At 37.3% G+C, this 52,928-nt stretch overlaps 1 protein-coding gene across 1 annotated transcript; it reads right to left on the minus strand.

The window, feature by feature from the left end:
* Positions 1–5,519: 5,519 nt before the first annotated feature.
* On the minus strand, positions 5,520–36,909 carry ASIC5 (acid sensing ion channel subunit family member 5). The gene is made up of 10 exons (XM_045879370.2): positions 36,870–36,909; positions 33,568–33,874; positions 23,779–24,016; positions 22,025–22,150; positions 19,279–19,428; positions 17,967–18,114; positions 15,253–15,309; positions 12,900–13,068; positions 7,681–7,772; positions 5,520–5,710 (listed from the first exon to the last, which is right to left on the minus strand). The coding sequence occupies exons 1-10, from the start codon at positions 36,907–36,909 to the stop codon at positions 5,520–5,522; spliced, it is 1,518 nt and encodes a 505-aa protein (XP_045735326.2).
* Positions 36,910–52,928: the final 16,019 nt, after the last annotated feature.

The following is a 52,928-nucleotide window of genomic DNA, read 5'->3' on the forward strand; positions in this document are numbered from 1 at the left end:
ACCATCCCCTCACAGGCAGAAATAGCCTTCCTAGTGTGTTCCCATTTGTCCATTTCCAAGAAAATGTACCACTGGAAAGGTAAAGATCATGGGACAGTATCACGACTACAGGCAGTGGACCGGCATTTCCAATCAGTCCCAGGTGAGCCCATAATGTGGAACCAGTCCATTTGTCCCCTTAGGAATATTTATATTTTCAGGGACGCCTGGGTGGCTCAGTCATTAAGCGTCTGCCTTCGGCTCAGGTCATGATCCCAGGGTCCTGGGATCGAGTCCCGCATGGGGCTCCCTGCTCAGCGGGGAGTGTGCTTCTCCCCCTCACCTTACCCCTCCCCACCACTGGTTCTCTTGCTCTCAAATAAATAAATTTATTCAGGAGATATCCTGAGTGCATGTGATGTTAAGTTTCTCACCTCGTCTTGGTACATTAACAGCAGTGATGTGTCACCTTGATCTATTTGGTAGAATCAAACAGAAACACAGTCTCTTGTTCCAAGCCCTTGAGGGGATTGGCTTCAGTCAAAGGGTAATAAAGCCCCAAATAGTGGAATAGGCCCATGCCTATTCCAGTCAGAACCCATTTGAAGTCACCTGGCACGACTGGAAAGAGTTCCACGTGCGGTTACTGGTAACCTACTTGCCAGCCATTGTCCTTATCTTACCCAAAGTCTCATAAGGCAGTTTCTTTCCCCTTGGCATTCTGGGAAGTGTTTTACCACAGGATAGAAGAATAGGTCACTTTTCTACCCATCACTGCATAGTTTGAACACCTCTGTGTTCTTATATTTCATATACCAAGTAGCTAGCTCCAGGGGCCAGAATAAGCCTCAGTCTTTGCATTCCAGACTCTTCTTGAGAACTGCTAGACTTTTCAGATGGACATCTACATAACCCATTTAGATTTTTCTTCAGAATTCTTAGAGATATTTCTAAAATTGCATTCTCTGCAGAGAGATATTCCTAATTATCCAATTATTGAGGGCTTATTTGATTGGCCATCCAGCAAGGCTATTGATCAATCTATTAGTCTATAAATATCCAAATATTATTCTGGGGGTGGGAGTCCCAAGCTTCAGTATTCCCAAATAGAATGCTTTCTTTTATGTTCTTTTACGTTCATTGTGTGGACCTACCCTGCCTTCTTTAACCAAAGATTTACCACTCATAGAGTGAATGGGGTTGATTTCCAAACTGACTTACATCTGTCAGTGAAGAATTTTCCATCAGCACATCAGGCAGCTTGCTTTGCTAAAACAGAAGGGAAATGATGATGTCTGGGCCATTCAGCAATAGGAGCTCACGATTTGGGTTTTTTTGTCATTGCTTGAACTGCACAGCTACACCTGTTCTTGGATGCAATATACTCCCACCCTTCCCTTCCTTCAGAGCGGGCATCAAACATGCTTCTGTAAGTACCATTTCCATCTTATCAGTGAGTCCTTCTGAGTTGTTCTGCCTTTATTGGAAGGTCTCTCTGACATTGCAACTGTATTGGGGTTTAGAATTATTTGATATCTCATTGGCAGGATCTGTCTCCACCAAAGCCTGGTAACAGATCAATGATTGACTCCTCTAAGGATCATCTGTAGTTGCTGCATTCAGTGACTTGCAGGCCTAAAATTCCATGCTAAGATGCAATGCTAGACTTCTGTCAGGGGGACGATAATCTTCATACATCCACTTGGCAATACTTCCAAAATCATCTGTGTTTTATTTAAGATTATTAACTGTGCATAAAAATTGGGTACTCCTAAAGTTCCCATTCAGGACGATGAATTAAAATTGAGCAAAAGGTGAAATTGATTTATTTAAGCTGGAAGCCAGTAATGGCAAAGCCCTCTATTTTATATAATAAGTGCATTCCATTATGGGTTCAGGTATAGGTAAGGCCACAACAAGATGGGTGTTTCTTATTTTCTTTTTTGCTCTCCAATCTTCAGTTTCTTACTAACACTAATGTCATCCTCTGCAGCACCAGTGCACCTCCAAGTTACTCTTTCAGCTTTTGGGTATTGCCCTTCATAGCTTCAATTGAATTCCTATATGACCTTACCCCCTTTTAGTAGGAGGGCTGGGTAGGGGCCCAAACATTTATTGACATCCACTATTATTTGCCTCAGGGTTGTATCACTGGAGGGTGGTTTATGGCGGATTATCATGTCATAAGCCTAGAGTTGTTTGTACCCACAATACTTCAAATGCTTTAGAACTATTCCATTTTCCTGTAGGAGACAGAGTTGTAACTTTGAATTTCAAATCACAGACTCTCTGTATTCCCACCTTCATCAAGTCCCAAAGAGGTAACACTTGTATATTTAAAATTCTGGAAAATTGTTTGGATGCTGAACATGGCAACCAACCAAAGATTAATATTCATCCCAAATAGTCTCCTCCATTCCATTGTGTTTGTTATTCAGTTATTTGCCCCTTGGTATTTAAGCAAAGAAATGAAGACAGCAAAGATTCATTGGCAATTGATGGTACTTTTCAGCCAAGTGGTCCAACTCTCCTCTGGCCTGTTACGGTATAGTATTGAGATGGTGCACATTCCTAGAGAAGTAGCCTCACGAGGGAGCACTCTATCTTTCCAAGTTCCCAATAGAACTTTGGGCAAGAAATGAGGCCCATCTTGTTTGTTTGTTTGTTTCGTATACAGTCTCAATTTTACCTTGTTTTGTGCGTCATTTTTTTTCCCTTTCCTCATCAGTAATTTCACTTTTACAAAGGTGATTAACAGAAACAGCAGTCTCCTATTTTCCATCATTTCCCCTTTCATTCAGTGTCTTTATTTCAACCAATGTTGCCAACTTTCCAGGGGTCAAAGCTACATCATGCAAAGTCTATGGATAAGATTGGTCTCTGGATGGGGCTCCTGGGTGGCTCAGTGGTTAAGCGTCTGCCTTTGGCTCAGGTCATGGTTCCAGGGTCCTGAGATCGAGCCCCCCATCAGGCTCCCTGCTCAGCAGGAAGCCTGCTTCTCCCTCTCCCACTCCCCCTACTTGTGTTCCCTCTCTAGCTGTTTCTCTCTCTCTCTGTCAAAAAATAAATAAAATCTTAAAAAAAAAAAAAAAAAGATTGGTCTCTGGTAAATCTGTTTTAGAGTTTTTGCTACTTTAAACCAAGGGTACGGTGACAACCATTGAGCATCAGAATCTCATGAAATCCATAATACCTATTGTTTCCCCAAAGTAATTCTGATCTATTGATTCAGGGATCCAAAAGCTACTCCTTATATTGCTCTGCACTGCCCAATTCTCTTGACTGGCATTATTGTTCCAGGGTCTAGGGTCTAGAGTCTAGGATCTTGGGTCTGAATTAAGATAAGTGAAGCTTACGTTCTAAGAATCTCCATTCTTAATCAGTTACTTCTTTCATTACAACAATCTTTATTTAATTTGTTTTAAACAATATATATTTGTAATTTTTAAAAAAGATTTTATTTATTTATTTATTTGAGAAAGAGCAAGAGTGAGCGAGCACAAGCGGGGGCGGTTGGGGAGCAGCGGAGGGAAAAGCAGTCTCCCCGCTGAGCAGGGAACCCCATGCGGTGCTCGATCCTAGGATCCCAGGATCATGACTTGAGCTGAAGGTAGACGCTTAACCGACTGAGCCACCCAGGTGCCCCCATTTGTAATTTTTAAAGCATAGGAATATCAGAAGATAAGTTCGTGAAAGTTATGTGAAATACTTAGAATTTCTTATAATTCAAGATTCATCAAGTCCAAAAAATAGGAGTCATCCTGATTACATTTTGCTACTTTCTCATTTATGTTAGGCATACAATATTTGCGGAGTCCTTCTTCCGTGAATCACGCACAATACAAATCATTTAAATATTTTTTTCAATATGTTAAAAAAAAGAGTAAGAATAGTATCTCCTTGGTTTAGCTTAAAAAATTTGGATAAGTAGAAGGGAAAAGAATTGTAATATAAGAAGGGAGAAGCTGCCTGCACTAAGCCTGAGACTCAGTCATACTATTAGCGCAACAAATTATTTTTCACAAGTGTCAAAACAAAAACGAACAAACAAAAAAAAACTATGGCTTTGCAGCCAAATATCTTATTCTATTTTTTGGTCCACAGGACAGAGAAATGAGTGGATTTTCACATTGCACTGTCAACATTCTTATATTTCCTGTTTATTTATTCACCTTGTTTATTTCATTTTGTTCTGTTTCCCCACTTCTCATTCCCCTTTCCACTACAGGCAATCTTTCAAATGTGTTTTTTATGTAAATATTTTATATTATATTTTCGTTTACTCTTTAAATACGTGTTCTCTTAAGACATATATACTTATTCTGTGTACATGTGTATTCAATTTACGTAAACTCTCCCATGATAGCCTTTGGAGTGTTTTATGCTTTTAATAAAGCTTTTTTCTTCTCTTTTTTTAAAGGGATTTTATTCTTTCTTTTTGTAAGATTTTTTATTTATTCATTTGAGAGAGAGAGAGAGCACGAGCGAGAGCATGGGCGGGGGGGAGGGGCAGAAGGAGAGGGAGAAGCTGACTCTCTGCTGAGCAGGGACCCCAACATGGGGCTCCATCAAGACCCCGAGATCATGACCTGAGCCACCCAGGAGACTTTTAAGCTTTTTTCTACCTAACATTTTATTTTTAAGATTTATCAATATATCAGTTTTGGGGGTGATTGCATTTACTCCACAGTGATTCTCTGATGCTTTGTCTTTCATAGCATGTCCCCACACCACTGACATATGTCTCCCGCCTGACAGCTATGTAGATAAGGAAACTCCTAGCCTGTCACGTGTCTGTGGGAGAATTTCTCTGAAGTATTTATCATGACTGGGATTTCCAGGTCATGAAATATACGTATTTCTCATTTGCTTAAGTCCTGTCTGATTGCACTGGCCTCATTTCCAGGGCGCTTATAAGTATGTGGAGATACTTGGAGAAACTGACAAAACACTATGTACTCCCAGTATACCATAAATTTATTTTTAAATAGATTTATCTTAGGTATTCACCTGAATAGGAAAGACTCCTTCTCCTCCAAAAGTTATACAGTAGAAGTCTCCAGACAAAATAATGTTGAATTTTAGTGAAAATAAAAATTCTCTGAAATTTTGTAAAGCACAAATTACACATACTATTTTCTCAATAAAAAAGTATCTTGTCTCCTCAAATACAGTTCTTTTACCAGGTGCAACTTGCATATCCAGTCATAAAGAATGTCTTTTTGCATTACACAAACACTCATTCATTAAAAAAAATATTTATGAAATGCTTAATACACAATCTCTACTGTCGTAGGTGCTGGGAATTCAATGGTGAAAAAAATAAAACAGTACTTATAAATTTTATAAATTATTATATAAATTAATATTTATGCATAAATACAGACAGACATAAAGATATGTATAAAGAGGTAGATACCTACAATGACTTTTACTGAATCCCCAAACTGTAAGATAAAGTTACATAACAATGAATTAGCCATGAATAAATTTGAATGCGTTATGAAGAGAAGAGCAAAAGCTTTTGTCCTACAGGCACATTAGCATTCTTCTATGCGATTTCTCTTCCCCAGATGAGGCTGAGGTGGACGAGACCCCTGCGTCATTTCCGGTATCTTCAGCAAGAACAAAATGCATATCCAGTAGAAATTGGTGAATATATATTCAATAATTTCTATAATTGTAATCATACTGGCCCCACAAAATAGGCCCAGTTGTCCGCCAACATCTGCTGTAATAAAGCCAATAATGACATTGAATAAATCATGTTTTTTTATAAAAAGCAAATTAAACATTACTAGAATTTAAATTATTTGAAGCTAATAAGTTAATCAGAACCGATATAAGAAGATGAGTTAACTGTATCATTTTAAGTTTGGTATAAATAAAGTAATAGCAATTAATAATATCTTAAAATAATATTTATATAAATCATCTCAAAAAGGAGAAAGTTATAGAAAAGGTACCAACTGATGCCTTGAGAGACACAGAGAGAGAGAGAGAAGAGAGAGAGAGAGAAGTCAATTATAAAATCTGTTTCCAAAACTATTACTCAAAGATTTAGGAAGATATTAAATCGAGGCAAATTAATAAAACATCATAGACAGTTACAAATTCATTTCCCTGTGTTGAATGAAGAACAGAAATGTAACATTTAGATGGCTTTGAGTGATGATGTTTTCCAGAAACAAATTTCCAAGCAATTTGGAAAACTGTCTTTTTAAGCATTTGTAATATTTCATCCAACAAAAAATATGTTTTTTTATTTATTTTATTTATTTTATTTTTTATAAAAGATTTTATTTATTTATTTGAGAGAGAGAGAGAATGAGAGACAGAGAGCATGAGAGGGAGGAGGGTCAGAGGGAGAAGCAGACTCCCTGCCGAGCAGGGAGCCCGACGCGGGACTCGATCCCGGGACTCCAGGATCATGACCTGAGCCGAAGGCAGTCGCCTAACCAACTGAGCCACCCAGGCGCCCCAACAAAAAATATGTTAACACAATATTTCCCTGTGTTTAAGAAATTTTTAAAATCTATATTTGTTTCGGGACGCCTGGGTGGCTCAGTCATTAAGCGACTGCCTTCGGCTCAGGTCATGATCCCGGGGTCCTGCGATCGAGCCCCGCATCGGGCTCCCTGCTCGGCTGGAAGCCTGCTTCTCCCTCTCCCACTCCCCCCGCTTGTGTTCCCTCTCTCGCTGTGTCTGTGTTAAATAAATAAAATCTGAAAAAAAAAAAATCTATATTTGTTTTTATTGTTTGTGCTTTTTTTTTTGTGGTAAAATGTAACATGGAATTTACCATTTTAATAGATTTTAAGGGTACGGTTCTGTGGCATTAAGTACACCCACACTGTTGTGCAAGCATCACCACCATCCATCTCCAGAACTTTTTCATCTTCCCCAACTGAAACTCTGCAGCCATTAAAAAAAAAAAACCCAATCCCTCATGCCTCCTGGCCTCTTGAAACCAACATCCAACTTTTTGTCTCTATGAACTTGACACCTCGAGCACTAACTTCTTAAATGGAGTACATTATTAATCTTTTTCTCATTGCCCTGGGCCATTCTCAGGATCATGCTATTTTTGTAAAGTGTGGTAATGAAGTATTGGTTGCCCCTAGAACTTTGACGGATTTGTGTATTTCCTCCGCATTCAGGGGCTCAGCTGCCAGGGTGTGACTGCTGTCATTTTGCCTGAATCTGACCCTCTCTACTGTCTCCCACATGACTTCCTCTAAATAGTCCATGAGATCTAGGAAATCAGCTGTTAAGTTTGTTAAGGCCAGGAACAGACAATGGTTGCAACTTAAAGGTTCAACTTTGCTTGCTCCGCCTCTTCTTTTCAATGCAGTCTGGGTGGAGTTCCGCATGGAGGTCTGAGATGCCTGACAGTCTACTCAGAGGAAGGACAACTGAAACACTCTACAGTAGTCATTTGCTGGAGAAAGGGGTGGTGGCTGAAGGGAAAGTAAGATGCTGGGTATAAATGCAAATGTCAGCCTTTTCTTTGTGAAAGCTGTTGTGAGGTTTGCTGGAGTTGTGGATAGAAAGTGGGAAAGTGTCAGATTTAAATGACAGACGAAAGACAACCACTGTCTCTTTTCCTCCAGTGATAAGCTAAAACCTTAAGTACAAAAGGAAAAAAAAAAAAAGATAGAAAATGCCTTAAAAATTGAGGAACAGCTAAAGAACACTTACCAAGTAATTCAGACACACTCACTGCTTTTTGCTGCTGAGTTATCTTATAGTTTAAGTCACTATAGTTTATTTCAATGTTCACAAGATTCTCCCTGGGGATAAAAATAAAGTTAATCTAGCTCAAGATTGTCAGCACTACTTTTAATTCTTCTTTGATGAAAGTAATACTCATTTTTAATTCAGATGTCATTTAATGTTGACACTGTAAAGCTATTGTGATCACAATAAATGGCATTTACTTTATATCATTAATATATTAAGGCAGAGATTCTGCTTTCTTAGTGTCTTCTAGAAATCTTTATATGAGACTGGAGCGAATAAAAACTATTTTAAAATAACTCTTCATATAGGGGCACCTGGGTGGCTCAGTCATTAAGCGTCTGCCTTTGGCTCAGGTCATGATCCCAGGGCCCTGGGATCGAGCCCCCCATCGGGCTCCCTGCTCAGCGGGAAGCCTGCTTCTCCCTCTCTCACTCCCCCTGCTTCTGTTCCCTCTCACTGTGTCTCTGTCAAATAAGTAAATAAAATCTTTAAAAAAAAATAACTCTTCATATAGTCTTGGATACCCTCACACTCTCTGTCTCCAGCTCAGATCTTACTTTGAACTTCAATAAAAATCCAACTGCCTCATGGTATTTTTAGTTGAATATTCAATAGGTATTTCAAATTGAACATATTCCAAGCCAAGCTCTTGATATTTCCTTATTTATATTGCAATAACACTGCACAGCCAAATCCATGCGTAAATATTTGTTTTACCTTCAAAATATATACAGAATCCAACCACCACTCATCCCATTCACTGTTACCACCTCTGCCTAAGCTCTTATCATTTCACCTGGATTTTTCCAATAGCTTTCTGATTGGTCTTTCCACTTTCAGTTTTAATGTATTTCACTGAAATACACACATATCCTCTTTTCATCACACAATAACCAAAATAATATTTCTGCAACTTGCAAATCATATCACTCTTTTGCCCAAAACTCCCCAGATATGTCTTAGTATACTCTAAGTAAAACTCCATGACCCTGTCTCTGCCACCTACCTTCTCACTTTGAACTTTCTCAACTCATTCCCTAGCATCCTTAGCCATTGCTTACCCTGCTTCCTGCCACACCAACCTCCATTCTATTCTCTCCATACATGAGGCATGCTCTTGCCTTGGGATCTCCCTCTGCATTTGATTTCCCCTCCTTCTGGAATCTTCTTCCACCATTTATTATTGAGTCTAGTTCTTATACCTCTTTTAGATCAGCGGTTTTCAAAGTGCAGTCACAGATGTGTAGGGGTCCTCAATATCTTTTTGGAGGGTTCACAAAGTCAAAATTATTTTCATAATATGTGAACATATTATTTGACATTTTCACTGTGATTGTTATTTCAAAAAGCTACAGTAGCCACATTTACATGGAACATCATTTTTACTTGAAAGAATGACTGGCAAACTATGGTTATTCAGACTATGATATTTGGCAGACATTGTCTTAAAAATGAAGAAAATGACTTGTTACTTCAAGAGAAATAACTGATAAGATTTGCAGTTAATAATAAATTTCAACTATAGCTTTTATGCTATAGTTATAATTTTGGAAAATTTGTGTCTGTTATGATGAGCTTGACAGCTACCCAATTTTTAAAGACTTTTCTGATAAATAATGATATGAAAATGAAATGTATATTATATATTAAATGGATCAACATTTGGAAGATCTGCACTACTCAGAATTTTTCTAATGACAGCAAATAATGTTCAAAATCATTCATGGATGAAAGATCCATCGAAAATACAAGATCAATAGATACTAATATATTTCAATATGAAAACTTCATTGATAAGTTTTGATATTTCACTACTTTCAAATGGCAGCTTTCAAAAGACACCCTTCCCTCCTCTTGTCCCATAAGAGATAGGCTGGTAAGAAAGCCCAGGTACTTTTTCCTTTGGCACCTGGGAAAGCGCAAACCCTTAAGATCTCTCATCCAAGTCCTACTTCATGACCACAGTGAAAGGTAAAACCAGTTGCCTCTCCTTGCTCTTCCAAACCAAGAGAGGATCTGCTTGGGAGATGCCAGAGCCTTCCCAGAAAGTCTCATTACATGACCAGTGAATTTTTTTCATACCCCCCTTGATGCATCGGTGGCATCATAGGTCCCAACATCCAAATCAAATTTTGAATGGAGAAACAATCCCACTCCCCATGGGGCAACCACAAGATACAACTTGCAATTAACATTTAAGAAACTACACTTGTTGGGTTTTGATGTGTTATCAAAGAAAAGTGTCATATGTCTACAAAGGTTATTAAAATATGACTCTCTTTCCCAACCACATATCTGTTTGACCCAAGATTTTCTTTACATTCTTCAACCAAAATTACATAAGTCAACAGATTAATTGCAAAAGTGAGAATCCAGCTGTCTTCTATTAAGCCAGATACTGAAGAAATTTAAAATACTCTAAAATAATACCACTCCTTTTCCTGAATTATTTTTTGTTTCAGAAAATAGTTTGTAAAAAGCTTTTATCTATATTGCCATCTAGTACATTTATTATTGTCATTGTAAATGAATTAATATATAACATTTTCATAGTTTAAATTTCCAATATGGCAAATATTGCTACAACTCACGCAAAGAAAAGTTCATTGGACTCTTCAGTAACTTTTAAGAATGCAAAGGGACCTTGAGATCAAAAAGTTTGAGGACAACTGCTTTAGGTCTTTACTCAACTGTCAGCTTCCCAGGTAGATCTTACCTGATCACAATCCTCAACACTGAGAACAACCCTCCCTGACTTTGGCTTCCTCAGGCCCCTTTTTCTGCTTCCTTTCTCTACACAGCACTTAGCACCATCTGACATGACTGTATATATATTTATTGCTCATCTTCAACCCAATGAAAATAAGTGAACAAGTCAGGGTTTTTGTCTTTTGTTCACTGAGGAATCCTTAATACCTAGAACACCCCAAATCCTGACACATAATAGGTGCTCATTACATATTTATAAAATGAACAAATAAGGGAACAAATTGAAGATGAAACCAATGAACAAAGGGGTAAATATTAACCTGTTTTATAAGCTGAGGTGGAAACCAACCACCTGATGATTTTCAGATGGCAACAATAATTGTCATTAAGAATGAATCCTATTAGCAATGTTTCCTAGAATTACATGGTGTCCTCTAATATATCTTAGGAACATGGTTGTAAATCACTCTCCTAATTGTTCAGAGTTTTAAGAAATCAATATTCCCAAGTACACTTAATTCAAAATATATCATTAATATGTTTACTTAATTTCCATTGGTTTAACCTGGGGTAACAGGAGAACGTACTATGTTTAAGTAGATAATTAGGGGGTACTGTCATATTTACAAACAATAAAAGAGTTGCCTAAGTGAAGGAAATAATAAAGTTGTCTTGGAAGTCCAGTAATTTTAGTAATATTGCAATCTTTTTGTCCCCCATCGTGCTCCTAATTTGCATGTACACTGATAATACTGTTTAACTTCCCAAGCACAAACCTCATAACCATTTCCAATCATTATTCATCTGTATTTCTGAGAGAAGATAAGTTCATCCCTTACAAAAATACTGTGATATTTACTCAACTTCTCTCAGGCAGGTGACTTGCCCAGTAATTGGGTCTCATTGAATCTATGCTATGTGAAGCCAGTTGCTGACCCCCATTATAAAGATAATAGGAAGCTTAGCTTGCCTAAGGCAGGCACTATGGAGATGAATATAAAGATAAATTTTGGCTGAATCTTAGCCAGTCTCATTAGTTCATTAAATAAATGAACTTTTTAAATTGTTCTGTTTGAATTTAACAATTTTTCAAGCAAAAATTGTATGAAATTGTTTGTTTTATGCAAAACGAATTCATTCCCCGTAATATAGCACTCATACTCAAGTAACTGGAAGTATTTATGTAGTGTTTTGTAATTGCAATAAACACTCAATTTTTCCTTGATCTCCTTACCATTATTAAAATCCAGATATTTTATAATTGTGCCTCTCCTGACCCAAACTGATATTCTTGGACTTAAATCCTGAACAATTTCACTACATCATGAAGCATATTAAGTAATGATATAACCCAGGAGATCTCGACCAGCCAAAAGGCACACAACTGCACTTCTCGGTCATATTTAAGTATAACAGAAATAATACCATAAGTAAATCACTTTCCCATATTAAAATGGAATACAAAGAGACATCTGTTCCAGACACAAGAGCATTAACAAAGAGATAATTGCAAATTTTCATGCCTTTCATCTTTGTATCTGCTGAGTATTTGAAATCATACCTATCAACCCTGTCTTGATGAAAGTACTTTTCCTTCCTGACTTGTAAAGATCACTTTATTGACTGGGCATTTCAATGGGGAGAGTATTTTATTTATTTCGTGAAAATAAACACCAGGCTAAAAGTGGAATCAAAATGTGCTTTCAACGTTAGATACCTGGCTTTTAATGAGTTAGTACATATTCATTATATTAAAGTACAAGCACCCATGTACTGTATTGCTGGTCCAGGTGCTCAGCTTAAAAATATAAACAAAAAACAAAAAGAAATGTTAAGGTCGTACCCTCCTTTTAGAACAAAGAGTTCTCAGTGAAGTTTGACTTGTAATTTTGAAGAGGCAGCATGGTGTAGCAAAAAGAGACCTAAGTTAATCTTTGGTTAATCAAACTTGGAAGGATATATCTTTGTGGAAAAACATAGAAGACTGGAGTCATAGGTCTTGGGCCTAAGTTCTTTCTGTGCCACTAACTACCTTCCTAGGAGAGTTACGTGAGATGCTGTGTGTGTCAGTTTCCTCGCCTGTAAAATGAGAATAATAATTTGTGCTCCATCAACCTTGTAGTTATTAAAACACTCAAACTATGTGATACGCAGATAAGGAGTTTTCCTATTTTAAAGAATCAGCTGATATTAGTCAGCAGTATTATTTTCCCTAGTCAGTTAACAAGGTAAGATCATGAGCACATTACTCAAGCAGGCCTCATTTTACTTTTCACACACTTAAATTGAAGGACTGAAAGACATGACCTTATCCGCTTTTAAAATTCTAGATTTTCATGGTTAATTTAGTGACGTAAGCCATTGCCTCCTTTCATTGATCCGAATTTTATTTTCTCGGCCTTTAAAAGTTTTGACTAAATAAAATATTCCTGTTAATTACAAATAATTTATAAGACTAAGAAGATTACCTGATATATTCCTGACTTTGATTTAATTTCTTCGAAAGATATTTCAAAGCTTTTTGACTTGGAAAAGTAGAATAAGAAATAGTAGCAGGGTATTCTGTTTCTTCACACGGAACAGGGCAGCTAGAATTATGTGTTCCCATTGTACATAATCCCTTAACTTCAATGAGGTCTGAAATGAAAATCAGGACAGGATATTCAGAGAAGAGGACTATTCTAGAGTGGGGAGGACAGAGCTTTTAAAAATTTTATCATTTTACTTTCAAAGCTAAAAAAGTGGCTAACCAGTTCTAGCATTACTTTCTTAGCAAATGGTGTTTATATTTTATTTATATTTCAGTATGAATATAGCAAAGGAGACAGAATATGAAACACGGGAGTTGTTATCTTCTAAATTCATTGAGTCATTGGATTCTTATCTTTGTTAGAAATCAGAAATTCTTTCCAGAAAAGTCTCTGGGCTTATTTCCATAAAATAGTATTCATTTGGACAGGAAAAAGATGGAAAGTTGTTTATCTGACATTGTGTCTCTTTGAGAAGAAATTTCAAACATAATCCTGGAAGCCAATGACACAGGTTTAAAGTAAATTTACTCTTGGGTTTATCACAAGTTCTGTGAAATATGTGGCTGGGTGTTGAGATTCTCTGATATCTGTGGACCCAGTGACTTCTAAATCAGCCACAGAGATTCTCTGTCCTGTCTTCTCTAGACTTCTGTAGAGCTATTAGGCTATCTTTGCAAATGTATACTGAAAAACTCCCCTGCAGGAGGTGATATTTGTCCCAGTGTCCAGTCTCACTGCTCCTCACTCTTGGTAGATATTCTGGTTCTTGTTTTCCCTGTGGCTTTGTTACTGAAACTCTTTGCTCTTGTGAACCCTTTGTTCACCAAGACCCCCTGATTAATGATAAACTTTGGACTTTCTTTTTCCAGAATCTAACTTTGATACTCCTTCAGGGCATGACTTTTGCACATGTCCTCTAGTTCTTTATATTGGTTAAAACCACCACTCTTTCCCTCTACTCACACAGACACATTCACTCACACACACATATACTCTCACAAACATATACTTGTCTGTGTATCCCATTATCCTACAACATTCTCTGAAGAACTACATGCATGATTTGTTTCCCCAAAATTTCTCTCCAGCCCCCATCAAATATAGGAAATTATAAGAAATTTGACAGTGTACCTCTTAACTCCACTGGTCACTAACTGACTTCTGCATATTCAGCTTGGAAGCTATTAAAAATATATATGAGATTCCTTCTACCCATATCCATTCCATGAAATATTTTACAACAATGAAAAAGAAACTCTGAATTTCGATTCCTGGTTTACTGGAGATATTTCCACAATGGGATAGAATAGCAAGTTTTATAGGAGGGTATATAATATTATTCTATTTTAATTAAAAAAACCCAAGATTTAACATCATAAATATGAAGCTACATATGTAGAAAAAAATAAAGGTACAATATACTAGAGAGTTAACATTGGTTAGGGGTTAAGATAAACAATATGAAAGCAAAAAAAAATGTTGCTTAAGAAGAAATTGTCCCCAGTAAAGGTGGCATGTATGATTTTGATCTCATTTGCATAAGATTTTTATATATACATTTATGTATGTATTTATATATAATATATGTATAATTGAATGAATAAATGAAAGAATGGTCACCTAAATAATGACAGTAATTCTCAGACTGATGCAACTTCTGTTGATTTCCACAAGATTCTTCTCTGTTCTGCAATGTTTGAACTAGTCACAACATGCATGCTTTATGTAATAAGAAAAATGCAACAACGCTATTTTGATTATACAAAAGTATCAAATTTTAAAAAAACATAAAACCTAGAAATAAAAATCAAAACTCTCTTGCTGTTACTTTGTGACTGAAAATTTTTTAATTCAGATTTATCTTGAAATCAGAGGGTTTTGTTTTGCTTTGTTTTGTTTTACTGTCTATGTTTATAAAAGCTACTGTGCTTAATTTTAAGAACACTGGAAAACTCCCTCTTTACAGTTTCTATTCTGTTTCATTTCTGGACTGGCCATAATATGATTTAATGTGCTGTATAGGGGCGCCTGGGTGGCTCGTCATTAAGTGTCTGCCTTTGGCTCAGGTCATGACCCCGGGGTCCTGGGATCTAGCTCCCCATCGGGCTCCCTGCTCAGCGGGGGACCTGCTTCTCCTTCTCCCTCTCCCACTCCCCTGCCTGTGCTCTCCTGCTCTCTCTGTGTCAAATAAATAAATAAAATCTTTAAAAAAATAAAAATAATGTCTTGTATAACTCTGAGCAACTTTCATATAAATCCTGAGACTAAAGAAGTAAATTAAACCACTTACCAAGTGTAGGAGAAACACAGTTGTAAAACTTTTGTAGGTCACATTCTATCCCATTTCCTTAAAAATAATAAGTGTAAACATAGAAACTTTACATTTTGTGAAATAAGTGATATAATGACAAAAATACCTTTCATCCATCCATCCATCCATCCATCCATCCATCCATCCATCCATCCATTCTTTTGCAAAACAAAACAAAACAAAAACTACACAAACATGTTACTATCTAAAGAAAATATACATTGGGAGGAAAAATAGTAATGTTTTTGTTTATTTCCATGTTTCTTTTCCTCTGTCTATATCATGCTAAAATCCTTTAAGTGGAGATACTAATTTAAAAATGTAGCTTTGAAATTTAAAATTGTTCTCACATTTACCATCTCATTTGTTCCTACACTAAACCTGTGATGTGGGAGTCATCATTTTACAAATAAAGAAACTAAGGTTCAGAAAGTGGCTTGTCCAAGCCCCTGCAAGGGAATAGGGCTTGGTTCACCTTCTGTCCTGCTCCCTGTATCTATTGATTGATTGGTTTTTATTTTTTATGGTATTATTTGAAGGACGCACAACGTACCGTGTACTTGCTTTTTTAAAAATTTTTATTTAAATTACAGTTAGTTACCATACAGTGTAATATTAGTGTCAGGTGCACAATTTAGTGATTCAACACTTACATCCATTGATTTAAATAACTCGCACACCTGGTGGGCTGCCTTTCTAGGGGTCAGACGGGGCAGGTAAGTACCAATATTAGTAATCACTGGCTGTGGACCTTGAGAGAAATTGTAAAATCAATATGTAGCAGAGCTGATTTTAATTCCAGGCTGATTCTAAAGCTTTAGTCATTGCACCTTAACACAAATACTTGTCTACTGCTATAACCTTTGCAGTCCCTAGGGTTAGGCTCAGTGTTTATTTAATGCTCTTGTAAATAACCAAAAGAGATAGTCTATTTACAAGTTGTAGATAAATTTGGTTAATTATGAGGAAGTGTTCTTTGTAAGAGAAATGAAAGAAGCAAAAAAACCCAAAAAACAAAACAAAAAAAACACCTACTTCCAGCATTAAATTAATTAAAAAACCCCTCTCTTTTCCAAAGTATGCCTTGCTTCTTCCAATGGTATTTGTCCCATTACAAAGAACAATGACATTTTGGAAACAATCCATATCTGCAAAGCTGATTTTCAGGATTGCCTCTGCAAATTGTTCATAGAGGTACTTTTGCTATTTCATTTAATGACTATAGATCTCAATTTCCTCATCCATAGTAGACTTAGAGGGATATGTGAGGATCAAACCAAATAAGATATCATGAAAACACTTGGTATATGCTAAAGTTTATAAAAATGCCATGATTTGTATTTTATAGTTCATCTTGTTTCTGGTCCATATTTGTTATCCAGTTCAATTTGCAAGAAGTAATACATTATTAAATTATAAACATTATAATCCATCTACCAATTCAGATTTTTTTCCCCCAGAAACTTTGGAAAGATAATTAGGCATGACAAATCAGATCCAGCATGAGCAGTTTTATAGAATGACAGTTTGGGATTATTGGCCAGAGACCAATAATCAGAATTCTAGAAAAAAGGAAGTGATGATTCTCCAAATTCCTAAGAAGCAGTGTGTCAACTAGAAACCATTGTTAATAAGAGCAGAGGTGGTGGGGCGCCTGGGTGGCTCAGTCATTAAGCGTCTGCCTTGGGCTCAGGTCATGATCCCAGGACTCTGGGATCGAGTCCCGCATCGGGCTCCCTGCTCCATGGGGAGTCTGTTTCTCTTTCTGACCCTCCCCCTTCTTGTAGTCTCGCTCTCTCAAATAAATGAACAAAATCTTAAAAAAAAAAACAAAAAAACGAGAGAGCAGAGGTGGCATTAGTCTACCTGTGTATGAGAGGTAGTGCGTGCATGTGTGTGTGAGATGGGCCATAGCAGCCAATTTAAAGAGCCAAACTGGTATTGCCTTTAATACACTCTCCATTTCTTTATGAATTTGCTGGCCAAGGGGGATGAGGCAAATCTGAATAAAAATAACCAAGACTTACATAGAATGTATTCTGTGTCAGACGTGTTTCAAACCACTTACACGCTTCTTTCATCTGTACGACAATCCTCTAAGGTAAGACACTGTTAGTGTTCTCCCCAGGTTATAGGAAGTACAGAGAGGTTTAGTCTAAGGTCATGGAGAGGAGAAATTGTGTAGCTGAGATGACCAGCCTGGTTCAGAGTCCAGCTCTGATCCACCCACCCTTCTCTACTGCTTCTTTCAGTGTTGGCTGCGAATATCCCTGGCTCCGGAAATGTTCCAAATTGTACGCAGAGGGGGCCTGGAGCTGTTTTTCTGACCACAAAGAAAAGAATTTCCCAAAAATGATATATTCAGGGTTGATTAAGATTTATATAGATGATCTAATTTCTCTTTCGAATTGAGAAAATGGTGATGATCAGTTTTAGATATTTAAGAGCACCCAATTTTCCATCCTGAAAATAAGAATTGGAGACTGGCTCAATTTTCTTTTCTTTTCCCGAAATCTCTGATCTAATTCCATGATTTAAAATCTGTCGGATAAGGTCATTATTTGTCAAGTAGATGACTTTCCCTTGGCATAGATTTCATAAGAATGGAGAACAATTTTATGATACGTTATTTCCCATGATTCAAGTTAAATAAAAATAATTACATAAGAGGAAATTTATCATTCTTTATTTACCAGGAAGCAGAAAAGGTAAACATCCACATTGTTCTTGTATGTGCTGAGCTTTACATTCCTTCAAGCAACCAGAAGTGCTGTAGGTACTAAAATTCTTTAGCTTGATGTTAGGGTTGCATTCTCCCCAAGGGTATTCTTGATGAACTGTCTTAAGAGAAAATAAACACCTGGCTCACGACCTGAGTCAATCCATACATTTCCATTCCAACAAGAGAAGCTAATATATATATATTTTTATTTTTCTCTCAGAGCTCTTTGATTTTTTTTTTTTTAATTGACTACCTTTGCCTATGATGCTTACTCTATTAGCCTGAAAATCCCTGAAGGTAAATATAACAGTGGTCCTTTAACATATATCCCAAAAGCTCTGTACCTAAAGTGAATCAATAAAATCAGACAGACTGACTGCTCTAAAAATTAACTCGTGTAAGAAAAAATAGTATCATTTATGGAAATAACATATTAACATGTTCATAAGTTCACTCCCAAAACAGCAACCAAATTACACACAAAAAATCCTTTACTGAGCACTTATTATGTGCCAGGCAATATGGTAAGTGCTTTTTTTAAAAAAAAAAATTAAGATTTTATTTATCCATTTGAAAGAAAGAGAGCACAGGGGAAGGGGTGCAGGGAGAGGGGGAGAGAGAACCTCAAGCAGACTCCCCACTGAGCACAGAGCCCAACATAGGGCTTGATCTCATGACCCTGAGATCATGACCTGAGCCAAAATCAAGAGTCAGACGCTTAACTGACTGAGCCACTTAGGCGCCTTGTAAGTGCTTTCTTTATGTTATTTTACTTAAACTTCGTAGTTACTATAGTAACTATGAAAAAGAGATATTATCTTTATCCGAGAGAGGAGTTGGAATTTCAGGAAGGTAATCAAGGAAACTGCAGAGCAAGTGAGTGGCAAATGGAAATCTGCCAGACATGCCCTACTCCAAGATTCTTGCTCTTCCCACTTATTTTTCTTCTTCCCAGAACATCGCATTGAGAAAACACACAGTTCAGCAACGTGAGGGTCTCTTCATGTTTACTGATCCTTTCCATTTCTAATGAAATTTAAAGTTACCCTGAATTTGCCAGGCTTCCCAGCTGCCACTTATATTATATATGTGAATTCACTGATTTTACTACATATGTACCTCCTAGTAATGGGAAAGAATCTGAAATGAAACTAACTATGGAATTTCCAGAGGTCTTCTAAAGGCATGGCAGAAAGAGGTTTTTAGTGGATGTATTAATGTGTATATCCACTTACTACCCTACCTGATTGACTCAGATTCTACACCTTGTACATGTTATTTACCTTGACTTGGCGGATTGATACCCGGGTGTGCATTCCCACAGGTGACGACAAGCCTAAACCATCAATCTGTGGCACTTTCTTTGGTGAATGGATAACAAAGATGATTCCAGCATCAACAAAACCGAGGGCTGGGTCATCAGTGAATTCCTCCTGAAACAAACAACCAAAAATTTTCCTCAATTACAAATTGATATCAATTCTATACAAGTTCAAGATTTCGTTTTATTATCTTGTGAGAACATTTGACTTATTTAAAATCAAATATTTCCTATCACTATCGAATTTCTTTTTATATACAGACTGAAAAGTAAACCCCTAAGACGTACTTTTTATGGTTGAATCACCTGTCAAGGTGTCAACAGTTTCTATAGATTACTTTCGCCTTAGATGAGTACCATAGTACATATCATGACTGCTAATCGTCTGATTTCCTAAGGGCCCTCTCTTCACCTTGTGGCCTTTTAGTTGCTTCTTTCTTGGCTATTCTCTTTGCTTCGCTTGTTTTAGAAAATCATTTGGCTCCTTTCTTCTCCTTGCAATTAAAATCTCTGGCCTTATTTAAAATTGAAATTCAGGAGTGCCTAGGTGGCTCAGTTGGTTAAGCATCTGTCTTCAGCTCAGGTCATGATCTCAGGGTCCTGGGATGGAGCTCCACATTGGGGTCCCTGCTCAACAGGGAGTCTGCTTCTCCTCTCCCTCTATCCCTCTATCCCTCCCCCTACTCATGCTCACTCTCTCTCAAGTAAATAAATAAAATCTTAAATAAATAAATAAATAAATAAATAAATAAATAAATAAATAAAATTGAAATTCATTTCCCCCTAAGATCGAAGATTTACACTATGTTTTTAATACCCATGCTCTTCTATAAATCCTATGCCAGATGAAAAAAATGAACACTAAACTTCTGGTGATTTTGTTATTAAAGATTTTCCTTGACTTACAATGAGGTTACATTCTGATAAACCCACTGTAAGGTGAAAATATCATAAATCAAAAATGAATTTAATACACTTAACTTACAGAACATTATAGCTTAGCCTAACCTATCTTAAACATGCTTAGAGCACTCACTTTGGCCCACAGTAGGGCAAAATCATCTAACACAAAGCCTATTTTCTAACAGAATGTTGAATATTTCATGTAATTTATTGCATATGGAACCGAAAGTGAGAACCAGAATGGTTTATGGGTACAGTATGGTTGCAAGTGTATCCGTTATTTATGCTGGTGATTGCGTGGCTACCCGGGAGCAGCCTCCGCCCAAAATCACAAGAGCGTGTCATACCACATATCACTAGCCTGAGAAAAGATCCAAATTCAAAATTTGAAGTATGACTTGACTGCATATGTATCACTTTTGCAGCATTGTAAAGTTGAAAAATTGTAAGTGGAGACATTGTTAAGTCAGGGACTGTCTGTAGTTGTAATTTTAGATTATAAGGAGAAAGATAGGGCTTGGGAATATGATGATTTTTCCTGTGAATGGGTCAACTGCATATGTAATTACATTTAGTAAACATGCTTAATATTCTATTTGTAACTCAGGACCCTATTTCTCCTGGGTCTGTTATGACTCTCTAAGAAACACTCAACTAGCTAGTCTGGACAAGTACTTAGGAGCCATTTACTTATGGAATATTACTTTGCATTTGCAGATTTTAATTGCATTCTAAAAATATTTGGGAAATTCTAGTTTGTAAAATTCATAATATAATATTTGAACAGACTATATGGCTAGTATTTAAATGACCTAGAAATATAAATCAAATATATGTACAATAAATATATATATATACATTTATATATAAAATCAAATATATATACATGCATTGTACTGTGCAGTACTTTGTTGGAACAAAAAGTGTCTTGAGTGGGGTGCAAGAGGAAGTTATGAAACATACCTTAAAGAAAAATTGTTTGAAAGTAGCCAATGGCCCCATTCACTTGGATTGGGAGATAGGATAGTTCAATGGGATTTGGGGAAACTAAGTTTATTTCTCAACTTCACATTAATCATATGATTTTGGATGCTTAATTTATCAGCATTTCAGAATCTTCATTTACAAAAGCACAGTAATGAAGCAGAATATCTCTACATGTGTAATACTAGGAACAGCTGTATCCCTTGGTGGGGGGAGCTCTACCAAGTACCCTTGAAGCTGACAACTACTGCATTGCTTAGGTGTCTGGACATCTGCCTCTCAGGCCTAAACACTTAAACTTCTTGGACCAATTACAAGTTTGTAGAAGCTAGGCTTAGGCAAAGTCAATTTATACAACATTCTTTATATAACAAGTATTTTTTAGTCATCCTTCAGACTATAGATTCCATGGTTTGTCAAATGTGCATAAATGACTTCTTTCTAAAACATATTGCCTTTTTTACATAAAAGTCTTTCTAAAAATATTCTTAAAATACATGAAGTCATTTTAAATTAACTATATACATTGTGACTTAGAAACTTCTGTCTTCCTTATTTTGTGGCATGAACATTTCTGGAGTCACAAAAATGACAGTCAGTAGTATAGTTAAAAATGTCCATGTTATGCCTCTAAATTTTGATTTTTTAATCTCCGAGTCAATATTTGCATCCATGGGACTCCAGACTAGGCTAACAAAAACTGAAGTAGTACCAACGGTGGGAACAGTATGACAGGGCAAAATATTTTGATCAAATCTTTTGAAACCCCTACACATTCCTGTTTGTCTTGACCCCTGGTGAGGTTTAAGAAAATTCAGTACCTGATTGACATTGAAGAGCAAGCTTAAGCCTCTTCCAGAGACACTGACTTTTTCCTTTGCTTGAATATTTTCTCCATGATTAAAAGTAAAACAATTTCCATATTCAGTGAAGACATGTGCAAAGTCCTCAATATGAAAATAATCCAAATGAAATGTAATTAGTTAGGTATTTTGGCCACTTTTGAAGTTTAAGTTGCTCTAACTTTAAAAAAAAATCAGATGTCTAAATGAGAAAGCAGAAATATCAGAAAGAATAGGTAATATGGTGATTCTGGTTTGTGTCCATTAATAGTTTGTATTTTTTTAATATGCACTTGTCAATCTGTATGTGATTATCTCATTGAGATTTTTTATGTAAATAAGCATGTTTTAAAAAGTTATTTGTTGGATATTTAGTAAGGATTCATGGAAACATGTATTCTTACCTATGGAGAAGGCTCTCACATCCTCTCTTTGAGGAACATTCCCCCCCCCCACCATGTTGGGGCAGCCAATCACATTGCTTTGCTTCTTGGGGGATCCTCTTCCTCCAAATGCCAATACCACAGAGGCACCCATATGATAAAAACTGGACCAATCTGAATACCCCACTCCCTCACTTCAGTGATTGGTTTAAGAATTGACATGTGTCCTAAGTAAAGCTGATCAGTCTTGCATGGAATTATTAAGAGGATACTGAAGGGTTAACCTATTATAATGAGAGGCGAGGGTTGTCAGCAGTCCTCATGGCTCTGTGAGGAAAATTCACACAGGAAAAAACCAACGTGAGTCATGAGAAAGAAAGAGAGAGAGAATGTTAATGATGTTGTCAAAGTGTTTTGGTTGAGCCTTTTCTGAAGCCAGTCCTACTCTTAAGAGTTCCCTGTTAATTAAACCAATGCATTCTTTCTACTCTTTAGCTTCCAGAGGTGGGTTTCTGTGAGTTGCAACTGAAAAATTCCTGTCTAATACAAAATTTCTTGGTGACAAGTTTAAACATGTTGGTTAGTAAATAACAAGCAACACAGAAGAACTTCTCTAAATTAAGAGTTTAGAAGTGGGCTTCATGTCAGTCAGATGTCTGTCAGGCCTTTTTTTGTCTGTTTTCTGTGTGCTAAGGAAGGCTACCAGAAGGATAAGGAATTGTGTCCCAGAATCATGAATTTGTGAAGTTTACTCAGAATCACCTAACAACACTTGCTACAGAATTACTGAAACTAGAACTAGGGTGTCAAAGTGCCTACATATACCTTTGCTAATATTTTCCAGGTATACCCAACATTTTATCTGAAATGTAAATTAATTATATAAAGGATAAAAACAGGATGTTATGAGTGATTAGAGAAATATATATAATTTTCACAGTCAAATGCTGGTGGCTGCTCATTTTCTACAGCCTCCAAGCGAAAAAAAAATTTTTTTTTGAATGTTGGCTCCTTAATGATAATAAAAATGCTATCTTGGAATATGTTATTGAAGAATGGGAAATATTAAAATATTCCCTTGGGTTAATTTTTTTTTTTTGGAGATTATCCTGCAATAAAAGTAATCAAAGATTTCTCTTCTCTATCTTCTCTTATCTAACTACCTGGAAAAAGAAATATGTCTCATGTGTATTCCACACCCCCTGATGTCATAAGGCTGAGCTAATGAAATATACTCTTTGAGCAAATTTAGATTGATTCCCCATGAAAGTAAACTTGATCTGAGTGTGAAACAGTACAGTGCAGTCGTTTATTATGTTGATGATATTTGAAGAAATATCAAATTGTTACCTGTGGACCACAGGGCTTTCCAAAAAAGTCACATTCCAACAGAGTGCTATTGTTGAGATAAAAACCATTTTCTTTTACAAACTCTGTAATGCTGAAGTCTTGATGACTTGCAAGAAAATCAATAGCTTCTTTAAAGCCAGTGTAATTGGACCTGATTTCCTGAAAACGGAGGACTTTGTATACCATATTCCATAAGAAAAAAATAACGCTAAATTTGGCTGCAGCTTCTGTTTGGAACCTATTAGTAAGAATAAAGGCAATATTTAGAATAGCAAACACTTATGACCTAGAGGACAGACATCAAACATCTTGACCCTATTAGCTTCTCCAGCTTATCTGCTACATTCTCCTTCATTCATAATACATTCAAGCAAAACTGAATTCCTAAGAGGTCTTTGCCACATCCTGCAATTTGCCTTGTATTTGAACGTGTTGTTTCATTTACCTAGAATACTTTCCAGACCTTGATCTGGATACATCCTAATGGATCTTCAAGATCTAACATGAAGAGAGAGGTGGGAATGTGAAGTTACTAAGAATATAGACTCAGGGGCCAGATTTCCCAGGTTCAAATCCCAGCTCTGTCATTGTGGCTTTGTACTGTGCCCATGTGGTTATGTTGGAACTATTTTCCAACATCTTCCTTGTATATATCTGGTTACAATGGTAGAGTGGGAACTTCAGTCTCAGACGCACTTTGTGGTACATCTCCTGACTCAGCTTGTTAGTTTGGGGCAACAACCAGGACTGGAGCCGCTTAATGGTATGACATCATTTCATTGAGACTCCGGTTTCCTCACTTGTAAAATCAGGGTATGTTAAAAACCTACCTCAAATGTTATTTTGATGATTAGGTTATTTTTCCTAAAACATTTAGAAGTGTGCCTGGAATATAGTGAGAGTCTCAACTATTCATGAAATTAATGCCCCCTTTATTGTCCAAATATTTTCCTGGCAATTAAAGCAGTAGGAACCTATTTGCCCTAACTACAATAAGTACGCTGTTAATTCCCTTCTGCTGAGCAATTTCTGCCTTGCCTTATGTATGGTTGTTTATTTGCGTACCATATATTCTTTTCAAAATTTGATTGGTATTTTCATATTTTGGATATTATGTAAGTCTTGAAACTGAACAAACACTCTCCATTCAAATTTACTGCTGGAAAGCATAGAATGAAGAGTATATCCACTCTTGCTAAGTACACAGAGCCATGTGGTGCTTGGGTTGTGTGTATGTGACCTCACTCCTGGACTTCTTTTCTGACCCAGATTTTATATTTTACCTTCACTTTCTATTATCTTTTGCTTTCTCCTACAAGCCACATTAAACCCTTTTTCAGTCAAGGTAGAGCATATATAAAACAAAACATGGAAAATAAAAAACACACCCAAACCAGCATCGTACATCCTTTTAGAGATGAGAAACTGTTTTCATGGTCAAGTCTAAATAGAATCTCTTACTTAACCAGCTTTGAACCTTGAAGGCCTGCCTTATAGCCACCAGCCCAGGCTCTAGAATCCTATACATATCCTCTTTTGACTTCCCCTTTCCTTAGAGACACTATTAACTGATGGTGGTATTCTGCCTAACGAGAGTATATCCAACAACCTTGCTTTTCTTGGTCAAATGTGTTTCTAGTGATCTTTGGGGAGTTAACAGTCTACATTTGTAAGTGATTTGGGGTGGGGGTGGATCACAGTGGTAGACCTAATTGAGGAATGGACCTTGAACTTCCTTCAGCTTTCTATCTCTCTGAATGATGACACCATACCAGGGATCTGCTCCAAAGCCCTGCAACTTTGGGGGTTCTACCCAGGCTGATAGTAATGTTCACTGGATTCTTTTCAAAACGACTATGCAGAGAAAAGAAAGAATTCTCACACGTGTAGGAGGTATAAATAAAATAAATGAAGAGGGTAAAAGGGAGGGCATTTTAAAATATTCTTTTGAAATGATTTTTTTATTACATCAAAATAGTTGAGACCATGAGGGCGATTTAGGCTGATGAACTAGACTTAATGAATAAAGTTAACAATGTTTGGAACAAAGGAAGTAAAAAAATTGAGACATATTGTTCAGCCTAACACCAAAGTGTCTTGCTCTGAGTCTTTCCGACTTTAATTTAAATTTCTAAACCTGCCCACGTCTATTCTTTCAGAAATCTTGCTTAGTTAGAGTTTGGCTTACTCTTTTATTTAACATATACTAGTAAGAGGTTGGCAAAAGAAGACACTAATAAAAATGCATTGCTTTGTTGCAACAAGTTAGTAAGTGATAGCCAGTTACAGAATGCATGTGGGAATGTCTCTACCCACCCCAGATTTGGGGACACAAAGGCACACGTTCCATCTGCTGTCCAAGTTGATGCCTGATTCAGCCCTTCATCAGATCCCACCAAAACAGATCGAAGCCTAGCATGTATTAACAAGAAATGTATATTTTGCAGATCATTTTATGGAGAGGAAAAATAGGGAAGAATGTCTGCTGTTTGGATTCTCCTATGAGCCAATTTTAGTCTCTTACAGTTCTCTACAGAAATAAAATCTTTGACATGTGCTCATTTTATCTTTGTATAAGAGTCATGATTTTATCTTTGATTTAAAATCCCTTACCTCATATTTAAACAGTAGATTTGGAATAAACCAAGAAGCACAGTGACTACTGGGAAAATAAACGGAACTTGAGTTACTCATTCTAATACAATAGCTCAAATAACATCCGTATTCACTATATCCAGTCATTATTTCTGTTTTTATTCTTTATTTATTTTATTTCTGTGTTTAGCAGAAGAAAACAAATTTCAGAGGTTTTGTTGTTGTTGTTGTTGTTGTTGTTGTTGTTGTTTTGTTTCTTTACCAAATATGATATAATGGAAATCTGTGATTAATTTTATGCTGAAGATAGTTTAGTGAACAGGTTTAACACAGGAACATCTGAGAGAACCTAGAATAGATCCCACAGGAACAAAACCACACGCAGTATTGCAATTCCTGGAATTTATTGTGAGGTGTGATTTTTATAAACCTCTGCCAAATGTATCCTAATGAGTTTAAGTCCTCTTTATTTAGTCATTGCTTCGTGGGAAAGAACTTTTCAAGATTAAAACTAATAAGTATTTTTCAGTCAACTGTGAATGAAACTATACCTACAAACCCAGCTGTGTTGGCAATTCAGCATGAATATATAAAGAAGGTTAATTTTGATGAAACAATTGACAAATTTGCAAAAGGCTGAAAAACGGAAGCTACGATGCTACAATTATTCATCACACTGACAGATCCAAAATAAAGTTCTTTTCTTTTTATTTCAAAAGTACATTAATGTTAAAAATTATCAATGTATTACTTTTTTCCTGTTTTTGTATTATATTTACTTAATTAAATTTTTTTAGAACAAATACATAGAGGCCATTTTGCTGTATGTTTAATTTCATAATTGTAACTGAAAATAATTTTGTTATATAAAGGAGGGGAATGTTACAAAAATTATCTACTCTAGGCCGTCATATACCTTGCACAGGCCCCTGAGACCCATGATAAAAAGTAAACCCTTCCTAATAATCTGAGAAAAATCTGAGAAAATTTCCTCATCTCAGGTATCGATTCCTGCTGATAAGGTAGTTTAGAAAGAGTACAGATATTAGGAGCCAACAGCAGACCTTTTTTCCAGTCCCTAACTAGTGACTTTAAGAAAATAGCAATGGGCGGTGCCTGGGTGGCTCAGTCATTAAGCGTCTGCCTTCGGCCAGGTCATGATCCCAGGGTCCTGGGATCGGGCCCTACATCGGGCTCCCTACTCAGCGGGAAGCCTGCTTCTCCCTCCCCCACTCCCCCTGCTTGTGTTCCCTCTCTCGCTGTGTCTTTCTCTGTCAAATAAATAAATAAGATCTTAAAAAAAAAAAAAAAGGAAATCGCAATCGTACGCTTTACTTTCTCTCGTGTGAATTGGAGGCAATGCAGCTTAGAATAATGGTCTTCAGACTGGGACATGTATTGACCTGAGGGTACGCATGCACAGTCAGTTTTAAGGGAATAAATTTCCAGATCTTCAACTTTCACCTAAGGTTTAAAAAGAGCCTGTGTTCACAATGGTACTTTTCCCATTTATGAGAGTTTTTACCTGTCACTCATCATAAATCTTAGCATATACTAATGCATACTGGTGTTTGGCAAACTCAGAGCTTCTAGTAGACCCTACACAATTAAATTGTATCTTGCCTCAGAAAAGACCCTAAGAATTAATCAAGGCTCCTTACATTTTGTCTTGCTTTGTCATGCACATATTTCTGATTAGGGTGAAGCTTGGCGTTAGACACGAGGGGTTTGAGCACTTGCTGGGATCTTCTGAATTGAGAAAAGCTATAGTAGTACAGAGTAGTACAATTTGTTATTTTAAATGTAGCTGGGTTATTCTGTGCGACTTCTCGATTATTGAGAAAATCAAGTAAAGTCCGTAGATAACAATTTATGTGATTTATATCAATGTGCTTTATGCAATAAAATCGCTAAAACTTCATGGAATCACATAAAATATTTATTCTTATGACCGTCGATCCTTATCCTACTCTATCTCGTAAAATTTATAATATTTTTGATCTCCTAAAATAAGAAATAAACTTATTTAAAACTACAGTTTAAAATTTAGATATCAATTTAAAATATGCATGTAGAATAAATAGTTTTTCAAAGTTCCATTATATGGCCCAAGAACTAAAACGTTTGAAGACCACTGGCTTTGAGAACCAGACAGTAGACGGCTTGAGTCCTTTCCCTCATCAGCCAGTAATTTGCTGAACTATATTGAGTAAGATGCTCATATACTGAGATTCAAAGTATCTACCTATAAAACTAAACTCTGGGAGATGAAAATATCTCCTACCCCTACAGTACAGTTGTCACCTAAGTTCTTTGTCATCTAAGAAAGAATAACTCCCTTATAATTAAGAATTTCCCTATTCTGTAACTATAGTTTCTAAAATATTGAATATATATATTTTTTTTTGGTCTGGGTATTTATGGTATCTAACTGAGCTAGAATACACTATCAGTTTTTTTTTAAGATACACCAACACAAGAGCCTAAATCATTGATTTGTGATTTGAGCTATGCAAAATGAATTACATTTTTATACTAAAAATTATGAAAATACATATATCATAGATTATTAAATATTTTCTTTGAGATCTTTCTTTATTTCTAGAACAGGTGCTTGCAGCTATAAATTTCCCTGTCAGCATGGCTTCAGTGGCATCCCATAATTCTTTTAAAAGATTTTCTTTATTTATTTGAGAGAGAGAGAGAGAGAGAGAAAGCGCATGCAAGCGGGGGGAAGGGGAGGAGTAGAGGGAGAGGGACAAGCAGACTCTGCCCTGAGCTTGAAGCCTGCCTTGGGACTCTATCCCATGACTCCGAGATCAGGACCCAAGCCAAAATCAAGAGTCAGATCCTCAACTGACTGAGCCATCCAAGCACCCTGGCATCCCATAAGTTTTGTTATGTTGTATCCTCATTTTTCATTCACCTCAGAGTATTGTCTAATATTTTATTTCTTCTTTGACTTGTTGGCTATTAGGGTGTTTAATATCCACACCTCAGTTTCTTTCTATTAATGATTTCTGATTTCACTCTATTGCTGTTGATGGACATACTCAGAATGATTTCAGATCTTTTGAATTTATCGAAGTTTATTTTATGGCCTTGCCATAAATGTTTCACGTTCACTTGAGAAGAGTGTGTATTCTGCGGCTATGGCATGGAATGGCCCACAGATTCTTTTAGGTCTAGTTTGTTTCTGGTTTATATGGATGTTCAAGTCTGCTCAGTCTTTCGTTTCCTTGTTGAGCTTCTGCTCTGTTGTTCTACTGATTACTGAAAGTGGGGTACTGAAGTATGCAACTGTATATGTTGAATTATATCTTCCTGAGAGATCACCCCTTTTATCATTATAAACTGACTCTCTTTATCTCCAGTAACATACTTTGTTTTAAATTCAATAATGAGAACAATGCATGGGAGTCCCTGTTGCTCCACATTCTTCACCGGGATGTGAGGTCTCTTTTAGATTTTGGCCATTCTGATACGTGTCTAGTGGTATCTCATTGTTATATTAATTTGTATTTCCCTGATGACATTTGATGTGGAGCATCTTTTTAGGTGCTCAATTGTCACCTGTACATTTTCTTTGGTGAGGTATTTGTTAATGTCTTGGACTCGTTTTTTAATCAAGTTTTTCTTATTTTTAAGTTTTAATAGGTCTCTGTGTGTTCTGGATAACAGTCCTTTATCAGATATGTCTTTGGCAAATATTTCTCTCATTTTGTGGTTTCTCTTTTCATTATCTTAATTTCTCCAGGGCATAGACTGACCTGCAGTCTAATCTAATTAAGTGTGGGCCCCTTTAAAGGAGTAGATTTTGAGGCCAGTCTTTGAGAGTTCTTCTAACCCCAGGAGAACTCTTCTTGTATATCTCTTCTCTCTATTCTTACGAAAAACTAGCTGGCCTATAGTTTAGTTTGTTCTCATAAACCTACTAACCTCCTCTGAATTGTTTACCACCAAAATCTCTGTTGTTTTGAGGGCATCCTTAGGCTTGAACCATACACTCTGTTACAAGCCAAGTTGAATTTCACCACACTCTGTTACAAGAAGAGTTCCATTAGGGAGAACGGCAGACTTCTTTGTTCTTATGGCCCGCCTCTCCCACTGGGTAAAATATTTATAAGCAGCATTCTGGACAGGGCAGTGGTTTATAGTCTTCTGACCATGGCTCTCTCAGTGTGGAACCTCCACCCTTGAGCAGGCTGAGGTGAAGGCAATTAAGTGTTCTGGTCTACCATGCCCAGGGTAGAGCTTCTACCCTGTAAGTGGGAGTCACGAGTAATGGAACTCCCGGTCTCTTACCTGTACACATCTAGAATTTAGCCTTTGCAATATGAAGTTGAACTGAATGAGTAGTGCTGGCAGCCTGCATTTCCTGGCGCACAGTGTAGCCCTTGACTGGAAAGTGGGAAGAGACAGAGCCCTGTCTTTTTGGTCAGACCCACCTAGACCTTAGCTTCACGTCATGTCAAGAGAGAAGGGAGAGGTTTGTGGCACAAGTTCTATAGACTTTCGCTGTTCTTACTGAGATTTAGTGGATTTTTTTTTTTAAATAAGTGTTTCTTCATTTGCTATATTCCCCGAGGACAATTTCCAGAGACTTTAATGGTTCCTTTAAAAAAATGTATTTAGGTACATTTTATTATATTCTAAATATTGTAGTAGATACAATGATTTTCTCTTTTTTCTACTAATTCTTTTATTTATTTTTATTTTTTTATTTTTTAAAGATTTTATTTATTTATTTTAAGAGAGAGACACAGTGAGAGAGGGAACACAAGCAGGGGGAGTGGGAGAGGGAGAAGCAGGCTTCCCGCTGAGCAGGGAGCCCGATGCGGGGCTCGATCCCAGGACCCTGGGATCATGACCTGAGCTGAAGGCAGACGCTTAACGACTGAGCCACCCAGGCGCCCCACTACTAATTCTTTTAAAAAACTTTATTTTATGTGATAGGAACACTGAACAGAGAGATCTACTCTCTTAACAAATCTAAGTGTACCATTCAGTATTGTTGATTATAGGTACAATGCCGCCCAGCAGGTCTCTAAAGCTTCTTTGTCTTGTATAACTGAAACTTTATGCTTATTGATTACTAACTGCCCATTTCCATTCCCTTTCCCTCAGTCCTTGGCAACCACCATTCTACTCTTTGATTCTATGAATTTAATTATTTCAGATACATTACGTAAGTGGAGTCATGTAGTATTACCTTTTTGTGATTTCATTTAGCATAGTGTCCTCAAGATTTATCCATGCTGTCTCATATTGCAGAACTTCCTTCTTTTATAAGGCTGAATAATATATCAGTGTATGCACATAACACGTTTTGTTTATCCATTTATCTATCAATGGGCATTCAGATTATTTCCACATTTTAGGTATTATGAATACTGTTGCAATCAATATGGGAGTGTTAGTATCTCTTTGAGATCTTGTTTTAAATTCTTGTGGATATATACTTGAAGTGAAATTGCTGGATTATATGGTAAATCTATTTTTAATTTTTTGAGAAGCCTCTGCGCTGTTTTCCATAGTGGATGCTCCCTTGTGCATTCCCACCAACAGTGTACAAAGATTACAATTTCTTCACATTCTCACCAACACTTGCTGTCTTTGTTTTTGTTTTGTTGTTGTTGTTTTTTTATATAATAGCTATCCTGACAGGTGTGAAGTGATATCTAATTGTGTTGTTTATTTGCATTTCTCTGATGTTTAGAGACGTTGAGGGTTTTTTTTTTTTTTAATATATACCTGTTGGCCATTTATATGTCTTCTTCTAAGAAATGTCTATTCAAATCCTTAGTACGTTTTTAAATTGGGTCATTACGTTTTAGGGGTTTTTTATTTGTTTGCTATTGAGGTGTAGGAGTTCTTTATATTTTGATGATTTACCCCTCAATGATTGCTTTTTTTAAAAATATATATATATATTTATGTATATAAATATATATATATATTACCAGTTACGGTTGTTTCTCTGAAGAGAAGGTCTGTGAAATTCCTTATACTGCCATTCTCAAAATAGCATATACATTTTATTTTAATAACAGATATCTTCAACCAACCTTTGCTTGTATTAGAACACAGACCATTTAACATAGACAATAGTTTTAAAAACCTTTGAGGGGTGGGTTGATTTGCTTTTACTCTTGACACACACCTTGACACATATCTAGTAGTCACACAAACATGCTATAATATCTAATACATATGGAACACCTGTCCAAGGAAGATCCCAGGAATGAGACAAAATGGTATATTTCTTATCTCATCTAATGTAAAAGCAAACGAAGCTCAGAAGATTAAGTGGCTTGTCCATGAACAGGTAGTGGATCGGTGGTGGTTCTTAAGGAAATCAACCCCCCCCACCACCTCCCAGATAAATCCTACACGTGATCTTTCAGGCTCATCCATAGGCAAATACAGGGCTTTCTCTGGAAGGCCTCTTGGGGGACAGCTACCCTCCTACAGGAGACTTAGGGTAATTGTTGAATTGCTGTTTTCTGGAGGGAGTTGTAGTTAAGGACTCAAGAGCAGCAGAACATTAAACCAAGTGTGAGGCTCTTCGAGCTCGGGGCCCTGTGTGACTGCACACGTCAGACGTCCATGAAGCTGGCCCCTCTCTGTTACATTAAAGGTCTCATCGTGAATGCATCCGAACATTTCCTGTCTCCAAACTACTTTTGCTCAGTGGTTCCCTCTTCAGGTTCTTCCTCATCCCCACCTAGAAACCGCTGTTTAGCAGATGTCTAGGGCATCCTTGATACTCGACTTCTGTGATACCCCAAACATAGCCCATCACCTGTCCCCTGTGCTTTCAGAGCCCTAGAGCATACTTTATGGTACTGCACAATGACCATGCATATTGCATTGTGATTGTTCATGTTTCTCTCTTTTTTGCCGATTAACAAACTCTTTAATCACAAGGATCCAGACTTTTACGTTGATCTAACCACAAGATTTGGTGTGCTGCCTAGTAAATAATTGTGGAAAGAGAGAAGGAAGAAAAGAAAGAAGAAATCAAACACGCTTCTTTGCCCTCCTAAATTTGGGTTTTTAAGTATAATTTAAGAACTTGATGGGTTTAGATACATTAAATATCACATAATAAAACTCTATATTTCAGTGATACAAGAAAGGTTATACTAACAAAGTTATAGAGACTTATTATACTAAAAGAGGAATTTTTACCTGTTTAAATTACAAAATGTCACAGCTGGGAAGTCGATCTTTTCCACATACTGAACCTCTATAGACGTCGTGGTGGGCCACGTGAAGTAGTTGACCAAGCGACTGTAGATCTGCCATATGACGAGTAAGACTGAGCCCAAGACCACCACCAACCAGATCAGCTTTCGAATTTTGCTCTGGTTGCGAACGATATTGTGCACCCCGTGAAAGGAAGTGGAGATGGCAAAGTCATGGTCAAACTTCTTTCGATCAGTGGGAGATGGCAGCGGTTTCTTGGAAAGCCATAGCTTTATCTTTTCCAAGAGTCCTTACGTTTAACGAAATAATGAAACAAACAAAAGTAGTGAGTCAGAAATCCTCAAAGCTGTCTGCGAGAAACATAACTCAAAGAAGTTCAAACAGGTTACCCTTTGTATGTATAATACATAAATATTCCAAATTCATCTTGGGTTCCATGGTTTCTTTAGGTATCAAGATGGAGACATGTTGATGGCATGGGTCTGATCAAATGGGCAGTTTGCAACTCATAATTTTCAAAAAATTAGCTCTCATTTTTTAATACAATTTCTTGGGGTGCCTGGGTGGCTCAGTCGGTTAAGTGGCTGCCTTCAGCTCAGGTCAAAATCCCAGGGTCCTGGGATCTGGTTGGGCTCCCTGCTCAGCAGGGAGTCTGCTTCTCCCTTTCTCTCTGCCCCTCCCCCTGCCACTGCATGCTCTCTTTCAAATAAATAAATAAAATCTTAAAAATAAATAAATAAATAAATAAAATACAGTTTCTTGTGGAAGAATCACAAAGTCCCTTAGATGTCATGAGCAAAACCAGGCTGATTCTTCTGAGGGTAGTAAGTGGGGCTAAAAAGCAATCTGATCTACAGTAGTGTATTATGTGGCTGAACTTCTGTAGCTCCCTAGGCTTTGAAACACAACTATTTTACTTCAGTTGGCTAATTTAGTCTGGAATATCTAAAGTTGCATTATCAGTTAAGCAGTGTATCTTCAGCCTCTTGAGAAAGTGAATTAATTCTTTCAATAGTGTCAGTAATCAGTCACCTCATGTTTATTTATATTGACTGATAAGGACTGGTAAAGGTGGCCCTAATTTTTTTTCTGGCGGTATAGAACATATTCCGAGTTTTCTGTTGTTTTAATTTGTTTTTATTTTTCTGTAGAAGATATGGAGAATTTTTTCGCTGAAGGAAGGCTGCGAACAGCTCAAAGGATGAGATGGTCTTTGAAACAGAAATAACAGGTTCCTGGTCTAGGCCTTGCCTCTTATAACCTGTGCTACTGTTCAGACACTGTGCCAAGTTCCTTCATCTTTCTAATACTTGGTTCCTCTTTGGGCGCCTGGGTGGCTCAGTTGGTTAGGCGACTGCCTTCAGCTCAGGTCATGATCCTGGAGTCCCAGGATCGAGTCCCACATCGGGCCCCTGCTCAGCAGGGAGTCTGCTTCTCCCTCTGACCCTCTCCCCCTTGTGTTCTCTCTCTCTCTCTCTCAAATAAATAAATAAAATCTTAAAAAAAAAATACCTGGTTCCTCTTCCATCTGAGAGGCGAACAGTCTTTGCCTCATGAGTTTGTTGTGAATATTAAATAAGATAATACCTGGGGATGGCTTGGCGTATCATCTGAACCATGGTAAGTACTCAATTTGTCTTGCTGTTTTTGTTATTCTGCTAATTTAGTAGTGACGTGGCAAGTGGTAAAATATTCAGGGAGTTTTAAACATTGTCTACAATTCTTATTTATGAGTTCTTTTTTTTTTTTTTAAAGATTTTTATTTATTTATTCATGAGAGACAGAGAGAGAGAGAGAGGCAGAGGGAGAAGCAGGCTCCCAAGGAGCAGAGAGCCCGATGTGGGACTCGATCCCAGGACTCTGGGATCATGACCTGAGCCGAAGGCAGACGCTCAACCATCTGAGCCACCCAGGCGCCCAAGAAATGAGTTCTTAATGGCCTCACAAATGCTCGTAATTAAGTGAATTGATGTTTATATTTTTTGCTTCAAGAAGTATGATTTCTGTCATCTGATCAGCATTAATTTATTTCTAAAAGGTTTCAATGTGGCTTATCATTAAATCATGATTTAATACTTCATAGGTCCCAGTCAATGAGCTGAGTTTATGTCATGATATATAAAAGGTACCTATAAGCATTTTCTAAGGGACTCCATTTCATCTGCAGTGTTAGGACAGAAGTACAAATTATATTAAAATTATTTTACAGACTATACACTAAGGAGGAAATTTTGTATTCATCTGATTAGCTTGAGTTTAGACAAAAATTTTGTAATAGTCCCACATACTGTTGTTTTTCATATTGAATTAGGTAATGTATATATAAAGTAACGGGCACAATCCCAGGGCAGAATCAGAAATATAAGAAAAGCTATTATTTTTATTCCCTAGCAAAATAAATTTAACAGTGTTCTTTTGTGTATTATGTAGCCATTAGTTACAAACACGAAGAAATGACTCTTACAGAAGGACAACTCAGTCTCTGGGCATCTGGCCCCCTTCCTAGTATGGAGCTCAAAGCTGTTCAAAAGGGAAGAGTAATCTAGTAATCAGTAACTGGCCAACCAAAGTATTGCTGTTTGCAAGCATTACCCTGAAAAATATGTTTCAGGCTTATTTGTTGAAAATCAGCGTGTTTAATATAGATCTGCTCCTTGACAATTGCTTTGGTTTTACTGGAATATTCTTAATCATTTGCTAAGGTTTTAAAAGAATTTTGTAAATAATTACTATTGTACACGAATAGTGAAGAAACAAGGTGAAATATTACCATGAGGAAGGTTAAAATTGGTTTAATAAATGGCACACCAGAGTGCCTGCAAAGCAAAGGAAAAGTCTTACTTTCCTGAACAAAGTAAACACTACGTAATTATGGCAAGTGGCCCTTGCATTGAACACTGATCTTTATAGAGGCATTTTGAGGAACATCAAACATGTTTGGCTGTATTTTTAAAAGTAAAACTTGTAGGCACATGATAAATAGAAACCAAAAAAAAAACAAAAAAAAAAAAACAACAAAAAAACCCCCCAAAAGCACACGAAAAAGAAAAACAAACAAAACCAAAAATAGATTCTAGCATATGGTAATATTTTACAACTATTTTCGTTCAACTCCCTCATACAAATTGCTTCTTTCCTATGTAACAAACACTATTACTCATATCCATGAAATATTGGAAATCAGACTTCCCAAATGAAAAAACTAATCCCCCTTTCCCTTGGCTAATGTCTAACCTGTAGGAATGAACATGGTAACCGCTCTGAGGAGTTGACTCCTTACCCACCTTTCTCAGCGGATGCTTTTGGTTTCTCAGTCTGCTCCATTCTCAAGTTCAGCATGCAGAGTCCTTGGTGTATATCCAATTTTCATCAGTAACCATATTCATTTTGTGGCCTTTATATAAAATACAGCAGTTGAGGTTGTAAAACATGGGGGCAATTTAAATGTTTGTGTTGCTATGTTTTGCCTCATACAACACATAATCTGCAAACCAAAAATGCTGGCAGAACTAGCTATGGGTATTTATGGACTGATGAGAAGCCATCTTAGAGTGAAACCAAAAAATATAATTAGGAAATCGTTTTCTCAGAATTAAAGAGAGAATCCCGACAGAAATCTGTGGCTTTAGAATCACCCCTGAGCAGCCTAGTGATGCACCTGGACGAGAGCCGCCTCTTTTATTTCTACCTCTCTTTTTATCCTGCTTTGAATCAAAACACAGTTGAAATGAAATTTGGGGGGTAAAAATGTCTTTTTCCGGTTGAAGTTACTTTCTTATTATACAAATGAAACTGTTTTAAACAAAAATAGTAATCAATGACAATGACAAAATAAAACATTAGAAAACTTCTCCTCCAGAAGTAATGATTGCCAGAAGCATACAAATTCAGTAAAACACAAAGGCCAATTATTTGTTCATATTAACATTTTTGAGAAGTTATTAGAACTTATTATATTAAATAATAAACTGGAAAATATGCATGATTGTGTATAAATGGCACCACCTGTTGACACAACTGAGGAACTGCATGTGTCTCTGCTTGGAGCCTAGTGTTTGGTAACACTAACCATTAACATGGCTATATATATATATATATATTAAGATTTTTTATTTATTTATTTGACAGAGAGAGACACAGCGAGAAAGGCAACACAAGCAGGGGGAGCGGGAGAGGGAGAAGCAAGCCTCCCGCCGAGCAGGGAGCCCGATGCGGGGCTTGATCCCAGGGTCCTGGGATCAGGACCTGAGCCCAAGGCAGACCCTTAACGACTGAGCCACCCAGGCGCCCCATGGCTAGATATATTTTACATATATTTCCTTGGAAACTCAGTACTATAAGTTAAAACTAGTGTTATACGGAAGCAAGCTAAGAAATTTCAAGGGATGTAAATGAAAGTCCTGGGATGACTTCCCCAACAAATTAAAGATTTCAGGAAGAGGGTCAATCTCATGATGTATGGATTTCTCTATGAAAGAGGTCCTCTCTGGGGTTACATTACAACCTCAGCTAGAGTATTTTAAAATTTGGTTATACCTGAGAGGAATAACAGCTGACTTACTTATTCACCTTTCCTTCCCTTCCTGTTGTGCCTCATTTCTTCATCCTACTCTCTTTCCAGAGCAGTTGGGGAGCCCTGGGATGAACCAGGTAACAGATTAGAGTGCTAAGTAGGCCTAATTATCAGTTATCCACTGTTTGAACTTCCAAGGGTAGAGTCATTAGCTGATTCAAGGAGGGAACAGACTGGTAGGAAGGGGGCCTAGTCCAGAAAAAACAGTCCAGGTGGAGAACAATAATAAAGAGGGAGGGGAGAGGGGTTCCTATGAGGGGGGCGGGGGTGAGGGAAGAAAAATCAAGAGAAAAACAGTCTTCCAAAGCTATATTTCATTTGCTTCATGGTTTAACCAAGTCTCGGAAATAACTAGCAATTTTCTTAAGGTTTCTTCATGTTTTCACTCCCACTTCATTTCCTCTTTCTTGGTGCCCACACCTTTAGTTATTTCCCCACAATGGTTTAGTGCATTAGAGAGAGAGAAAAAGAGTGCAACAGAAAGGAAGGCGAACAGGCAAGATCTCTCCTTTTTTTTTTTTTTTTTTTTTGCCTATCTTTTACTTAATAAAGAAGAAAAGAAAAGAAAGCATCTTCTTTTTTTTTGTATTTGCTCAAACTCGTCCCTCTCTTCTGGGACATTTAAAAATGATGAAAGTATTTACCCCTGCTTGCACTCATCATCAATGTGCTGATCCTCATCTCTCCTCCACTTTAAGATGAACTTTTCACTGCTGCTTTTTTGCTGCTTCTCTCTTCAGCTTACAATTACTTCACGGTCTCCCCCACTCTATTAGCAACTTTTAGTAAACTTAAATTCCATCCTCTCTGTCTAGCGAGAAAATCTCCCACTCCTTTGCCCCGTTCTTCCCTGTTTGATTGACATAGAAGCCGAGTATCCTTTCCACAGTATCCCTTATTTTTTATTCCTCACCTGAACTTCCTTAACTCTCTGAAAGATCTCATTAAAAGTACAGACACCCCCATGTTCCTTCCTCCTACTTTTTGGGCTTGCAGTTGATTTGCATAGTGAGTGCACTTGGTAAAAGATAGATTTTCAGATCCCTTTCGACACGACCCCACAGCATACACACACACAAAGGTGGGTCATTAAATGGCAAACCAAAAGCAGTAAGGATCTAAAGAGTTCTGAATTGTCGGGGCGCCTGGGTGGCTCAGTTGGTTAAGCGACTGCCTTCGGCTCAGGTCATGATCCTGGAGTCCCGGGATCGAGTCCTGCATCGGGCTCCCTGCTCGGCGGGGAGCCTGCTTCTCCCTCTGACCCTCCTCCCTCTCATGCTCTCTGTCTCTCATTCTCTCTGTCTCAAATAAATAAATAAAATCTTTAAAAAAAAAAAAAAGAGTTCCGAATTGTCATAGCAAAAGTAGCATCAACTGCAGAAAAGTCACTGATCATTACTGATAAATGCAAAAGGTGAAATAAAGGAGAATGGAGAGGAGGGGGAAAAAAAACCTCTCATCTGACCCCGAATTTGAATCCAGAACATAAAACACAAGAATTTTATGCAGTGTCTAGAGAAGTATTTTCTGGCCCAGTATCAATTATATAGACACACAAATGTGTATTTTTCAAATATTTCCTACTTTATTTTTCAAAAAAATTCATGTGTTTTTCATAAAAATGTTGATCCTATTGAACTGGCATGTATCTAAAGGTATTTTAAAAAGTCATCTTTGGCTACTACTTTTAAATTTAGCTTTGAATTAAAACAAAATCACATTTTGTTTAGGATAATGCATAACCATTAATAGTGATGCGTTTTTTTTCTGTTTATATTTAGACAGATTTGAAAAAGTGTACGGGATCTGCAAAGGAAGAGAAGGTAAAGAATACTTCTTCTTTTATTGGAAATAGATATTTTTTTCTTAATAATTTTGGAAAGAAAAACTAAAGTGAACCTACAACTTAGCTTGTTTTCAATAAATACTTTGATGATATCTTGCTTTGGTTTGTAATAATACAAAAAGCAGAAGTGATACTGCTAGTTTTTGTTATACCCTGTGTAAGCATTGTCGGTGAGTGCTTTTGTATTCAATGCACTATAACCTTTTTCTAAAACACTAAGTGAAAAAAAATTAGCCACCATATCACATGTATTCAACACAAATAAATTCATGCATCTAAAATGACAGCATTGGTGTAGAAAGGGACCTTACAATAGACATCACCAAGTCTAACCCTATTGCCATCCCCTCCCTCACCCATATAACAGAGGAGTAAGCTCAGACATGAGGTAAGAGAATAGAAGCTCCACAAAAGCAGGGTTCTTTGCCTGTTTGGTTTGCTGATCTATTAACTCTGGAAAAATGTCTGGCAGTAGGAGGCAGTCAGTAAATATTTGTGAATGAATAGAAAGTTTGTCCCAGCCTTGTAGTTTTCTCATGACACCCATTAACATAAGAAAATTAGTGTAATTTTTTTCCAAACTTTTATTTTTAAAAGTGCAAACTGGGATGGTGGGTGGCTCAGTTGGTTAAGCGTCCCACTCTTAGTTTCTGCTCAGGTTGTGTTCTCAAGCTTAAGAGATGGAGCCCCATGTCAAGCCGCCTGTAGGGCTCCTCGCTCCAGGGTGAGTCTGCTTGGATTCTTTCTCACTCTCCCTCTGTCCCTTCTCCTCCTCTCTCTCTCTCTCTTAAATAAATAAAGAAATCTTTAAAAGAATAAAAAATAAAAGCACAAACTTACAGTAAAGTTGCAAGAACTGTGCGATGAATACCTAAATACTATTTACTATAATTCTCTAATTATTAATATTTTCCCACATTTGTTTTATCTTCACTTCTAAATGCACCATCCTCTTATCTCTTAAAAAAAAAGGACAACTTCCTGCAGAAATACAATACAAAAATTTCAGTCAGGGGCGCCTGGGTGGCTCAGTCGGTTAAGCGACTGCCTTCGGCTCAGGTCATGATCCTGGAGTCCCTGGATCGAGTCCCGCATCAGGCTCCCTGCTCGGCGGGGAGTCTGCTTCTCCCTCTGACCCTCCTCCCTCTCATGCTCTCTGTCTCTCATTCTCTCTCTCTCAAATAAATAAATAAATAAAATCTTTAAAAAAAAAAAATTTCACTCAGGAAGCTTTACTCCGATACAGCACCATTACTCATTATACATTCCATTCTCAGAATTCCTCATGTCTTCCCCAAACAGAAGATATTTAATTTATAATATTTTCACGCCTCCAGTAAGGCAGTTTATAATGTTTTGGTTCCCCGATCCAGAATCTTTTTTTTTTTTTTTAAGATTTTATTTATTTATTTATTTTGAGAGAGAGAATGAGAGACAGAGAGCATGAGAGGGAGGAGGGTCAGAGGGAGAAGCAGACTCCCCGCCGAGCAGGGAGCCCGATGCGGGACTCGATCCCGGGACTCCAGGATCATGACCTGAGCCGAAGGCAGTCGCTTAACCAACTGAGCCACCCAGGCGCCCCTGTAATTTTTTTTTTAAGATTTTATTTTCATTATTTATTTGACAGAGAGACACAGCGAGAGAGGGAACACAAGCAGGGGGAGTGGGAGAGGGAGAAGCAGGCTTCCTGCCAAGCAGGGAGCCCGATGCGGGGCTCGATCCCAGGACCCTGGGACCATGACCTGAGCCAAAGGCAGACGCTTAACGACTGAGCCACCCAGCCGCCCCTACACTGCTATTTTTGAAGAATTGATGTCAGATGTTTTGCAGAATGCCTCTCAACTCTTGGTTGTATAGTTTCTTCTTCATTATCAGGTTCAAGTCAAATATTTAAGGTTACTGGAGAACAACAAAGTGATGTGTGTTCTTCACAAAGCATCACATCAAGAAGCATGCAATCTCAGTTTCTCGTATTATGGACAGCATGGTTGATCTCTTGGTTAAGGTGCTGTCTGTCAGATTTGTCCTTTGTAAATGTACTTGTTCCCTTTTGTAATTAATAAGTAATCCTGGGAGTGATTCGTTGAGATTAGAATGTCTTGTTACCAGATTTTCATGCAGTGAGTTTTAACACAAATCAACAAATCTTGTCTGAATTAATCATTGCTAACAGTGTTTCCAAAGTGATGATATTCTCCTTCTATCATTATTTCTGTAGTTTTGTTGGCATTCTTCTGGAAACAAGAGCATTAATTTCTGATTTCCCTGCTTCTTTTTTAAGCAATGGATTATTTTATTGTTCTATACATGAAAACATAGTCCTGTGGTTACTCGTTGAAGGGGTTCTTTCTCTAAATTGGCAACTTTTCTGGAAGGACTAACTAACTTTACTGTGCTTACTGCTGTCTCATTTTCTATAATTTTCTATTAAAACCCAGTAATTCAAATATATTTTAGAAGAAAAACACTGTCAATTTGAGAAGAAAACCTTGTAATGCTTTAGACTCAGATTAATTAATTTAAAGCACTAAAATAATTAGCTGCAGAAGAAGAGATAGGGTTCAGGGTCATCTCAGCTCTCAATTATTTGAGTGGTTATGAAAAGTGTGGGTAAGGCAACATATAGACATGCTGACTTCTAGATGTTCCTTTTAAATAACTCAACAATTTGCTTAAGCTATATTTATTTTATGCTTTTCTAGCAGATGTACTAGAAGCCAAACTTCTTGGATCAAAACAACAGTGAAGAGCATATTATGTATTTCTTTATTCTATTTCTTGTTACCTGAGTGTATCTAATAAGACATTGAATTTGTTATCCAAACAGAATTCTTCTGATGTATGTTTTCATATATTGATTGAATGAAATGTTCATTCCTAGATCTTCAACTATAGGAAGCAACTGCTTTATAATTTATATAGGAGTAGTATACACAAGAAAATGTTACATATCTGTGACATCATCATTAACAAACATATGAAATGTACAATGGATCTATTCTAATTATTCGTGTATTTAAAAAGCCCATCCCTAGCTGGAGTGCTCAACTTTCTGAAAATGAAAGGCTTTTGAGAATCTGCTAGTGAGTTTCTTACTCCCTTTTTCTGCCATGGTCTGCTATTGGCTCAGTCTGTGGGAGGTTTCTGTTTGTCACTCAGCTGCAGCCACACCATCAGTGAAACATCCTCTGTTTATACACCTCTGTGGTTTTCTTCACAGTATTGAAAATGTTCCTGTTATTGGTCAAGGTAGGGGGAAGGACTCCACTAATGCTTAACTTGTAGGGCCAGGAAGTTGCCATGTAGTACATGGGTCAAGGTAACCTGGACAGGGTCCAATTATACAAACATTCTAACTGCAATTTTATGTGTTGTTTTTTTTTTCCTGTTTTCTTGACTCTAATCCCTTATCTTTCTGTGCAATAGAACATTTGAGAGAAATGCATTTGCTCTCAACTACTTAGAACAAAAATATTTATTTGTCATTATTTCCATACGTTTGAGGACTATTCTAAAGGAAGGTTGTAAGTTGTGTGCTTAGTGTATCTTACAAAAAGAAAGCAAAGCAAAACAAAAACACAACTCAAAGACGGCAAAATTTAAAAATTGAACATTCAAGAGGCACAAATCATGATGAATAATGTAAGTGATTTTAAAAATTTTACCATGTGGATTTTATACACTACAGTGGGATAGTTTCCCCCCAAATTCATGTCGACCTGGAACCCCAGTGGATCTTATTTTGGAAATAGAGTCTTTGTAGATGTGATTTGTTAAGGATCTCAAGATGAAATCATTTTGGATTTAGGGTAGACTCTAAATCCAATATTTGCTGTATTTATAGAGAAAAGAGAAGAAAAGGTAGACACAGATACACACACAGAGGAAGGCCACGTGAAGACAGAGGCAGAGATTGGAGTGACACAGCCACAAGCCAAGGGACTCCAGGAGTCACCAGAAGCTGGAGGAAGCAATGAAGGATTCTCCCCTGGAGCCTTCGATGGGAGTGTGGTCCTCACAGCACTCTAACTTAAAACTTCTAGAGAACTATGAGATAATAAATTCCTGGTTTTTAAGCCACCACATTTGTGGTAATTTGTTATAGCTGTCTTAGTACACAGGCTGAAGAGAAATCAGATGAATTTTAAGTGAGGATATATAAAAAGTTGTGAGGTTCCTTGGCAAATACAAGAATTTTAAGCCTTATGATACAGTCTAGTTCAGCTCTGTCTTTCAAAGTTGACCGCTGAGGTTGTATGTGGGATGAAACCCTTGTGCAGCTCTATGACAAAACAAATGTGACAGCGCAGATGAATGCCAGGATAGATGGAGAAGATTTTTTAAATAAATGTTATTACAAAGGCAAAAAATTCATGAACATCTATGTCATAGCATAAGGCCAAATTCTTTGTAACATTTTCAGTAAATCATGAATAATGAAAAATATTTTTACACTGTACTTGGGTTTAGCATTAAATTCCCAGGGATAGTTACCTTCCTTCAACAAAGATAAAATAGCTAGTATGGCCCAGATACTGCTTCCAGCTGTGAAGGATGCACCAATGAGCAAAACAAATATACCTATTTTTGTGGAGCTTCTAGTTTAGCAGGAGATGACAATAAACCTAATCACTAGTAAGTTACCTAATGAGATGGAAGATGAAATGTGCTATGGAAAAAAGAAATAAAACATGCAGGAGAGATCAAGAGTTCTCAGTTTGAGGAGATGGTGTGAATTATTATAAAAAGTGGGGTAGGCAGGGTAGACATACTTGGAAAGGTCAAATTTGAACAGTCTTGAGAGCAATAAAGGAATCACTCAGGAGGAGAAGAACATTCCAGGCATTCTGCATAGCTAGAGCCAAGGTCCTGGGTGGAAGCTACTTGCTTTTGAGGAGGAGCAAAGTAGCCAGAGTAGGTGGACTAGAGTAAGAGAAAGAGAGGAGAGAGGGTCAGAAGGGTAATGGGGAGACATAAAGGGTAATGCTGGGCTTGTAGACCACTGTGAAGGTTTTATATTTTATTTTAATAAAACAGAGAATCTTTGTAGGTTTGTCTAAAGAATGACATGATCCAATTTACATTTATTCTTGCTAAAGATATTGGGAATAGTGTGTGTGTGGTGGGTGGGTGGGGTGAGTGAGTGGGTGTTGAAGGTTGAAGGAAGCTGTTGGATTCTTACATTTTTAAAGGTAGAGCCAAGAGGATTTTGTTGTGGATTACATGTGGGTTGTGAGAAAGAGATAGGAATCAAGGATGACTCCAGGAGTTTTGACCTGAGCAATCAGAAGAATGGAATTACTATCAAATGAGATAAAGAGGACTCTGTAGAGTTGATTTTGTAGATGGGGAAAGATTAGCTCAGTTTCAGACATGTTGAGTTTGCAATGTCCATTAGCCATCCAGGTAGAGATGTTTAATAGGCATTTGGAGATATGAGTCTGGAGTTCAGAAAAGAGGTCTGGGCTGGAGATAGACATTTGAGAATTGGTGGTAAATGGATTGTATTTAAGTCCATTAGAATGAGTGAGTCACCAAGCCAGGGAGTATAGCTAAAGAAGAGGGGATGACCTTCAGAGGTTTTCAGTAGGGTGAAAATAACCCATTAAGCAAGAAATACCTGTTTGCTTAGGATATGAATGTGTCTTGGCTGAGGTTGAAATATTGTGTAATAGACATTTTCGTAGACAAACTTTTATTTTTCAACAGAAGTAAAGAAAACTTTGCCTAAAATTATAATATTAAGAATAATCGGGGCACATCCTGGGTGGCTCAGTCAGTTAAGTATCTGCCTTTGGCTCAGGTCATGATCTCAGGGTCCTGGGATTGAGCCCCACCTCAGACTCCCTGCTCAGGGGAGAGTCTGCTTCTCCCTCTCCCTCTGCTCCTCCCCCCGCTCATGCTCACTCTCTCTCACTCACTCTCTCTCTCAAATAAATAAAATCTAAAAAAAAATGAAGAAAAACAATTGTTTTTCTGGACAGTGGAAAATTCATGGAGCATATGATTCAAGTTAATGATTAGTTATTTCTGGGAGGTGGACCTCCAGTGACTTTCATTTGTGACTTGGTGCATTTTTGTATTAATGTGTTGTCACAATACGTATATTTTTGTTTGACTAAAAAAAAGCAAAGACCTGTTCTCTCTGTGAGGTCTTTCAATTTGATATAACCTCTCTCCTGAAGAAAAAACAGGGTTTTCAAAAGAATTGCTAAGTGAATAAGTTTGGTATATGTGTGTGTGTGTGTGTGTGTGTGTGAAATACCTAGTTAGATAAAAATACTAAGAACAACTGAAGTGATCAAGCAGTAATTAATGAAGGAAACCAGAAAATGTCACCCCAAAATATACTTCTTTGACTTAAAAATTATTTTAAGCTAAAAGCAATTAATAAGTAGTAGATGCAGAAAAAGCTCCCCCTTTTCTGCTTAAAGGCAAGAAATAAATTCTCATTTGGGGCGCCTGGGTGGCTCAGTCGTTAAGTGCCTGCCTTCAGCTCAGGTCATGATCCCAGGGTCCTGGGATCGAGCCCCGCATCGGGCTCCCTGCTCAGCGGGAAGCCTGCTTCTCCGTCTCCCAGTCCCCCTCCTTGTGTTCCCTCGCTCGCTTTGTCTCTGTCAAATAAATAAATAAAATATTGAAAAAAAATAAATAAATTCTCATTTTACTGGAAATAGACTCTTATCAGCCTGGAGAAGGCACCAGAGTAATCTGCAAACAAATTGTTAAACTAACTATCTTTCTACTTATTTCACCATAGTCTTTTGTCCAAACCCCTTTGTTTTCTCAATGCTTTCTTTCTCTCTTTCCTTTTTCTTTTTCTCTTTCTCTTCTTTTCTTTTTTCTTTTCTTTTCCCTTCTCTTTTCTTTTTTCTTTTCTTTTCTTTCTTTCTTTCTTCTTTCTTTCATTCTTTCTTTTTTCTTTCTTTCCTTCCTTCTTTCTTTCTTTCTTTCTTTCTTTCTTTCTTTCTTTCTTTCTTTCTTTCTTTCTTTCTTTCTTTCTGTCTCCTTTCTTTCCTTTCTTTTATTTATTTATTTCTATTTATTTATTTGTCTAAACGGTATAAAAGCCTTCTACTCTGGTCAGTTTGGGTCTTCATTCTTTTATGAAAGCTCCCGTTTACATGTACAAATTCAATAAAATTTGTGCACTTTCCTCTCATTAATCTGCCTGTCAGTTTAATTTTCAGACACAGCCAGGGACCCTAAGAGGGTCGAGGAAAACTTTTTCCTCCCTTACTATGACACTTCTAAGTGTTCACTGTATCAAAGCAAACACCAACCTTCCCCAGGACAATGTGTGTCCTAAACACCTTGTGTCCTAAACACCAAGGCAGGCGGCTAAAAGAGAGTTGGAATCTGTTGGCACAAGCGTATTTACAGAGCTGCTGAGAAATTGCTATTGATGTGTGAAATGGATTTAACAATCAATGAAATAGCCCTCACCCCTCAATCAATAAGAGAGCAATGGTTCTTTTTCTTCTGTAAAATAACATCTACCCCTGGACGCCTGGATGGCTCAGTCGGTTAAGCATCTGACTTTTGTTTTGATCTCAGGGTTGTGAGATCAAGCCCAGCATTGAGCCCCACATTGGGCTCCATGTTCAGCGTGGAGTCTGTTTAAGATTCTCTCCCCACCCACCCCCTCCATGCTCTCTCTTTCTCAAATAAATAAATAAATATTTTTAAAAATAACATTTACCCTTGGTTGGTAACAGCAGCTGTGGTTTTCAGAGCCCATAGCTCTTCTACAATAGCCTTTTTCGACTGACTTGACCAAAAACTTTTGCTTGAAATAAGCCACAATTCTTTCAAGTCCGAATGATAATTTGACTTAAAAAAAAAAGTTTAGAGTAGTGCCATTATTTTTCTGTTTGTTTTTTTAGAATTCCTTCCTCTTAACATTTTGTGATTTTCTTACTTGCTTTTATTATAGTTAATTAGGCTGGTTATACTTTGTCAACAAGTTTGGATAAATATCAAGATCTCAAATTCATTTAGGTGACAAAGTTACTTTATTATCGGAAGGCAGCATAACAGAATAGAAAGAGCATAGTGTCTGGAATCGAACTGCATTTCCCCCAAATTCATATGTTGAAATCCTAACCTGCAAAGTGATGATATTAGGACTTGCACCTTTAGGAGGTGGTTAGGTCAAAGGGCAGAGCTGCCGGAATGGGATGAGTGCTCTATTAAGGAAATCTGCAAAGCTCCCTAGTCTTTTCTGCCATGTGTGGATCAATGAGGAAGCAGGCTCTCACCAGACACTGAATCCACCAACTCAAGAAATAAATGTCTATTGTTTATAAGCTGCCCAGTTTATAGCATTTTTGTTATAGTAGCCCGAGTGGGCTGAGACAGTATTTGAAAAATCAGGTTTGAGATTTGAATGCAGACTCTACTATTTGCTGACTGTGTAACCATGAAAGGTCACTCAAACTTTCTAAGGTAGCTTTTCTGTGTCTGCATAATCAGTACAGTGGCATCTCATAAAGTTGTCACAGGAATTAAATGAGATAATATGTCTGCTATGTGGTAAACTCAACACATGTTAGCGATTATTTTTATGGATTAGCCCATATTGTCAATTAGGAATGACTTGTACAACTGTTTTTTGTTGTTGTTGTTAAAAGATTGACAATAATTATAATTACAAGCATATTCCTAATTTTTACATAGAAAAATATCATACTTATTTCAGTCCTTAAAGTCATTTGCAGTCTATAGTTTTTTATTTGTCTTTTAGTATCAAAAAAACCTTCTATATAATCAAATCAATCATGTAATATCATTAAATCAAATGCACAAAACTTCGTAATGTCTGCCATAAGTAAGAAAAGTTATTGTGCTCTCTGGAAGATATAAAGCCTGCTCTTTTTTTTTTTTTAAGATTTTATTTTATTAATTTGAGAGAGAGAGAGAAAGAGAGAATGCATGAGAAGGGGAGAGGAGCAGAGGCAGAGGGACAAGCAGACTCCCCACTGAGCAAGGAGGGGTGGGAGGCAGGCAGGGTATCCATCCCAGGATCCGGAGATCACCACCTGAGCCAAAGTCAGATGCTCAATCGATTGAACCACCCAGGTGCCCCGTAATGCCTGCTCCTTAGATGCAGAGACAGGGCAAACATTGTCACATGAATTTTATAAATAACAGACTTTCTGAAATCATAGGAATTCCATTTCACTATGGGAAGATGGTGTTATGAGAAGACATCAGACTAAAGGAAGGATTTCAACCAAATCTTCAAGAATTACAGAAGGCCTTGGGAGATTATCCATTTTATTTTGCACCCCAAGAAAACAACTTACAAAGTTGTGTTTATTACGTGCTGCAACAAAGGAGACTGCACACAATGAACTCTATTTCCCTCTCGCTCTAACATGAGAGACTCGTACTTCTCCAGTGAAAACTCCAGCTCCACTTTTTACTCCTGCCTCCTGGATAAAACTTACCACACCCAGTCGCCAATCCCTTGTAAAATCACAGTGCTTCTCCTGGTATTTCTTTTATTTGGCCATGTTTGATACAAGACAAAGTAAATTCACTAGTTAACATGTCAAGATTTGGTAAGAGGAATAAAATATTTAGGATTTGCAGTACAGAATTTTCCAAATTTTTTCTATAGAATACGAGGTCTTTGATAAATTTCTGGGGATTTTTAAAACAGAATCACCTAAATTTGTGATTTACCATGCACTTTGGCAATTTTAAAGGTTTTAAGAAGATCTGTGGGGCATACACCCGCTTATGCAAGGCAACATTTGATGACAGAAACCTTTATTTCTATTATTCCTATGAACTCAGTGAGAGAAGCTGATGAGTTAAACCTGCAGTGTGCTACTAAATTTCTTAGCCATTCAGTCACATCATAATCCTCAATAGAATATCTATTGATTGAGATTAGTGACATCCATCCAAAACTTTCATTCATATTGTAGGTAATCTCCTTATAATAGAATAAAAGAAATTTCTCTTTGTCTCATTACTGGGACTGTTTATGGATTTCCTGAATAATTGATTTATCTTTATTTTAATAAGACTGTAAGTCAAGTACTTATATAACTTCCTTATTCCTATTGGCTGCTAGAAAACTTAGAGCCAAATTTTGGCTTTATAAATAATCTCATTTCTGGCTTAATCATATCTCTTACCTTCATTTCCTTTTGACCTGTTCTCTTTATCTGCCCAGTTTTAGCTGCGTTTCCCCCCCCCCCATGCTCATTGAATGTATATTATAAGTTGCCTTGAAGTTTTTTTTTTTTTTTCTTTTGGAACAAGAATGGTAGGAACAAACACATAACTGTATTTTACCAACTACCAACTTTTGTTTTCATTTGTTGTTCATTTGGTGGGAGCAGGGAAGAACACACTTCAATTTAATCAATTTTTTTTAAAAACAGATTCATGCGATAATTTACCTCCAATATCTGAAGTGGAATGGGTCATTTGAACAAAACTTCAACAAATGGCATCTTTGCTATTGCTTTATCTTTTAAATTCTTCTGAAAATAGCATATCAAAAGGTTGAGGATTTATATATTGAAAATAAGTTATTCACTCCCATTAAACAGAATAGTTTTGCATTATTTAGTTTCAGAATTTTAGCTGTCACTCTTGCCCATGCTCATGGCAAGGCTGTTCAAGAGCAATAGGTCAGGGTTAATGAGAAGTCTGTCTTCACCCTCCCAGCCTTGAGGATGCTTTCTACGTAGGCAGGGAAAAACTCTTGTTCTAGTTCACCTATGAGAAGAGGAACTGTGCATTTATTTTTATATTCAAGTCATCACCCATTACCCAGTATGTTTGTAACTGTCCGAAGCAAATAAGATAAGAACACAGGTGAGCTTAATAGGGATCTAACTTTTTCACACTAAGCAAAACTCAGCTGTTATCACTGTGTTCTGTTGGAACAGATATTTCACAATTGTATGAATAGACAAAAGTGTTGGCAGAATTAAGTGTCACATGTCCTGTCATTGTAGGCAAGCAGAACTCAGAATGACCTGCATCAAAACAAGTGTAAACAGTCACACTATGGCCAACTCTTGGTTTTCGCCTCAGGTCATGATCTCAGGGTCCTGGGACCAAACCCTATGCTCGGTGGGGAGTCTGCTTGAGGATTCTCTCCCTTTCCCTCTGCCCCTCCTCAAGTTCACTCTCTCTCTCTCTCTCTCTTTAAAATAAATAAATAAATCTTTTAAAAAAATAAAATAAAATAAAATACCTAGGACATTATGAAATAAAAAATACTATGTAGAAAATACTAAGCACTTGTTTCTATATCAGAGATATGAGTCTTTGGGTATGTTATTGATATTTTATTTTATTAACTTCTGATATGTTTCTTCCAATTTTGGCTATTTAAATAGACCCAAGCCTTGAAGCCATTTTGGAACTAGTGAGACTTATTCTTTCACAAATAACTTGCTTCCTGGAGAAACTAGTAAGCTTGTCACATAGGTCAGATTCTCAATATTGCAATTTTGTTACATCATTAAATAAAGGTCTAAAATGAAAGTCAAATTAACAAATCATTACCGTAAAAAAAGATTTTCTTATTGCATAAGATAATTAAAGGTATTTCTAGATTTTATAGCAATGCAAAACATGGGAGTTGATCCTGGATAAAAAGGAGAATCGGTAAAGTATATAAAAAGGAAAAACTCAGTTTTCTACGAGTTGTGTATCCTTCACTTTTACACAGAACACTTTACTTTTGGTCACCAAATGTATGGAGGTTTTTTCCCCTCCAAGCAATTCTCTCTCTCTCTGCCCCTAATTATTACAACCAGTGGAGATTTCAAAATCCCACTTAGAGGGACGCCTGGGTAGCTCAGTCGCTTAAGTGACTGCCTTCTGCTCAGGTCATGTTCCCATGGTCCTGGGATCGAGTCCTGCCTCAGGCTCCTTGCTCGGTGACAAGCCTGCTTCTCCCTCTCCCTCTGCCTGCCGCTCCCCCTGCTTGTGCTCTCTCTCACTCGCTCTCTCTCTCTCTCTGACAAATAAATTACTCAAACCTTAAAAAAAACCCAACCACTTGGACACCAGGTGAGAGCAGGACAAAAGGTGGGCAGCAGATCAAACTGCAGATTAAGTAGACAGGAGGGTGGGGAGCCTGTGGCCACCTCTGTCTCCAGCAGACAGTGGTACGGGAAAGAGAAGAAGTGGCCTGCTGGGGCAGAGAACAGGGTCCAGAGGCCACCATGAGCTCCCACCTAAAAACATGGGAGAGCCAAGAACAGAAAGCATTTAAAAGGAAGGAAGAAGAAAGTTGGATACCAGCTGGATCTCCTACAGTGTGACCCAATTCAACACTTTCTAGCTGGAGATGGTGTCAGATCCAATAGGTTAGGGGCTCAGTCCCACAAAACTGCCTTCACCCCACTTTAGGTGCCAATCACAAGTGGTAGGTCCCCAGGTTACCCACAACTTCTGTCCAATTTGGCTCCAAATAAGAGGTTCTTATGACCCCCTCCTCAGGTTCAATTAATTTACTAGAGTGGCTCAAAGAAATCAGGGAATTATTTACTAAGGTTGACTAGTTTATTAAAGGACATGATAAAGGATACAGATGAGCAGGCAGATGAAAAGGTATATAGGGCAAGATATGTGGGGAAGAGTGCAGAGCTTCTATGCCCTCTCTGAGTGTGTCGCTCTCCCCACACCACCACCAGTTCGCCAACCTGGAACCTCTCTTAACCTCATACTACTAGAATTTTTATGGAGACTTTATCACACAGGCATGATCGATCATTAACTCCATTTTCAGCCCCTTTCCCTTCTCAAGAGAATGGGGGGTGGGGTAAAAAATTCCAGGCTTCTAATCATAGCTTGTTCTTTCTAGTGACCATCCTTCATCCAGGAACCATTGAGAAGCTCACCTGGAGTGGTCCCAATAGTACAAAAGATTCTCCTCTCACCCAG

Source organism: Mirounga angustirostris, unplaced genomic scaffold (genome assembly GCF_029215605.1).
Source record: "Mirounga angustirostris isolate CCGP_5_RB_7025 unplaced genomic scaffold, mMirAng1.0.hap1 SCAF_2, whole genome shotgun sequence".
NCBI classification, from domain to species: domain Eukaryota; kingdom Metazoa; phylum Chordata; class Mammalia; order Carnivora; family Phocidae; genus Mirounga; species Mirounga angustirostris.

Coding starts and splice junctions, on each gene's coding strand:
- ASIC5 (XM_045879370.2), bottom strand. CDS start 36,909: ATGGAGCAGACTGAGAAACCAAAAGCATCCGCTGAGAAAG. Junction 33,875..36,869: donor AAAAGCATCCGCTGAGAAAG/GTGGGTAAGGAG, acceptor GTTAAACGTAAG/GACTCTTGGAAAAGATAAAG. Junction 7,773..12,899: donor CAAAGTCAGGAATATATCAG/GTAATCTTCTTA, acceptor TTTTATCCCCAG/GGAGAATCTTGTGAACATTG.